General features: G+C 34.6%; 5 protein-coding genes and 1 non-coding gene across 8 annotated transcripts in view; 3 read left to right on the top strand and 3 right to left on the bottom strand.

Annotated features, from left to right (window-relative positions):
• The window catches only part of LOC109006063 (chaperonin CPN60-2, mitochondrial-like), a 5,366-nt gene extending 2,496 nt beyond the window's left edge, over positions 1-2,870 (top strand). Inside the window, exons 8-18 of the mRNA XM_018985219.2 lie at positions 61-147; positions 218-307; positions 418-498; positions 606-674; positions 792-869; positions 1,009-1,104; positions 1,309-1,408; positions 1,486-1,589; positions 2,099-2,204; positions 2,350-2,428; positions 2,518-2,870. Coding sequence (XP_018840764.1) covers positions 61-147; positions 218-307; positions 418-498; positions 606-674; positions 792-869; positions 1,009-1,104; positions 1,309-1,408; positions 1,486-1,589; positions 2,099-2,204; positions 2,350-2,428; positions 2,518-2,638 — 1,011 coding nt within the window. The 3' untranslated portion in view covers positions 2,639-2,870. The remainder of the gene's footprint in view (positions 1-60; positions 148-217; positions 308-417; positions 499-605; positions 675-791; positions 870-1,008; positions 1,105-1,308; positions 1,409-1,485; positions 1,590-2,098; positions 2,205-2,349; positions 2,429-2,517) is intronic.
• Positions 2,871-32,534: 29,664 nt separating this feature from the next.
• On the top strand, positions 32,535-41,005 carry LOC109006060 (transcription factor PIF1-like). 2 transcript variants are annotated; one of them, XM_018985211.2, is made up of 10 exons: positions 32,535-32,899; positions 33,116-33,220; positions 33,320-34,163; positions 37,289-37,387; positions 37,488-37,553; positions 37,687-37,752; positions 39,006-39,392; positions 39,882-39,963; positions 40,634-40,725; positions 40,820-41,005. In XM_018985211.2, the coding sequence occupies exons 2-9, from the start codon at positions 33,132-33,134 to the stop codon at positions 40,642-40,644; spliced, it is 1,644 nt and encodes a 547-aa protein (XP_018840756.1). In that variant the 5' UTR covers positions 32,535-32,899; positions 33,116-33,131; the 3' UTR covers positions 40,645-40,725; positions 40,820-41,005. The 2 variants fall into 2 exon arrangements, with proteins under 2 accessions (XP_018840756.1, XP_018840754.1); XM_018985209.2 differs by having other exon boundaries at positions 32,536-33,015.
• A 2,190-nt stretch (positions 41,006-43,195) lies between these two features.
• On the bottom strand, positions 43,196-57,831 carry LOC109006062 (zinc finger HIT domain-containing protein 3-like). 2 transcript variants are annotated; one of them, XM_018985214.2, is made up of 8 exons: positions 57,692-57,831; positions 57,411-57,499; positions 57,271-57,302; positions 56,586-56,627; positions 49,616-49,702; positions 43,877-43,965; positions 43,683-43,733; positions 43,196-43,544 (listed from the first exon to the last, which is right to left on the bottom strand). In XM_018985214.2, the coding sequence occupies exons 1-8, from the start codon at positions 57,803-57,805 to the stop codon at positions 43,521-43,523; spliced, it is 528 nt and encodes a 175-aa protein (XP_018840759.1). In that variant the 5' UTR covers positions 57,806-57,831; the 3' UTR covers positions 43,196-43,520. The 2 variants fall into 2 exon arrangements, with proteins under 2 accessions (XP_018840759.1, XP_018840762.1); XM_018985217.2 differs by having other exon boundaries at positions 57,411-57,503; positions 57,692-57,791.
• On the bottom strand, positions 48,991-49,096 carry LOC118344421. The gene has a single exon (XR_004798196.1). It is a non-coding gene; the product is annotated as a U6 spliceosomal RNA (small nuclear RNA).
• Positions 57,832-57,901: 70 nt separating the features above from the next.
• LOC109006061 (26S proteasome regulatory subunit 4 homolog B-like) lies at positions 57,902-63,233 on the top strand. The gene is made up of 6 exons (XM_018985213.2): positions 57,902-58,467; positions 59,767-60,012; positions 61,006-61,175; positions 61,242-61,458; positions 61,574-61,714; positions 62,956-63,233. The coding sequence occupies exons 1-6, from the start codon at positions 57,988-57,990 to the stop codon at positions 63,037-63,039; spliced, it is 1,338 nt and encodes a 445-aa protein (XP_018840758.1). The 5' UTR covers positions 57,902-57,987; the 3' UTR covers positions 63,040-63,233.
• Positions 63,234-70,106: 6,873 nt separating this feature from the next.
• Positions 70,107-70,861, bottom strand: LOC109006059 (glycine-rich protein 5-like). Its single transcript, XM_018985208.2, has one exon. It carries the CDS (start codon positions 70,746-70,748, stop codon positions 70,344-70,346), a length of 405 nt encoding a protein of 134 aa, XP_018840753.1. The 5' UTR covers positions 70,749-70,861; the 3' UTR covers positions 70,107-70,343.
• Between the last annotated feature and the right edge of the window lie 1,025 nt (positions 70,862-71,886).

Below are 71,886 nucleotides of genomic sequence, written 5' to 3'. Positions count from 1 at the left end.
TTGTTTTTTGCAAGCTGCTTTATCCCAAGTTGTAACGAGGTTACTTTTTTATTTTGGCAGGAGCTAGAAGATCCGCTCATATTGATCCATGAAAAGAAAATCTCAAATATAAATGCTATAGTTAAAGTATTAGAGATGGCCTTGAAGGTTAGTGGTTTATTGAGGAGATAATGAAAGTCAGAGTCTATGCTTAGTTGACTGACATGTGGTTTTTCAGACACAAAGACCTTTATTAATTGTTGCTGAAGATGTGGAAAGTGAAGCACTGGCTACCCTTATTTTGAACAAGCTTCGTGCTGGAATCAAGGTGTCCTCTCATTTTTTCATATACAAAATTTTTTGTCCTGGAACTGTACATTTAAATGTTGTCAAGTAGCAGATTAAGTTAGTTTATTGATGGCTCATGGATTTTTGAAGGTTTGTGCCATTAAAGCCCCTGGGTTTGGAGAAAACAGGAAGTCTGGTCTGCAGGACCTTGCCATTCTCACAGGAGGCGAGGTAGGTTCAATTGGCAATTTGGTTTTCCATTTATAATTCATACGAATTTGTGATTGCATGAAATACTAGCATTTTTTTATACTTTTTTTCTTTGCATTGAATTATAGGTAATAACTGAAGAGCTTGGTCTCAACCTTGAAAAGGTGGGACCAGAAGTGTTTGGTTCATGCAAAAAGGTATATATACAATTCTGCATGCATGGTTTTACATTTTTTTTTCTCTGTTTTGAAATATAAATATATGTTCGCATGGTGCTTGCTATATGATCAGTTCATGTGGGCTCCCCATTGTAGGTTACGGTGTCAAAGGATGATACTATCATTCTTGATGGGGCTGGGGACAAGAAAGGCATTGAAGAAAGAAGTGAACAGGTTTATGTAGCTCCCTTTTTTTATATGTTATGGGACTCCTTTTTGTAATACTATATTTTTTTGTTGGAAAGAAAAAGGGTTGGGGGCTGCATTTTTTTTTTCAGATAACTTGATTTTTGGCCTATGATTTTTGTGACAGCTGAGATCTTCGATTCAACTGAGCACTTCTGATTATGACAAGGAAAAGTTAGAGGAGCGCCTTGCGAAGCTTTCTGGTGGTGTTGCTGTTTTAAAGGTCAGCTTCCCGTTTGGAGATGCATATTGTGGTTTTTGTTCTAGTTTCACAAAATTATATTACAGTTTTTGTTCTTTCCTTCCAGTTGTACTAAATGATATTTTAACTTCTGGGACACTTTGCAAGCTTTTCGATATTGCCTTTTGCAGTATATTGAGGCACAGCCTCTCGAAACATTGTACTAATGAGATTGGTTTTTTGTAGATTGGAGGAGCTAGCGAAGCAGAAGTTAGTGAGAAGAAGGATAGAGTAACTGATGCTCTAAATGCCACCAAGGCTGCTGTAGAGGAAGGGATTGTACCTGGTAAGCTAGTTTTCCCAGAATGCATTTGGAGTGGGACCAGAGGAAGGTAAATTAAAGACTTTTTTTTTGTTTTGCAGGTGGTGGTGTTGCACTTCTATATGCTTCAAAAGAGCTGGACAAGTTGGAAACTGCAAACTTTGACCAAAAGATTGGCGTGCAGATTATCAAGAATGCTCTCAAGGTATCAAACTTTTGTTTTTTATGTAATAATTACCTTCTTTTTTGGGTCAGGCTATGACACAAAAACTTGAAAGCTTTTCTCGGACCTCGGGCATGTGCTGCAAGCTTTACAAGACTTCATCTTTTGGGATAATGTTTTTTTCAAAGTGTAATTTTACGAAGAAATTGTGATAATTGATGTTGCAATAAGCTTTTCTCAGACGTCTGTGTTTTTTGGGAAGAAATTAAGTGATGTTGGGCAATAGTTGTTAATGGCTGGAATAATTTATGGATTCACACTGCAGTCAGATACCAATAAAAGAGGAATCTTATATTGAAACCTGAGTTTAGGTTCTTGCTTTGGGTAATCATAGGAATACTAGAGGTGATATATGATCAGAGGACCGTTCCTCATGTTTTCTTTTCAGAATGACACGTGCAGTTGTATTTTAGTCCCTAGGATTTGCATGGAAGCTTGTGATACTGCTTTGAATGGGGATTTTAATATTTAAGCCTGCACTTTGGCTGTAGATGCCTGCCTACACAATTGCTTCTAATGCTGGAGTTGAGGGGGCAGTTGTCGTTGGTAAGCTGTTGGAGCAAAATGATCCTGACCAGGGATATGATGCAGCTGCAGGTTTGTCTTCTTTCCCAACAAACAAACAAAAGCAATTAGGTTGTTTGAGTCATAGTTCTTGTGTGTGTTGATTTTGCATGATTTTTCCCCTAATATTAATCCCTGCGATGTATACGAACATTTATGCGTTCTTGGCTTGTACCAGATAAATACGTGAACATGATAGAGGCAGGAATTATTGATCCACTGAAAGTCATCAGAACAGCCTTGGTTGATGCTGCTAGGTAATGAACGATTGGTAGATTCTCATTAGGTAATTTTTGTTTCATTCTCTTCAATAACTTATCAAGATTCTTCAATTACATGTGAATAGTGTATCATCGTTATTGACAACAACGGAGGCAGTTGTCACTGAGCTTCCCAAGGATGAGAAGGAAGTCCCAGCTGCGGGAGGTGGTGGTATGGGAGGTGGCATGGGCGGCTTCGGTTATTGAAACTTTCAGCATCTTGGTCAGATGCTATGACATGAAATTTATGACACAGCATAATCTATTTCCCCTTGTCCGACTCCCACCTGCTCTGCATGGAGGGATTCATAATTTTTGATGCAGTTAGTGGCAAAGACGGTCTTTCTTTTCCATTCTTTGGTTTCGATATTTTAATTGTAGCAATAATAGTTTGACAACTAAATGCCAATTCATCAAGTCGATTTTAAATTTTCCTCAATCACTTTGAATACTGTTTCGGTGGCTGTTTCGGTTAAGTCATTAGAATAAAATATTTCGGTATCGGTAATGTTTGGATACCCTTTCAGGATAGTCTATATATAATAAATTAATTATATATGTATAAATTATATTTTAAAATTACATCAATGCAATCTTAAAAAGTTAAAACATATATTTATAAAATTTTATAATACTTCTAAGTTCTCAATTTAATTATTTTAAAAAATAATTACTCATCTTCATCATGAAAAGGGAAGTAGGGATTTGAGAATTGCAATGAAAATTATGAAAATGTCAGAATTTTTATATTAATTACAATAAAAAAATTTGGCCGATACATAGAAAATTGACCGGTATTGATCGAAATGTACCGGTATGTAGGTATTTATTTGATACAAAATAAATATATTTTCTGTACCGGCCATTATTTTGATATGGTAAGTACTGATCGGTACGGTAGGAAATTTAAAATATTAATTTCAAGTGTTAATATCTTACTCCCTGACTAAGAGTGTCTACAATTTATCTACTACTAAAATAAGTTTAGTAATATTAAGATAGATACAATATGTGAGCTTTAAAATATTTAATGTTGTGAACTATATGAATTTTGACATTAGATGTTGTATAAAAATATGATGTGTTTTACTGTGGAGGGAAGTCGCGGCTGATAAATGTAAATACAATATAATTGGAAGGTGACGTTGACGTGCCAAATGGCACCTCAAAACTGAGGTAGATGGCTCGTTCCAAAAATAAAAGGAAGAAAAAAAGGGTAGTGGTAGGTTACTATATATTTAGAGTAATATTATATACAGTCGTAGAATGCGTAAATATTATGCAGTCATTTTGAAAAATAATGAGGTCTAATTATTAAAAAATTAATTTATTTTCATGTGAATTTCATATTTATTTACTTTTTTCAAAGTAATTGTATGGCGTTTGCACACTCAGGATTACAAGTATCATTTCTCATCTATTTATTATCTATTTACTATTTATAATATTTTTATTTTTTTATTATTTTATTTTAAGTATTTTTTTAACATCCTTAATCATTAAGAAAAATTAAAAAAATATATAATTTTACTAATAGTCACTTCCTTAACTATTAAGTAAAATTAAAAAATTAAAAAAAAATCAAATACAAAAAGAGTAGTAAATGGGTAGTAAGAGAGTAGTAACCTTATTATTTTCTAGAAAAAAAAAAACTATTGTGCCACCCAATAGTTACCGCTCAATGAATTTTATTTTTATTTTTTGTTTATTTTCTTAATAATTAAGTAATTTTTAGTGTATTGATGTATTTTTTATTTTTTTAAATACTTAAAATGATATAAAAATATGAATAAAAGAATTGAATAAAAAAAAATAAGCGATGTTACTCTGCCGCCTGAGTAGCACTGCTCGTTTATACCGCTAGTCACTTTTTATTTTTTTTCTATTTTTCTTTTCACATTTTTTAATATATTTAAATATTTTTAAAAAATAAAAAAAATACTATTACACTTAAAATTAATTCTTTAATCACTAAGTTAAAAAAAAAAAAAAAATCTCAGTAGTACACTGTACAACTATGAGCGTCAAACAAACTTTTCTAAACAAAAAACCACTACATTTACACAAGCGGCACAGTAATGGTAAAGGATGTCTGTCGTAGAAAATGTATTTTGTGCATGAGCAATGATAGCCATACTATTCATTTACATTTTTTCTACCATTTTTTAATTAAAAAAAATATTATTTTATTAAAAAATTGTAAAAAATTTTAAGAAGAATAGTAAGGATATCATTTATCTTTGTGTATATTTCATTTCTCTTTTTTGAACCCGGAACATGAAACTACGAAAGTCGCACAAACTCCGATGCTGGAATTTATGCACGTAACCATTACAAGTGAATGATGAAAATGCTTGTACCAGACGTTGATTTCTGTGTTTTCTGCACAGACGTCATTGTTTTCCATCCTTGTTTCTTGTAAAAGGCTCTCTCCAAGCTCGAGGATGGAGTGGGCTTGTCTATAAATAAATAAATAGAGGTTTTTTTTTTTTTTTAATTGAGTAATGATATACGGTATTTTTTTAATAATTTTTTATACAATTATATTTTAAAATAAGTTATTTAGATAAAATGTTATTATGTTTATCATAAATTATTTTATAAAAATATTTACTATTTAAAACATAATTGTATAAAATATTATAAAAAAAATTTTGTATCTATCATTTTTATTTCTTAACTCATCTCAATTTATTTCAACTCATCATTATAATTTTTTTTAAATTTAAATATAAAATATAATAAACAATTTAATTTTTTTAAATCTTAAAATAATAATAATATTAAAAAATAATATTCTAACAATATTTTATCATCTTATCTTTACTAAACTCAACTCAGCTCAACATTTAAACACAACCTTAATTTGTGTTTAGAGGCTTGCTTCAAAAGGCAGCATTAGGTCACCACCTTGGTTGCCTACTTTGAGCTGCGTAGAAGAAAAGGCAATATGTAATTGCCCAAAAATCATTTGGGGGGCAATGTTGAACTTTCCATCTATTTTACAGATGTTAGCCTGATCCCTCAAGTTGGTGTTTGACATTTGATTACCTGAGTAAAATTACCACCAAAATGTCTCTCTGAAAAGTTGTTTATACTATCTTCCAATTTCAAAATTCTGATATTAACATGTTACTTGATATGCGTATGATTAGGGTTTGATATACTAAAATTAAGTGGGATCTATGATTGTAGAGGATTCTTTCTCAAGAAATGCTTCGTTCATCAATAGAGAGAAATATAAAAATTTAATTTACAAATTGACGTAACTTAAAATCATACATTAAATTGTTAATTATTTTTTTTATAAAATAAATATAATATTTTGCATCCGTCCACGTTAGTTTATAAGATAATTTTTTATAACTCTCCGTAGAGCTAACACTTATTTGTTTGTCTAAAGTTTTCCCTTTTCTTCTCCCCTTTTCAGTTGATTGTGTTTGTTTTTCTCACATATTTTACTAAAAGCATGATTTAAAAGTGATTCACCATAAGAATCTCCTACAACTAATCTCTCTTCTCAATATTTCTACTTTATATATATATATATATATATATATGTGTGTGTGTGTGTGTGAAAAATACTACTCATCATCTCCACACCACACACCAATATATAATTTGTCATTTTTATCATTATATTCAAACACAAACATATTGATATGTAAACATGTGTATTTAAATAAAATGATAAAAATGACATGGTGTGGGGATGATGAGTAGCGTCTATCTATATATATATATATATACGAGCGGCACTACAGCCATCGAAAAAGTGTCCCGATAAGTGCATTTTACTTTTTTTTTTTATGTATTCTTTTAATCATCATAAATATTTAAAAAAATAAAAAATTCACAATATTATTAAAAAACACTTCATTAATCACTAAGTAAAAAAAAATGTTTCGGGATCCAACTTCAGTGGGTTTAGCATTTTCGTGTGTGTATATACATATATATATATATATATATATATATATACTAGCAGTGGTAAATGTGCAAAGCACGTTTGCCACATCTGCCAAATTGAAGAAAAAAATAAAATGTAATTTCGAATATTAAAATAGTCTAATGTATAAGAATAAAATTATTATTTATTTATGTTCATCATTTATTATGAAATTTAAATTATATTAAAAATTCAAATTAATTAGATAGTTTTTCTCTTAAAAATGTACAGTAAAATTTCATCATTTATTTAATGATGAAAAATTAGTATTTTATAAATTGAAGTTGATTTTTAGTGTATGATATAATATTATTCTCTTAAAAATGTTCAGTAAAACTTTATCTTTTATTTAATGATGAAAAATTATTATTTTATAAATTGAAGTTAATTTTAAGTGTATGATAGAATATTTATATTTTAATTATCTATTTTATGTTAGTTTAAATCAATATTTAAACTTTTACCGTTAGATTAAATCTGAATATTAAAGATAAAAGGGTTGGAATTTAAAATCTAAAAATTAATATTTTTTTCCACTTTTCCTTTCTCCCTCTCTCTCATTCCTCATGCACAACTGTGGTATTATGTCGCACACTAGCATTCACACGAACGAACAAAAAAAAAAAAATATCTTTACTGTTCATATGAACAGTAATAGGGATATGCGAAAAAAATCTCTTTACTGTTTATTACTGTTGATGAACAATAATAAACAATAATATGATTGTCTTTTCTAAGTTATAAGAAGATATATTCTGTTATCTGCTGTGGGAAGTTGCGCTTAGAGGCTCAAAAAAGTATATACCATAGGATAGCTTCTTTTTAACATTTGGGTACACTTTATTTGTTTCGATAATTTTTTCAATTAAAGAGGAATTGACAAGAAAAAGTGATTTGAATATAGGGAAATGTCTTTACAAAAAGAGTGGTAGTTGAGGTGGCGAGTGTGATGTGAAGTTGTGTGAAGAGGTATTTGCTTATAGCTTTTGTGGCATCTTTAACAATGAAGTACATAAGTAAGCCAATGAGGCATTAATGATTGGATGGATGTGAGGGCATAATGTAGCTGTCTAGGCAGTGATTAAGGGAGAGGGAATCAATTCATTTGTTTAGTGTATAAAGTTTTTATCTGTTTATTATAACAAAGAAGTTAAAGAATTTTATTAAAAACAATTTAAAAAAAACAGAGTAGTTTCTCTGCCTCTTTGAGTTTGTAAATGGTTTGTTATAATATGCTTTTTGTTAGTATTTATTTTTTTCTTTTGGAAAATAAGGGGATGCAATATAGTTTTAACAATTGGGTGGAAATAATAAATTATTAAATGAGGGGTAATTTAAGAGATCAAGTGACAAGTTTGATTAATTATTCATTCATCACATTATTAAAAGTGATATTTTAAGAGAAAAAAGTGTAATTTTTCCTCCTTTTTTTTTTCTCTTTCAACAGTATTATATACATATATATATATATATATATGTATATATATAACACAATACACCATTAATTTGAAAGTTCTCTTCAATTTGAGTTAGAATCTAACTCAAAAACACTCGGGAAATTTTAATAGTTACATAAATAGCCTAGTTTGTTTTCGTAAATGAGTTCAGATTAAAGTTGAAAATTGAATAAAATATTATTAAAATATATTTTTTTAATATTATTTTTATTTTAATATTTGAAAAAGTTGAATCGTTCATTTTATTTTGTGTGAGAATTTGATAAAATTGTAATAATTAAATGAGATGAGATGAGGTAAAAAGTGTTGTGAAAAGAAACAAGGATGTCACTTTCAAATTAAGCAACTAACAAATTATGACACTGATCATCTATATAATATGGATGTAATTGAAGCGACAAGGAACAGGATGCATGCAAGATGTCTTGACCACTAATTTAAGCATATCCCATGAATAAACTAGCTGAATTAGCTAAGTACACGAGGTTGGAGTTTTTCAATCATTTGTCTAAAAAAGTTTAGAAATTGTAAGGAGAGAGCAACTCCACAACAACAATATTAATTAGTGCATCTTAATGGCTAATAACCGAAGGTTAAAGAAAAGAGTTATTCTGTTATCAAATATGCATACGTGAAGAGTACATCATCTATATTATTTAATTGGTAAGATTTTATTTATAAGCTTCAAATTTTAAAATTTATCTTTTAAATTAAATTATGTCATGTAAGCATTTTATACGATGTGCTAGCTAGTTTGTATAATCCAAGCATGTTTAATTAATTATAATTGGTTACTAAAATTTTGAAGATTTTTTAGAATTCTTGAAAAAATCTTGAGATGTATTTTGTATTGAGTTTTGTAAAAGTAGTTGTGAAATTAAGTGGATATATATGTAAATTTAAAAATTTGTTTGAATAAAATTTTTGCGAGATAAGAGGTGTTTTCTTTAAGATTTTTGTTAAAGTTATTTTGATTTTTGTGTTTTTTTTCTCTCTTTATAAACCAAGAAAAATAATAAGATCATTAAGAAAAAATAGGAAACTTCTAAACGCCAAGTCATGTGCATGACTTACTCCAACCCGGCCATTTTAATGAGGCATGATTTCTTAATTTTCCTCTATGACAATTATTTTTTGTGGAAATTATTAGTATATCTTACTTAAAAAAAAAAAGAAAAGAAAATAAATTGCATGCGCACTCTTCATATTAATTACATTTATTGGAGGCAAAAGTACTGATATATTATAATTTTCATTTATCTTTTGTCACACACTTAAAACACGTATGTGCTGATTTTAGCGTTAAAAAACAATATTATTATATTATAGAAAATACTAAATGCGAAGTTATATCTATATATATATATATATATATATATATATATGAGTTTATACAAATTTATATTAATCAAGATTAAACAGTTTATCACAAAGAATTTCTTTGGTTTAGGGTATTATAACTAACAAGCCTTGCTAGGTACAAGCGGTTTAATGCACTAAACCGCATACCGATGCTGACATAAGTATTTTTGTTGAAAAGAGAAAAAAAAAAAAAAATTTGAGAAAAGGAAAGATCTTCTGTCTCATAAAAATCATTTCAATTTTCAATTCTCACCGTTTCATTTAATGGAAGCCTTACATGTTAGCATTGGTGCGCGAACTCGCTTATAAAAAGAATTTTCCATAACTAATATATTGCAAGTTCTGAATTTAAAAAACCCACGTGTCCCATATCATGTGTATACTATATTTTTATTTTTATTTTGCTGAAGTCATGTGTATATTATGGCTTTTGTTTGTTTATGTAAAGTTATTTTATTCTCAAGTCAGTATGTAGAGCATATTATCTATATATATCATTTAAATGATAATATTTTATTTGTAAGAATCAAATTTTAAAATTTATCTTTTAAAGTAAATTATACCACATAAGAATTAGTACCGTGTGGTGCACAGGTTTTAGTTTTTACAATAGCATTACTTTTTTGTTATACATATGATTTATTCTTTCAATTGTTGATTAGAAATCTTATGTCCTTAATTTAAGGTGTTATATCTCACGTACATGACTCTTTAGATTATATATAATTAAAAACATTGTTGTTCCAAACATTTAAATTTTAAACTAGTGTCCGTTAGGATTTTGACAAGTATTAATTATTATTTTTAAAGTTGAATTAATGAATGTGATATCTTTTTCTAAGCAAAGTATATATTATATTGATAAAAGCTTACAGGATAATGATATTATATACATTATTATATTAAAAATAAAATAAAAATGTATGACCAATAAACTAAGTCTCCTCATATATATACTATAAATCTTGGATAAACTAAAGGGGATCGAATCGTTTTGGATGGTGATTTTGATATAGTTTGACTTGCAAACTTTGGTGTCACGATTGAAAATGATGGCAGGTTGATCAGTACTACACTGTACTACTGATGTATTTTGTTGTTCTGGATTAATTAATCGAGAGATCACCGGCCGCCTCTTCTTCCTCAATCTCCATCGTTAGTTAATCGAAGATGTTAACTTCAAATGGATGCTGATTTTTTTTTTTTTTTTATTGGAAAATAACTTCATTCATAAAAAACAAACTTATACAAGAGAATGAATCCAAATGATATTAGTAATTACATTAGGGTATGAACCTCACCATAAATTAATGTCCTCAACACTTAAACCAAACTTGGCAAGTGAATGTGCTGCTCCATTGCAGCTTCTATTGGCATATTAAACTATACAAGAATTGAAATGACTCATCAGTTCCTTTGCTTGACAATATTCTCAATTGCTGCCTTTGAAGTTCCTTGTTTAGTAAATTCATTAACTACCGATAAGGAATCACTTTCAATCACAAGATGCTGAATTCCAAGGTGAATACTAAGCTAAAGGCCTCGCAGAATAGCCAGCCCCTCAATCTCCACTGCATTCAAAATAGCGAGTTCCTTTTTTGCTACAGACATCATAACAACTCCCTTTGAATCCCTTAAAATTGCTCTAATTCTAGCAATCGAACCATTTGAAGATAAAACTACATCTACATTAAGTTTGAAAGTACCAGGAGGGGGGAATTCCCATCTGCAGTAATTCTTCACACAAAACTAAACTATCTCATCTCATATAATCATTACAATTTTTTCAAACTTTCATACAAAATATAATAAACAATTCAACATTTTCAAATCTCAAAACAAAAATAATATTAAAACAATATTTTTTTTAAATCTCAACAAAATATCTCATCTCATCTGCATAATCAAACGAGGCCACAAGATTCAGCTGCGATTGCATGCGCATGCACTTTTTAAATCTTAGGATATCGATCCATGATTTTAAAGATCTTCAAAGTGCATTGACATAATTTGTAGTTCAAACGTAAATATTTATTCTAAAGTGATCAATTTATCAGGTATGTACATGCCATGCTTGATCAACAAAATAAACCAAACTTACACATCACATATCTTTGTAGAGATTCAGTAGTACTACTCGTTCGTTGGAATATGTAACGATCTGGCCTAAAAATTCTAATGTTGAATATTGATAATTTTTATTAGATCTAAATTATAGTTAATGGGCCATATTAAATAAGTCTATGAACTATAAATCATTGAGACTGATTAGGAGTTTTAATTAAACTCAATAGCTAGGTTAAATCCCATTTTTCATTTATTGAACGAGTTAGACTCATTTTATAATTTAAAGATTGGCTATTAGAAATTTATTTTAATTTAAAATTATCATTGATTGAGATTCCCCACACAGTTTCAGTTACTCATAATTCTACATTAAATGAACTACTAGAGTATGTTTTTAATTTCAAACTCTCTTCTCGATTGATCGTGACCGAATTTTCAATAGATTAGTCACAATAGTCATTAACCGAGTTCAAATTCACTCTTCGACACCCTCTCCCAATTTCTTTATAAATATCTCTTCCCTGGTCTCTATTATGGCCCCAAACAGTAAAACTTTCGCAAGACGCGCTGCCCCTCGTTCTACTTGTTTTTTTCTCGATGCTAAAAGTGGTTCTAAGTCCCGACGTGTACAGAGAGGTAACTAGCTATGAAGTGAGATTTCAGAAGCAGCGCCATAAGATAAATAACTTGATCATAAATTAGGATTAGCACACAATAGCTAGTTATATATATATGTTATTAAAGCTATTTCTCTGGAAGCCAGTGTTTATGTACACCACGCATGTCATGATATTTGCAAGTATGACATTCATAAAGTTTCATTTTGCATACTACATTTATGTATGTATTATGCATCTCACGTTCCATAAGACACGTAAACTTTTATAAACTAAGTATAAGATAAGGTCAAAATAGTTAATCAGATGATCATTCAGATGCATGGTATCAATGCGAATTTATGGGTGGACGTGCAAGCCATGGACTCAAGCGTGGTTCACCATAGTATGCTATAATACTATTAGCTGCTCCCCTTGCGGCCGCGAGATATAGGGCCGGTGCACAACCTTGTATACATGGTTAAGTGTGTGAGCCAATATGAGAAGTAAGATAAGTCAAATAAATAAAGATAAGTCATGCATGTCATAAGCATACATATGAATGATCATGATTTCAATTCTCAGCATGAAATATTTTATGAAAAATCTTATGTAAGTATGTTTACGTTATGATAGGTTTCTTATTGAGTTTTCGACTCATTTTAGTTTCTTTTATATTTTTGAACCATTCTAGGTCAGAATATTTATGAAAGTAGAGTTGCAGGATGAGACTTAGTCTAAGGAGGCATGACAGTGACCTAGATCATGTACAAAGATTTTAAATTATGATTTTTATGGCACAGACTTTGAGAAATTTTAAAAAATACTTTCGCGCACTCCCATTTATGATTTCAGTATTTTAATACAAAACGACTCTATTTATTTTAAGGAATCTTTGTACTTGGTGCTTCCTTAAGGAATCTTTGTACTTGGTGCTTCCTTTAGAATAAAAAAATATTTTTAAGTCACGTTCAATAGTAGCACATCGGCTTCCCCGAGAGTTTTTAAAAGTGACTTTGTTCTTAAAGCTAGAGAGTGGGGTGTTATAGAAATCCTGGTCAAGAAGATGGCGGGGGGGGGGGGCGATGTTCGTCTTAGGGTTCTTAGCTTTCATAGTTGTGCATGCATGCATGGGCTTAAGAAGTCAGTTCTCTCCCCCTCTCTCTCATAAGTTTAGAGATAGAGAGGCAAACTATACTTGTTAGAAAAATTAGATCAAAGTACAATAGAAACGTTTACCTTAAGTTGGGGTGGCAAATCGTGTTTTTGGGTCGTGTTCCTGTCGTGTCAACTCATGAACGTTTGACTATATAGGTCAACCCGAATCCAACCCGTTAAACTAAACGTATCAAACTTCTAAACCCTAACCCAACCCATTTAGATAACGGGTCATGTCGTGTCACCCGTTTCGATCCGTTTAATAATTAATTAGAAATATGTTAACACGACATAACTCATTTAAACCCGTTTGTTTCATGTAAATAGATAGAACTAAAACGCAGAACTCATTTGACTCGATTAACATAATTTCACATAAAAATTAAAATCTATATTTACTAATAACCACAATATCTTAAAAAATATATATAAATATTTTTCAAATTTTAATATATAATAAAATCAATATTACAAAACATACAATAATAAATATGAGTATAGGTTTAAAATTACAATCTCAATAATAAAAACAATAAAAATATAAGCATACTGAGAAATATCAATATTACAACTTAACAATAATAAGATTTTAATTTTGAAATAAACTCTAAACTTGTCAAAACGGGTTGATTTCGTGTTAAGTAGGTTGACCCATTATTAATCCGTTTCTAAATCATGTCTTAACTGGTCAATCCATTTTAACTTGAACCCGTTAACATCAAATCAAGACCCTTTAATTTCGTGTCGTGTTCGTATTCGTGTTGGGTTCACGGGTAGTGTCACATATTGCCACCCCTAACTTCGAGCGGCAAATCTCAAATCGAATGCGGTTATTCCATGGATTTTTTTACCGGTGTTGTTCATCCTATCCTCATAAGTGATGGAAGATGCTACGCGATAAGACTAGAGTAATACTCACGTACTCCACAACCTAAATATCAAGGCTATAGAGAGCCAATACTTGAGAAAGAGAGTTCTAACTTGTGCCTAGAATCTATACACCCAACGAGGGGAGGGGCTATATAGCCCCTATAAGTGTAACCCCTCAGCTGGCCTTAAGAGCCACTAGCCAGTCTTCAAAGCCCTCGAAGTGGCTCGAATAGCCATTTTACATGTGGGCATATAAAGAGGAGTCGGCACCCCTTTATTACATCTCCCACTTGCACAGAGTGGGCAAAGCTCCAAGTTTGCATCTTTCAATATATTCTCAATTTTGTTTATGTTGGTTGATAGATTGTGTGACCACCAAGAATACCTGTAAAATAAAAATGAGAGCACTATACCAAATCTCTTTGGGAGTAAACCAATACAACAACATCTCGAAAAAGTGTCTCGTTATGCCCCAACTCATTTGTATTGATGAGATAAGATGAAACCGTTTCTATATCCAAACGAGGTCAGTTGTATTAAGTTTTCATCAGAAAAAGATGCTAATTGGTGTATAGTAAACATGTTGAATTGTTGGAATTTATAATTGTAAACAGGTGCTCGATATTTTGTGAGTTTGAGTTTCCATGATTAATGATCAAGATCTTGTGATTTATAGTGGAAGAAAATATAGTTTGATATGAGAAGTTAAGACTTACTTGGGGATGTGAACATAATGTTTGGGCATATGTGAATACATTTTAAAATCTCATAGTGCTAGTCAATAGGGTGTACAAAACCTCTGTCGGCTCTGACTCCAGCTGACGTTCACTCCAGTTTTGGTTGAGTAGGAAAAATCAAAGTTCAGAGTCGGAATCAGAGTTATTCCAAAAAAAATGTTGGAGTTGCACCATATATATTGGCTCCGATTTGAAATTTGACTCCGACAAATAATTCTAAAAATCATAGCATATTTAGGGCTCATTTGGATAGTGAGATGAAATGAAATGATATGAGAATAAATAGTTTTAGATGAGTTGAATAAAATATTGGTAGAATATTATTTTTTAATATTATTATTATTTTGGGATTTGAAAAAGTTGAATTGTTTATTATATTTTGTATAGAAATTTGAAAAAATTATAATGATGAGATGAGATTGGTTGAGAGTGTTTATGTATCCAAACAGGCCTTAATAATCTAACAAGTGTCCGGATTATTTTTTTCTTGGCAGTTAAACCCATCAATCTTTCTCTGTACACTTCTGATGTCTTTTTTCCTTGAGCAGTCAAAACCTTAATTTCATCTTCTAGTACACTACTTTTCACTGCACTTTAGAAAAGACTTTGTCATTTTTCCTTTTCTTTTAGTTTTATAAGTAAAGCTGTCAGACTTGCTTTTGTCATGTTGTTGTTTTTCTATTTTTATAAGCAAGTTGTGGAAATTGAGGATTTTGACAAAGGTTTTTCACAAGTTGCGGGAAGAGCAAATGAGGATGAGAGAAAGAGGCTTTAGGGCTGAGAAGAGGGTCACTCTTATTACAACTCTGCTAAACAAGCTCAGGCAAGAGGATTTTATGTAGTCTTGCTTTCATTCGTTTGTCTTTGTATCCTGAGAAAGGACCGAACAAGCAGTAGCTCTGAGCTAGACTGCAAAGAGGTTTGTCTTGGCATTGTTCTCATGATGTCGAAGATGTTTTTGTTCTTACATGGGTTATCTTGTTTTGCCAGCTCCTTATGTTTTGCTCGCCCACGAGACACCATTGCATGTCAACCACTCTAAGGAAGCCCAACTCCGACTAGAGTTCCGACCTCCTCCTCCAAATTTGAAGTTTCATTTAGAGTCGGATTTCACTTCTGATCAGAGTAGGAGTTAGAGCTCAACTTGATCTCTGACTTTGGTTGGAGTCGGAGGTCGTAGGTGAACTTTTCGAGTCTGTCGGAGTCGAAGCCTAGCCCTACTAGTCAATATATATCTCTAGTTTAGAGGAATATGGGCACAAAATGGCTAGTCGCATAGACTTTTATATGAAGCCTAAATGTCCAGAAATGCAAAGAATAGTGTTAATAAAATAGACTTTTGTGCATCATTGTTGCCTATGGAATAACTTTAAAATAGGGTATTTGGATTTTATAAATAAGTTTTGCAGTACCCACTTAGTGTTGTATAAGGGTGTTGGATTCTGATACTGTTTTTACAAAAGGGTTGCATGCCCACAATCTCATAAAATGTATTAATATTTTATTTAGATTCCGAGTGATACTTTTGTTTTTATCAATTAGTAATTCGTGTATTTAGGTAAGTGGATTTAATTGATCTTGTATTTTTATTAATAGTTTCTTGGCACTTTATTTTTATTAAGCATGTATGAAATGTTATTGCTTAAAAAACTTATTTTGCATTGCATAATAAATGTTGGAACTTCTCAATCAAAATTAGAATATCAAGAAATGTGTGACTCGAGTTTATAAGAAAATAATGGTTACATAGCATGGACTTTTGTGTATATTGTCATGGTATATTCGTCAAAGATTTTTAGAAAAACTTCATGTCATTTTATGTTATGGTTACATTTACATGAAAATCAAGCACTATATTTTAAGGAATTAATCTCATGATATGATAAATAATGTTTATAAGCCTTAGTTTAGTATGGTACCATTACCATATTATATTGGAGAGGATAACTATATCAAAGGACGTTGAGAAGGTATAGACCCACTCAATGAAAAATGTTTGGGGAGGATAACTACACTAAAGGACAAATAGCTACTCTTGAAAGGAGTAGTGACCTATGCGGAGGGATTTTTTGAAGTGCTTATTGACATGATATAAGATTTTCAATTTACGTTAAATACTATGATTTCATTTATCTTTTTTACTTTTACTTTATTTCTAATTTAAAAAATGAGGTTCATATGTTACACCCATCTTAATCAATTGTACTTTCCAAGCTATGGACTTACTTTCCATCTGTAAAATTTCTTATTTTACAGATACTAAAGAGGAACATATCAATAAAGAGGAGCATAGGAAAATTAGGGCGTGACAATATTGAGTTAAAACACAATATCAATTTGTTATCAAATAATCTTCCATTCGTTCTCATGGACAATATGCCAAAATAGCATACACTAAATATTTAATCTCATGACATGGTCAAAAGTCGGTCATCAATTATGACCTAGAGGATTCACACGGAGAAGAAACATGGATTCATTCACTTACCTCTACTGTTGGTTGTAAAAGTACATATAGTATAAAACACATGATACGGTGTAGTTCTCTCTCCAAAAGGATGTATGTCTAATCTCAATACACCATATAAAATTTTAGTCTAATTGTTGTCTTAGCGCCTAACCCGTGTGAGATCTAAATTTTGCTAGTTTTAGTGTTATTTTATTTGTGTTATGTTGCTTATACTCTTGGTATTTTATTATTTAAGTGTGTTATTTTATTATTTATTTTGGTATGTTGGGTTTTTATTTTTAATATTTTTTATATGTGTTATTTTATTTGTTGTATTATTTTGATTATTTATTTTAAATTATTTTGCTCTGTTTTAAATTGAGTTTTTATTTCTTTGTTATTTTTATTATTGAGGTTACTTTTGTAGTGTTTTATTTAGTGGGTTTTATTTATTGTGGGCTTTTTATTTATAATTTCTATGTTTTAATTTTACTGGGCCGTGTGAGTTTTAGTGTGACCCAGCCCGTTTGAGTGAACCCAGCTGTGCGTCCCGGCCCAGCCCGAAGCCCCAGCCCTTTCCGTGCGCCAGATGAAGCTCGGCCCGTGCGTTCTGAAGCCCAGCCCCTCCCCTTAATTCGAACGGCACCGTTTGGTATAGAAATCCTTAGGGTTTCATGCGTTTCTCCCTTGCACTGCACAGCACCATTTCCTTTTCCTTCCTTCTTCTTCTTCTTCTTCTTCCTGCGCGTAGCACGCAGCTGCTACCGACGTCGTCTTGAGCCGCCACCTCCACCTTTCCTCTTCGTCTTGTGTCGTTCGGCATGCATCCCGAAGTGCTAGTTGTCCGGCTCCTACCCCACGCGGCCGCCACCTCCTTCCGCAAGCTCCTCGATGGCATTGTGCATGGCTTCCGTGTGGGCTGCCCTTGTCGCTGCGCCACGCGTCCGCGCGAGACCTTCTCTACTGCCACGCACGGCTTGAGCTACCATTTCTCTTCTCCCACCGTGCGACACGCGTACTTGCAAACCGCCTTGCGTGGGCTATTTATAGGCCTCGGCTCCTTCAAGCTAAATGCTTCAGAGATCACGCATCTTCCTTCTCTCGCTTAAGCATCTTACATTTGTTGGTGTTTGAGAAATTTTCTATGATTTCATTGTGAAACCGTGAGCTTGAAGCTTCGCCGTTTGTGTTGTTTTGTTCTATAATTTTCACTGTAATCTGAGAGTTTGTGAAAATTCACACAGCCGTTTGTGAATTTTCTTTGTTATTGCCGTGTGCCGTCGTTGTGCTGCTGTTTTGTACAACTGTTGCTTTCGCTTGATCTTTCAGATTATTCCAAATCTTCGTGTATGTAATTTTCTCTTTTATTAATATTGTATGTAATTTCCCAGTTTTATTAATAAATTTGTTGTAATTGTATTTTTATAAACTGTGGTATCTGTTGAACTGTTGACTGTATTAATTTGTTGGAAATTGGGCCTTGGGCCGGATTGGAGGATGAGATTACGCATGTAGTTGTGAAACTGTATTTTGGCATTTATTGAGAATTTGTAAATGAATTATTTAAATGCGTATTCCAAATAAACTGTTGAAAAACATATTTATCGTCTTTATTAAATTGTGCAGTGATGTCACGATGTCTGTTGAAAATTGATACTGTTGTGTGGGAGCGTGTGTACCACGACCCCAAGACGAGATGGGGCATTATCTCGGTGGAGCTCCTCTGGTCACTCGGGAACATAACAAACTGACATGACATCCCCTGAATTGTCGCAGGGCGACGACGGGAATGGACGAGACGGTAATGCTCGCGTACCAATTCCGTGACCTTTGGCTGGCGAGGTTAGAGGATGCTTGGCCATGTACGCGCTGAGCGCGGAACTGGGCATCACTCGTTACGAAATCTCATGCACGGACGTTACCCGTGATGTGACAAAGAGAGCGAGGTCGTGTGGACGGTCCATAGGGGAGACCGTGGCGCATGCTTAATAAAATAATGGTTATGATTGGACCAAAATGGAATTTTGGCGTGAGTGGTTTAAAAGTGGTATTTTGAGAAAAAGAACATGTGCTGTTGTTTTATGTGGTATGTCTGTTTGGGGATGCGTGATTTTTATATATCACTTGGATGTTATTTTGGTTAATTACTTGCTAAGATATCATAATCTCATTGTGGTGTTTTACCCTACGGTTTCGTTTTATGGTGTCATAGAGTCTGACGCAGAGCCCGAGTTTGAACCTGAGGGGCCGACTCCGCCAGAAGTATAAGTTGCTGATTTGTTGTTCACCGTTTTGGGATTTGTTTTCCTTCTGATATTTCATGTCTTTAATTTATCTGTCGAATGATTGTATAATTCTTGTAAAGTTATTTTACTGTTTTTGAACAAATTCTGGTACTGAATAAAGAAAGACTTTTTATTTCTCCGCTGCGAATATTATTTTGTACACTTATTGCATGTTGTACACACTCTGAGCACTGGTCGATGGAGTGCGTGATCCGTGTGGTCATCATCCCGGTGTCACGAACTCTACTAAAATAACACGTGGGGGTCGAGGGCTCCACAACCTGAGTCCTCTCCTTTGCTCGCTATCCAAAGTGCTAAAGAGGATATCACATCTAGCTAAATACAAGTTATATGGATTGTGTTATTCATGTATAGTTTTAACAAATAACAAAGACATCATCTTAGCCTAGCTAAGACAATATATATATATATATATATATATATATATATTTGTGTAAACCATATCTAGATGCTACATAAGCATCAAGGAACACAATATTTCATCTATGCTCACTACCAAAGTGCTAGAGGCGATCACTCATGTGAGTGAGTCGATCTAAGTCTGTCGAAATACATTTTTCACTATAACCTCCAAACTCAAGGCGAATGTGTGTGCTTACTAAATGCTCCCAATCATACCACACGATCATAGAACATACACTATCATGTGTACGACGAGCAATACCATCATACCATGAGAGAGAGAAATCACATGATCAACCATAAATAATTAAACAACAAATTTCAAGTGGTGCTTTAGGACCATTTCTCTCCATGCGCAATTTCATATGCAATAGCATTTCAAAAATATGCGCCCATTAAAAGACTCTGCTTTTATATATAAAAAGCTTTTGCACAACCATAAAGTCAGTAATTTATCGTGAATCTCATTTTGGATCAAACTCACAATATGAGCCTTAAATTTTAATCATCAAGCCCAACCGTGACTGCTAGGAATCCACAAGGTGACCGTATATATCATTCAACAAACACAATTTGTGACTTCATGGATTCAAGTGAATTTCTTGTAATCAACAATAGTATGTGACAATAACCTAGCCATTACTTTTAATGACTTGTCCAAATCACAACTCAAACCCACTCAATCAATTAAGCCATATTTATCCTCTAACTTCCATGAACAAACTATAATAGAAACACCAAATAACATAGGCATATCTACACAAAATATAGCTTATTTGGTATTTATCATCTCATTAATTGTGTAGATTTTGCACAAAAGTTCTTAGAAACTATTTCTTTTGTAAATAGTCTCACAAGACATAGGGGACGTTTGGACATAGAGAAGAGACATAGAATTTTCAAAATTCCTCAAAACTTCTCATAATTTCATTCCCGAACATCACTCAAAGACAAAATACTTTTCAATTTCAAACTTTCAACATTTTCATCTAATCATCCAAATACGAAAACCAATACAAATTTAATTCAAAACTAAAATAATTACACAATCATTCAACCTTACTAAAAGGATAATGAACTTAATCTAAGGGGTAACATGTTTGAATTAAGGCTGCAAACCCATATTACATTAATCCAAGTGTGATGTATCAACTACTTTGCATCATAATTCAATTATAACTCAATTCTCAGTAAATTAAAACACCACGAGATAAATACTTTTATCATATTGTTCATACAATTGCGATTCAGAAAATATTTTATCTGAAAAGTATATTTTCCTCCTGTTTTTTTTTTTTTAAAAAAAAAAAAAAAGAAACTTAGATAATTTCTCTTATTTTATTTCCTTAGAAATATTAGTGTGCATGTATAGGAATTTAACGTAGAAAATACTATTATTGCCTTTTCTCTTTGACTTTGCTAAATAAAGTATAGGGATCAAATTAACGACAAAACTTTGAATTTCTTAAGCTTCACACCCATTATCGATCATTCTATGCCTCAATGACATATTTTAGTATATCATCACTCCACTTAAGAGATAATATCACTGAATCAATAAGTAACCATCCAAATTCTAAATCTATACGAATCTAAATCAAAATACATCGAAAGCGTCTCAAACGGCAAATCTCAAATCAGATCATGCATTTGTTCTACGGATTTTTTCATGGGTCTTGTTCATCCAAAATGATCACCTTCGTTAATAGTAAAATGTGCTACGTGGTAAGATTATAGTAATACTCACGTACTCCATGGTTTAAATACCGGAACTAAACATAATCAATGCTTAAGAAAGAGATAATTCTAACTTGTGCCAAGAATCTATATACCTAAAGTAGAGAAGGACTATATAATTAATAGTACTTAATAAGTTTAATCCCTTGAGGCCACTTATACAAGGAGTGTCGACTATGGCGACCCCTTATTACAATACTGAAGCTGATATATACAATTAAGAGAAATGATATTTGCAGTCGTGAGCGTGCAGTCGCCGTGCAGTCGCTTTGAAAAAAGTGAATAAATAAGAGACCCATCTGAAAAGAAATTAATTTTTTAATAGTAGACCCCACTATTTTTCAAAGCGACTGCACGGCGTTTGCGCATTCCACGACTGTATGTATCATTACTATACAATTAATCATACATTATATGATCCTGCCAAAAAGATTACCTTTGTCACTACGTGAGTCGATGTACCCTAGCTTGTGTCTGCAAGCTATCAGAGAGCTGGCCAGCCTTTTCCGTCCCGCCTTGCTGCATATATAGATATATATAGTACTCATCATGAGCTTCGACACGTGCATAACTGCACATGAGTTCGCCACCTAGCTCCCTCTGAGCATGCAGTTAGATATATGCGCATGTTCAAAGTTGTGTCTTGACAGCACCAGACCGCACTCATGCTCTATCGCATAAGCATTCGACACAAGTGGAAGGTTCTGACAAGTAATGAAAATTAAAGACTCAGATACCTACGGCATATATAAACCACAAATCAAATTTTTTCCGTTTGGCTTGAGCTACCACACAGTACTACTACATATACTCTAATCATTTAATTATTATTTTTTAATTATAAATCAAATACTTTCTTATATTTGAAGTACGTTGATCACTACAAAAAAAATATTTATTTATTATCAATTATTTCTTTTCAAAATGATAATTTCTTATCAAAATAAATTTATTATCGATTGTCACAAATAGTTATTATTTTTGTCACAAATAACTCATTATAAATGTTCATTTTTTTATAGTGATCGTGCATCTTTCCTTAGAGCCTTCACATCCGATTCCTTAAATTTTTTTTTAAATTTTAGCTAAAAATGACACTCCCTATAATTTTATCTTAAATTTTACTCATTTTTAAAAAACCTTCTACATCTCATTCCCTATCATTTCTCTATTCTATTAAAATAATATTCTTCTATTATTTCTTTATTACTTTTTTCTCTCACTTCCATTTTCAAACTTCACTACTTAATATTTTTTCTTATGTTTTGAACTATTATTATAGTGAATATTTTAAACAAAAATTTAAATTATTTTTTTAAGGGTTTAATAATATTTTTAAAATTATTATTTTTATATTTTAGTAATTATTTAAATTATTTTTAAAAATATTATTTAAAAGTATAATAAATATGAGTATAAGAGAAAATGTAGTTGATTGAAAAAAGAATTTATTTTATTTATTTGAATAAAATATTAATAAAAAATGATTTAGGGGATGAACAGTGATTCCCTATATTTAAGGTAGGGAACCACTGTTCATTTCCTAAATCAAAATCCTAAAATAGGGAATGGGATGTGAGGGAGTTTTTGAGCTTTTCCCTAAATTTTTTCCTATAATTTAGGGATAATAGTGATATGAGGAATGAGATGAGGATGCTCTTAACGGGCTTTATGGTGGGTAAATCTGAAACATAAATGAAAAAATTATTTTTTTAATGGTAGACTCTGTTTTAATCTTTTAAAGAACGTGCACGAGACTTGCACACTCTAAAACTATATCTAGTATTACTCTTTGTATATATTCTCGAGTTTGCGTGCAAGAATTTTTTGTCTCTTTTCATTCATTACTCTTTATAAAATTGAAGAAACAAATTATCATATTCATGAACTATACCCATACAAGAAAGTTGTCTATTTACGATCAGTTAATTTTAAAAAAATGATTATTTGCAACTAAAATTGATTACGAATAATCTTTTATAAATTGCAATAAATTGATCATAAAATTTTATTTTTCTTGTAGCGCGCACCATGCATATGTAAACTATGATATATTATATATATATATATATGTAGACCAAATGATGTTAATGTTGCTATAATCAAGGCCAGCATATCGTGGCCATTTATTATTGCAATTGGCTTATGTCTACAAACTTTGGAACCATTCATTAAAAATAATTAATTAAAAAAAAAGAGAGAAAATAAAAGGAAGAAAAAGACTCAAAAAGCTTGGGACAAAAAAATTCCAAGAAATGGAAAATCGTGATCGAAGACTAGCTAGCCATATGAGTTGCCCCAATATTGAGGGACAGTCCATATGTTCCACGTCCATAATGCACACCACCCAACTGCATGCATGCCTCGGCCTGGCCACCACTATCTCGACTATTTTTCTTTTATTTTAACAAAGATTCTGGACGTACGTACAGCCTGATCTCAGTAAATTAGGTCAACAACAAATTAAGAACCCACCCTGGTAGTAATAATTCGTTGGACCCCATTCCTGCATGCATGCATGATCTAACATGATCCCGCCCATTATTGCTCGCTATATTTTAATGCTGCAATTAATTATATATTAATTTGCTTGCTTTTTGAGAACAGTGAGATGCCCACGCGCTAGATCTCAGACAACATGTCAAACTCCCCCAACTTCAATATTGATCGTCAAGATGCTGGCCGGAGTCTTTTTCTTGGATTCCAAAAAATAAATAAATTATAAACTTACAATGATATTAACTTTAGGGTCTGGTTGGATAGTAAAATAAGGTGAATTGAGATAATTTATAAATAATAATAAGATTATTAATTAAAATTAGATGAAATAAGATAAGATGAGATTATAATATAGTTTCATCTCACCTCTATATCCAAACACAGGTCCTTAGAGTTGTCATAAAGAAAAGTTTGATTCATATTTACCGATTGATGCAACTGATTCCGACCGTTTCAACTATTTATGCCCACTCAAACGGTCAATTGAAAAATATTTTCATTTTTTTTTGGATTATATTTTGAAAAATTCTTCTAATCAGTCACTATTCATTACTTCATACCACACACCCTATAAAAAATATCCCTACACTTTATAAAAACATTCACACATCTTATGAAAAAGTTATATGTGTGGAGTGTGAGATACTGAGAGTGAATAGTAACTAATACATAACATTCCTCTTATATTTTAAATATGAGGTTTTTTCCTTTTTTTATTATTTCTATAGAAATATGAGATCATTGAACATATATATATTAATTTTTTTATATTAAGTTTATGAGTACCATACACAAAATGTTATCTTTCTCTTAACCTAAGGGTATTTCATGTTTGACTCTAGCTTTATAAACCAGGTAATTTAAGGTAAAAGAATTGGACGTTTTAGATGATCATATACACGAATTGCATTCCTATATATTGAAACTTCTAAAATCATTTATACATTATTTCAAATGTTTGAATTACATTGTATGTGCTCTCTTTCTCTCTCTCTCTCTCTCTCTCTCTCTCTCTCTATATATATATATATATATATATATATTTATAAATATTAAAAGATTTTGGTTCAAACTAATTGTCATGAATCTTTCAATTTTACAAGCTATTAAATTGCGCAATTTAACGAATTGGTTTCCCATTTTTTTCATCTTTGATGTTTAATTAAATTGAATGATGATTAATGAAATTAATTTTCGCATAAAATGTATGTGGGTTTTGAACTTTAGTGATTAGTGAAAGGGTGTTGGAGTCAAATATAGGGACGAAATCCACGTAGGAGTTTGTTGGTTCTTCAGATTTAGGGGTAACGGACGATAATGAAGATGAGCAGTTAAGGAACTGTAATTTAAATGAGACATTGGCAACGGTTTTTCAAAATAAGAAGAATGTGGATGAAGGCTTAATGGGCGTACCGATTTTAGAGGATGGGGTTGTGGGCTTGGGTTTGGGTTTCGGCCCAAGTGGAATCCTTGTGGGCTTGGGAACCCATGGAGTATTCGCTCACTTCGTGATTTAATCATGAAGGAAGCTCCCAATGTCTTCTTTTTGCAAGAAACAAGGTTAAAGGCTCGACAATTGGAGTTTTGTAAGTTCAAATTTGGCTTTAGAAATTATTTTGTTGTTAATTGTGTGGGTCGTAGTGGTGGTATTGCATTGATGTGGAAAGATGATGTTAATTTGTCCATTGTTAATTTCTCTAAAAATCATATACATGTTGTTATTACTATCACTCATGAGGAGAAATGGTGGTCAACAGGGGTGTATGGGCATCCTAATTTTAGCCAGAGAATAGAAGTGTGGAGGCTGATTAAGAGTTTGGGTTGGGGGATGGTGTTGTTGTGGATTCAAATGAAATCTTATATCAATCTGAGAAGTGTGGGGGGAGGGATAGAATTGAAAAGTGAAAAATAGTTGACGAAATTTAGAGAGGTTTTAGCAGAATGTGAGCTTCGAGATTTGGGTTTTGTTGGTGCTCCTTTTACTTGAAGTAATATGAAGGAAGGGTATGGATTAATCATTGAAAGATTAGATCGTTTCCTTGCTAATTCTTTGTGGTGTGATATGTTTCCTCATCTGAGGGTTCAGCATGGGGTGGCAGCTTACTCGGATCATATTCCTTTATCAGTGGATACAGATGAAGGTTTTACTAGGAAGAATGGTAGAAAGTTGTTCAGGTTTGAAGCCATGTGGGTGGGGGAGAGAGTGTAATTCTATTATTGAGAAGGCTTGGAGTCAAGTGGGTGGTTCACATCCACTCAGTGAAGTAATGGATTGTATTTCTACATGTGCGGTTGATCTGGGAAGGTAGAATCAGAGTTCCTTTTGTCATGTACAGAAGGGACTTTCTAGTGCGAATTTAAGGCTGAAGTTCCTATAAGAAAATGATCCTAGTTGCTTTTTTCTAGATGAGCATAATCAAGTAAGGGATGAGGTTCAAAAGTGGCTTGAGATGGATGAAATAAAGTGGAAACAGAGGTCTTGTGTGATGTGGCTTAGAGAGGGGGATAGTAATTCGAAGTGTTTCCATTCGAAGGGTACTGTTAGAAGAAGGAAGAATAGTATTTTGCAGTTACAAGATGATTTTTGAAATTGGGTAAAAGGAACTCTAATCGATGAATTAATTACTGGTTATTTTCAAAAGTTATTTACTGTTGTAGATCAAGTGGAGATGGAGGATGAGCTATCAGGGATTGAGGCTAGAGTGACTGATGGGATGAATGTGGATTTATTGAAACCTTATGTGGCTGAGGAAGTGGAAACAACACTTAAACAAATGCATCCTTCAAAAGCTCTTGGACCAGATGGGATGTCTCCAGTTTTCTTTCAGAAGTACTGGCATGTCATAGGTAAATCTGTTATTGATTCATAACTTTTTGCTTTGAATACTAGAGAATTTCCTAGGAATCTGAATCATACTTTTATCACTTTAATTCCTAAGAAACTATCTCCTTCTAAAGTAGCAGATTTTAGACCAATTAGTCTTTGTAATGTGCTTTATAAGATCTTATCTAAAGTCATTGCAAATAGACTGAAGAAAATTCTTCCAGATGTTATTTCTAAAACTTAGTGTGCCTTTTTTCCTGGTAGACAAATTTCTGATAATGTGTTAATTGCATAGAGTTGTTACATTTTCTGAGGAATAAGAGGAATGGAAAGAAAATTTTTATGTCCCTTAAACTTAATATGAGTAAGGCATATGATAAGGTGGAGTGAGTGTTTTTTGGAAAGAATAATGGAGGCACTGAGTTTTGCTAGAGGACTAATTGACATTGTGATGTAGTGTGTGAAAATAGTTTCTTTTCTATTGCTTGTAAATGGCTATCCAAAAGGTCCTATAATCCCTAAGTAGAGGACTTAGACAGGGAGATCTTTTGTCTCCTTACTTATTTCTTCTATGTACTAAAAACCTTATTTCTTTATTAAAAAGAACTATTGATAGGGAAGTTGTGGAAGGTATTAATATTTGTAAAAGAGCTCCTAGAGTAAATCACTTAATATTTTTGGATGATTGAGTAATTTTTTACAAGGCTGATGTGATTACTAATGCGAAAATTTATTCTTTACTAAATAAATATGAGAAAGCATCAGACCAATATATAAATAAAGAAAAGACTTCCATGGTGTTTAGTAGGAATGTTAAAGAGGATTTGAAAATTGAGATTATGCAGCTGTGGGGTGGTAGCTTTACACAATAGTATGAGAAGTATTTGGGTCTTCCACCTATGGTGGATAGATCTAAAAAGCAAGTTTTTTCGGGTATAAAACAAAGGTTGTGGTAGAAATTACAAGTGTGGAAGGAGAATTTATTATCTCAAGGGGGAAGGGAGGTGCTTATTAAAACTGTTGCAATGTCCATACCAACTTATGCGATGAGTTACTTTTTGTTCCCTAAATCTTTGTGTTATGAATTAGAGATGTTGTTGGCTAATTCTGGTGGGAAAATCAGTCTAGGGGAAATAAAATACATTGGGTTAGTTGAGAGAAGTTTTGTGCTTCAAAGTTTAGAGGAGGGATGTGGTTTAAGGATTTAAGACTGTTTAATTTGGCTCTCCTAGCAAAATAGGGATGGAGACTTTTAAAGAATGAGGAGTCTCTTTTACACAGAATTTATAAGGCCAGGTACTTTTCTAATAACAGTTTGTTTGAAGCAAAAGTTGGTTTTAAGTCATCTTTGCTTGGAAGAGGATTTGGGAAGCTGTCAAGTATTTGAAGGGAGGATGTAGGTGGAGAGTGGAGAGTGGGGAATAGTAAGTCTGTTAGAGTTTTCAATCCAAATGTTGTTAAGCAGATTATGAAATTCAATGTTTTTACAAGTACTGATGATGCTAGGTTTTGGGTACATGAGAAGAGTGAATCCTACTCAATTAAGAGTTCTTACAAATTGATACAGTAGGGTCAAACTCAATCAGTGGGGTAGCATTCAAGGGAAAGAGCTATCAAAATGTCTATGGCAGTTGAAGTTATTAAAAAAGATGAAGATTTTTACATGGAAAGCTTGCCAAGAGAAGTTGCCAACATATCAGAATTTGAAGTGGAAGCATGTTTTAGAAGATGATTTCTGTGTTTTCTGTACTCAAGATCGAGAAGATGTTGCTCACGCACTTTTTTATTGTTTAGAGATTAGAAAAACTCGGTTGGAATTTTTTCCTCATCTGGGAACTGTGGAAGATGAACTATCCTTTTGGGATTTGGCTAATTTGGCTCGGGATAGAGGCTCTGAGGAGGCTTTGAACATATTTATATGTATTGCTTGGGGTATTTGGTATAGAATGAATAAATTCATTTATGAGTAGGTTTCTTTACAAAATCGAGTAGTAGTTAATTATGCTCTTTATTTATAGTTAGAGTATAAACATTTACAAGTTTTTGATGTTTCTCATAAGGATATAAACAAAGTTGTGTGTTGGAAACCACCTCCTACAGGATTTCTGAAGTTGAATGTGGATGGGGCTACCTTTTTTTATCAACAATAAGTTGGGTTGGGGTGATTCTTAGAGATCATAAAGGAGATGTCTTAGTGACTTGTAGCAAGGTGGAGAGGGAAGTTTCTTCTGCATAATTTATTGAGGCAACAACTTTGTTAAGGGATCTTCAATTATGTGCACAATTGAGAGTTCCAAAATTATTATTAGAAACAAATTGTTTGATACTTGTTAATGTTTTGAATAATCTATTTGAGTTTCTAATAGATTTTGGATTTTTACTTCAAGATATTGGAAGGATTTTTTTTTTTTTTTTGAAGATATTGGAAGGATGATGAGAGGTTTTCAAGAAGTTTAAGTCTTGCATGCGAATCGATTAGGCAATATGGCTGCTCATCAGTTGGCAATACATGCACGGGGTGTCATTGATATTGAGATGTGGTGAGATTTTTGTCCTTCTTTTATAAGTCAAGCTATGGCTTGATAAGATCAATATTTACAAGGACTTTATTTAATTTAAATGAATGATTGTCTGGTTATTAAAAAAAGAAAAACAATTATTCCATGCGGTGTCAACTTAAATTAGAGCCAAAGAGCCATTAAACCAAACACTGTTTAGCTAGAGTTGAGCAATGAATTCGATCGATGAAACCAATAATGCACTGATCAATATATTTATTTAGGTACTTTGTATTTAGATTTTGGATCAAACATTTTTTCACCATTAAAATGACATGTAATGCATTTAAGTCACTTCAAATCTTTTTCTTTTTTTGGATGCTTATAGTCACTTAAAATCAGGATGTTGTAGTGGAAAGGGTCGATGGAGACAAATTAGGAAACCATACATACATGCATCCTAGCTAGAGATGTGAACAAAGTGGGAGGCAGGGCCTAGCTAAAGCCTGCCCACGAGTCATGAAGAAGCAAGCAAACTAACAATGAGATGATGACTCATATCTATTATATATACGATTATGACATTTGTGGCATTACTCATATATACCTCTCTATCTATACCCTATATGATTGAACGCCAACAACGTACGTCGTGACCACACTTATGTATCTCACGTGATCACTCTACTCTTATTATAATTGCACCTAATCTATTCCCCTATATATATATACATACATACATATATATATATATATATATATATATATATATATAACTTATCAAATGAAAGCTTGTCTAATAATGTGTGTGGGTTCTTTGAGAAAATCATGAAGTAATATCGTATATGAAATTAAAATTCTAATATATGATAGATAATATTTTGAGTAGTGCTATATATAGTTCTAAGTGTGCGAGTTCCACACATCTCATTTTGAAGAAAATGTGGGGTCTACTATTAAAAAATAAATAAATATAGATAAAAGTCACTATTGAGAACATCCATTTTGCACACATGATGTAGCATCATTTAGACCACACATATCTCTAAGTGAGTGTTGGAAACAATCAACTAGAAGTAGCCACGCAGTGAGTATAAAGTATGCACTAGTATAATAGCTTCTTTCTAGCATTACTCGTTTGTTTTTTTTTTTTTTTTGGGCTGATTTTGAGCCTAACATTACATACTTTTGGTAGAAAGAGTTCTCTTCCCTCCCTCCTAGGAGTGTTAAAAAATTTGAAAAACTGGAGATTTGGACTAAACTGGTGGATTCGGTCTAGTTTTGAATCGGTTCGGTATGGAATGGTTTTGGTTTTAAGAGCATGGGTTCAAATCGAACCGTATTGATACATATATATTATTTTTAATTTTTTATATTATATATAATATATTTTTTATATTATATTTTATGTTAAATTGTTAATTAATATAATATGAGATTTTAAAATCTTATTATTCATATATATTAATCTTATAACATAAAGTTAATATAACATAAAATTAATGTTATAAATCTTAATATGACATTTGATTATGACATAATATAAATTAATTTTATAATTTTTAATATAATATTTAAATTTTGAAATAACATATAAATTTTAATTTTATGACATAAAATTAAATATAACATAAAATAAGAGATATGAGTCAATTATTTATTAAAATTTTATTGAAACATGATTTTGTTTATCCTTAAAATTGGATTAGATTAAAATATAAAAAATCAAAATTTTAAATTTAAAGATGATTCGATCGATTCTTAAATTTTAAAAAATAGGTGTCAAATTATATAAAATCGAATCAAATCGGACCGTTACCCTCCTTACCCTCCCCCTCTTGAGTCTTTCCCTCCCCTGGCCTCACGTGAAATTGGCGCGTAAAACCCACGATGGTACAAAAAAATATTTGACTGTTGACTAGTTTTTTTATTTATTTATAATTTTTGAGACGGTTTACCGTTAATTGTCATTTTCATCGTAATGGGAAGCAAATCCAACACGCGCGCAATTGATTAGGATAATCTATGGGTGTGATTTACAATCATTACGCTTTTCAAAAATTAAAGTCTAGCCGCTAATGTTATGCATCCACTATTATTATAATAATAATAAAAGACACGCTAAATGTCTTGCGATAATTACTTGTCTCGAATTGATTGGATGGACCAAAATCACCTTGAAGGTGTGTCCAAGACAATAGAGCATGGATGTCCGAGTTCAAGCATGTATATATTTTTTTTATCTCCAAAATAAACGTTCTGATGATAGATTATTATTTGATTAGGGCTTATAATTATGTTCCTACACTTGGCCTTTCCCCACACACAAGCTTAATTTGGTATCAATGTTGCCATTAGACATGTTAGAAAATGCCATAATTTCTTATTTGTTTTCCTTCAATACAAATATGACTAATCCACTTCTTATTGATCAATCATAAAAATTGCATCGGTGTCGTTTAGATTCGAAGATAAGTTGAGATGAATTGAGATGCATTGTGAATAGTAGTGCGATGAATTGTGAATAGTAATGAGATGAATTGAGATATGCTGTGAATACAACAAACGAGGGTGGTTGCGCGGCCTTTTAAGGATTTGATTATCCAACTTTAAAAGGAGTGATGATGTAAGTCAACTATCTCATTTCTCTTTTAAAGATCGTTATAAAAGAGAATTGTTACGCCTATATAAAAATAATTTTATAAATTAATATAATTTTATCTGATCTGTTAAATTTATTTTATAATTTAATAAATTTATTTTATAATAAAAATAATTTTATAATTTGATAAATTACATCAAATTACATTATAAATTTTTGTTTATTTGTTTGAAAAGTGCAAAGTTAAAAAAAAATATAAATAACATTTTACTTTATCAGAAAGAAAAAAAAAAACTACCGCACAACGGAAGTTGGTCTCACTCCATGTGTTTGTAGAAGACATGAGACGAGAGGCTGAGAGATGAGATGTCTGGACAAATATGGGTAGGGTGCGGTGCTAAAACCCACCCCAGAAAAGAAAAAAGGAGCTTTTCTACCATGGATATATAGGAGTATCCCAAGTGTGGGCCCCGACATGACCACTGATGTCCGTTCCCCACAAGATGTACGTTCTTATCACCAATGAGAAGGCGATCAACGGCTGGGATCGAATGGGGACCGATATTCATATTCCCCGATATTCATAACCGGCGACGCCTAAAAAAGAAAGAGAAGTGGACTCGGGAAAGCAAAGTACATCGGCTTGGGTGCATTCCGTCAAAAATCCATTTCGTCTGTTCTTCAGATTATTCGGGGAGAGAGAGAGAGAGACCTTATCTTTGTATCGCTGCTGCAAGTTAACAAGAGAGCAACACAGACAAATAGCCAACGTAAAGGAAAATCTTCTTCCTGCAAAATATTTATCCCCATTTCCTACTCTCACCTGCACAGATAATCACAGAAGAAAGAGAGAGTGAAAGAGAATCTTTAGAGTTTTCTAGAGGTTTAAAGAAATTACCGCAAATTTCTCCAAACGCGTTTACACTCAGAGCGGAGGAGGTCACTTCTGCTTGCGGTACTTTCATGAGCAAAAGCTAAATCCTCAATATTCGATCCGCTATGGCACCGTTATTAACTTCTGATGATGACAAATTAAACTTTTTCTGACGGAGAGCGGCTAAATAAAGCATGGTGTTTGCTCATCAATCGCAATTTTCTGTTTTTTTTTTTTTTTTTTTAATTATTATTTTTTTAAAATTTAATTTTCTTTGTATTGCTGTTGGAGTTTTAGTTTCGGAAAATAGAGGATGTATCACTGCGTTCCTGATTTTGAAATGGACGACGATTATTCCCTCCCCTCATCGTCTGGCGCTGCTCGCCCCAGAAAATCGTCCTTGTAAGCGTTTTTCTATCTTCTTCACTTTCTTTGTTCTTTTCAAATTTCAGTTATTGCGAATTTTTTGAATGGTTTTGATGGAGATTAATGAGTACTCAGGCCCCAAGATGAGATCGTGGAGCTGTTGTGGCAAAACGGCCAGGTGGTGATGCAGAGCCAGAACCAGAGGTCGATGAGAGTATCTCCACCTTCCAAATACAGCGACGCTGTGATCCCTGCAGAGCAATCAGCGGCCAGGGAGATCCGATCCTCACAACAGGAGCAAGAATCGGCCGAACACCAACACCAGAATCTATTCATGCAAGAAGACGAAATGACCTCGTGGCTTCACTACCCTCTTGTCGACGACGACCCTGCCTTGGACCACAATTTCTGCGCCGACCTTCTGTATCCTCCGCTTAATCAGAGTAACAATATCGGTAATAACAACACTAACCCTACCATCCGTACGAGCAGCGTCACGGAGCTCCGTCCGGCGGTGACGGGAGGGGTGGGTGCATCGAGGCCGCCGATACCGCCGGCGAGGATGACGGAGCTGGCTGACTCGAAGATGCAGAACTTCATGCACTTTTCGGGGCACAAGGCCAGGTTTATTGGAGGAGTTGACCAAACGGAGCCGTCGAGCTCGAAGAGCATGGTGGTGGTGAGGGAATCGACGGTGGTAGACTCAAGCGACACACCGGTGGCTGGACCAGAATCTTGGGCGAGGAGCGCGGCGGAGGCGTCCGACTTCGGTGATAGGGGTTGCGCGACCTTGAGCTGTGGTGATGGGGCGGGCACGTCGTCCGCAGGAGCTGCTGCGAAGGAGATGATGTCGTGTGAGGTGACCGTGACGTCATCACCGGGATGCTCCAGCGCCAGCGGTGAACCGTCTTTGAAGCCGCCAGCTGAAGATCGCAAGCGCAAAGGAAGAAATGCCGAAGACGCCGACTGCCATTGTGAGGTCAGCTCAGTCACTACACCCTCTCTCTCTCTCTCTCTCTCTGACACTCTCTGCGTTGGTCTCGGCTAGCGTGCGGAGGAGGGTGACGTCTATGAACGTGAGCACCCTCTATCTACGGGAACCCACCTTAATTTGGTGCATGTTAGAATATGGCCATTTACGTGGTCTCCTCTGACCTTGAATCTTCTATATTACACGTGGCGGTGGTGGCTTACGCTTGTGTTGCCACGTGTATGATGAAATGCTGAGTTTTTTTGTAAAGAATTTAGTGAACGCTGATTGGTAAGTGATGTAGGCTGCAGTGGCTCTAACTGACGGCGCGTATCTCGGGACTGGTTTCCTCGTCCCATTACCTGATTTGGCATTTATTTTCGTAGTTAGGGTCATCCAGAGCAGTCCAGGATTAATGGTATGGAAAATGTTCGGCGGGCCGAGCTAACCACGATTGTCGCGCATTTACTAGGTCACATGTTACAAGTGGAACTCATCCTATATATGGATCCCCACATTTATCTGAGTTGTGAACAATCCACGGAGATTTTTCCAGTGAGAGATTGTAAAATTAAATATTAAGGTTTAATTTATGGAGAGATTATAATATAGGACTGACAGCATTGAACATGTCATGTTGTATATATCTGGGTTATACTATCTTATTCGAGCAGAGAGTCTCAATTTTCGTAAAGAAATAGATGGAAGAAAACAATAGCATAGGACTTGAAGTGACACTGTGTATAGTGTAACTGATATTATCATTCTCTTAGTTTGTCTATGATATACGATCCCAGAAGGTGATAGATAGTCTTTCACAAATGGCCTACATTTCACTTTCCAGTTTGGACTACTGGTTTCTATTCCTGTCTTGAAATTATTATGGTCTCTGTGTGCAATACATGAACCAATTAATTGTGCAGTTGGGACCACTGCTGCCTCTTTCTATTTTTTTCTTCATTTATTTTCTTTTTTCATTAGCCTACATTTTTCGCCCACTATCTTTATCAAGTTTTTAGTCTAGAAAAGAACTCTTATGGTAAGGCATTAAATAATAGGACACCCTACTGAGTTGGGATCATAAAGAAGATTAGGGGCAGGAGCCAGAGCTACTGTGCTCTGAAGGTATTGAAAAATCAAGATAGCTTGTTGATTGGTCGTAGTTGGTGCCTGCCGCCGTTCATTTGATCACTTAAACTAGAGTATAACTGGATTTGAGGCTTGACTAGAATGATGTCTTGTCATGCCATAATGACCTCACAATATTTAGGTTTGTTTAAAGGTTGACATTTTGGATATAGATCCAGAGTCTTCTTACTTGATTTTAGTATAAGATGATAAATGCATTTGTGCATCAAATGCTAAGATCTCAAATGTGGTATTCGATTTCTGTGAGACAATTAGGTGGGGACTAACTCACTGCCTTAACTCAACAATTGAGGAAGAATTGCATCACATGCCCAACCAATTGAACATGTGACTGATTTATTTGAATAAAATAGATGAGACAATATATGGATAAGATAAATACGCCAAATGTTTATTTTAGTTCCTGTGTACATGAGTTTCACCTATTTCATTCCTTTAATAAAATTGGCTTTCTTACCTATAAAAATAACATTTATTTTAGTGGGCACCATAAGCATACAGCTGTTAAGTAGTCGATGCACGTTACTCATCTTCCCAGCTGCTTATCTTTGTTGTTGTCATGTCACAAGTCTCCTTTATCATACAAATATCCATCTTGGATGTGTTTCTATCTGTTGGTTCTTCATGTGGCTTAATTAGGGATGTGTCCTCTTCATTAATTTCCATGCACCCAACTGAGTTTCCCATGCAAACCTACCATCTTGTGCCCATAATTTAATCTATGGAAAACAAGGGCTGTGTGATACCATCTAAAATGGAAAAAAAGAAAACTGATGATGTACATAAGATAACCAGTCAAAGAGGCTCCGGTAGTCTCTTGCAGATTTCAACACAAGTTTTTGTTCCATCTGCCACATGACAGTCAAGGTTGCAGAAGCAAGTTTGCAAGGAATACCAGTCGAGGGAAGACAATGTTATGTGACTCAAGTTGGGAGAGTTTTCTCTTGGCGGCATGTGCTAAAAATTTTGGTTGGGGTGGAAATCCATTTACTTTATTAATTGCTTTATCGTTTGTAGTGTAGGAGTTAGACTTGCAGAGGGGTCTTTGTTTAAGTTGGGAGTTTTATTTATTCTTTGAATAAGTGGGTGATTTTGATTGTAGTTGATTAGGTTGTTGGATTAGTATAGCTATGCAGCTAAAGGGTAGGCTTGTTATCCTTCGGAGTTGTATTTTGTTTCATTTTCTTTTGGACATGATTTAATTGACCATTGGTCCATTAATGAAATAAGCTTGAAGCATTAGTAATCAAGCCTTTGCGTTTATTAATTGGGAGACCTTAAAACCTTGACATGTTATATCAAAGGAGACACCTTGGTTCTCCAAAAAACTCCGTCATTCCTGTGCAACATTCGATTAGTCAAGCACATAACAAATTGATTTTGTTCTACCTATTCTTTTTTTCTTGGCTAGTAGTTCTACCTATTTATTTTATTCAAAAAGTTGGAATTAAACATGGGGCCATGATGATGAACATTTCTTTACATCTCAGTTAAATTCTTTTGAGTTTTGAATCCTCAAACTTACATGGTTTGACGTGATACATCAAATCTACTTTACACTAAAAAGAGCTCACGATCTAAGATACCACATAAGTCACATTAGGTTGTAAGGTGATTTTTTGTAATTCTTTTGTGGACTAAGCATTTATCTCAAGTTTTTAGAAGCAATATATAATCTGTCTGGAAAGTTGAACAGTGAGAGCCACAGGAAATGCCTTCCTGCAATCAAGTGCACTGTAGCACTGCTAGCTTCAAGAGAGTTAAAATGTGCTATTGTCTTAAAGGTTCTTTGAGAATAGGTGTGGGGAAAAATATTTGAAAGCTCACAGTTTATTCTTTGTATATTATGGTGCACTTTATGCTTCCAGTTTAAGAATGCTGAAACTTATTTTTCCTGTTTATTTTTTTCCGCTTAAAATGAACTTGTACGTTCTTTAATATCTTTGTTTCAACCTGGTTGACTTCATATAATCTTATTATGTAAGGATGCCGAGTTTGAATCTGGGGACACAAAGAAACGGGTTCGTGGATCAACATCTACGAAGAGATCCCGTGCCGCAGAGGTCCACAACCTTTCAGAGAGGGTCTGTATATTTACTATCATATTAGGGACTTTGAAAAAGTCTCTCTCTATTTCTCGTGGTTATCTTCCGTCAAATAGTGAAATAGTGCATTCACGTACAGAGACGTCGAGATAGGATAAATGAGAAGATGAGGGCTTTGCAAGAACTCATACCTCGTTGCAACAAGGTTGTTACACAATTTCTTTTCAGAAGTTTTTTGACTTTTGAGCAACCACCTCTTTTATATATACACACATATATATAGATGATTTTTTTATATGGTATAGACTAATTATATACTTGTTCTTTTTAAATTTCAGTCAGACAAAGCTTCAATGCTGGATGAGGCGATTGAGTATTTGAAATCACTTCAGTTGCAAGTACAGGTATTTTATTGTTATCTTGATTCTTAAACTTGTTTCCTTGGATGGTCTACGTGCCTCATCATACTTTTACACGTGAACTTGTTATGCAACTTCAGACCTAAAGAAAATTGTTCTCCTGTATTGTGGGTGTTGTGTTTATATTACAAGTTTTTGTAGACAGAACAAGAGTCATAATCCTGTTAATGCGACACGAATGGCATAATAGGCCTGCATCTTCTTCCTTCTCAATGCTTGCATGAACAAAAAGGTGTGTTGTGATCCTTAAGGTCATTAATCTTCCGATAGAAGAACAAATGACAAAAGGCATATCAATGTGAACATTTTCTTCCAAAATTATTCGAATATTTGTATTCTAGGCATACCAAGATATTGCCACCTAAAGAAAGCTGGAGAATCTTCTATTTTCTTCTAAATTGTTTGAGTTTGTTTGAGGAATTGTTCCTGTGCTCCTGATTTGAGCTTCATATTATTAGGAAATATAAACTAGTTTCATCAATACCTAAGCTTTAAAGAACTTGATTGGCGTGACATTGGCTTGTGTGGGTCTTGTATCACCTTCAACCTCGACATGTTAGTTTGCTAAAATATCTCGATTTTGATCCTCAATTCTTCTTTAGTCGGTATGAGATTCTCTTTTACTACTTGGCTCCTACTCTGGTAAATTGTCTTCCAAACTCCTCTAACTAGACAAGTAACATATGCGTTTCAGCTTCAACTGTGGACTCTAACTGTATCAGAAGATGTTTAATTATGGATAATAAACAAGTGAAAAGAGAGAATTTTTTAATTAGGTGTCGTTTAAAGTTAGCAGGAGTCTTTGATTATTAAATCTTGATCCCATCTAACAGTATACTTGATCCTTCCTGCTCAGTGTTCCCTCCAAAGTAAGCTTTCTGGAGGTCAACATTTTGCCCCCTCTTTTTCCTCATCCTTGAAAATTGATCTTTTACCTTCTTTGGGCAGGGGGAAAAAAATTAGAGAATTTTAGTTTCCATATATTCAACCCATCCTATTCTACTTTTGAAAGTTGATTTGAATTGAAGTTTATATATCCAGAATGAAGATGAGTTTTAACAGCATGCTTATGTAAAAATGATTTGGCTCATCATTACGCCTTGCACTTAGTCTTTTGTATACAAACATGTATCTTCAATACTTTGCTTTATTTCATGTGGTTCAATATCGTCACCAAGGAACATTATGACCTCATGCATTATTCATGACAAAGATTATGTTGTAAACATTTTTTGCAGATGATGTCTATGGGTTGTGGCATGGTCCCCATGATGTTTCCTGGTGTCCAGCAGTATATGCCAGCAATGGGGATGGGAATTGGGTTGGGCATGGGCATGGAAATGGGCATCAATCGGCCCATGATACCCTTTCCCAATTTGTTAGCTGGTTCAGCATTGCCAACATCAGCTGCAGCAGCTCATCTGGGACCACGATTCCCAATGCCGGCTTTTCATATGCCACCTGTTCCTGCACCTGATCCTTCCGGAATTCAAGCAACCAACCAGTCAGAACAAATGCTACACTCAATTGGTACACAGCACACAAGCCAGCCACGGTTCCCAAATTTTGTTGATCCTTATCAGCAGTATATTGCTACCCATCAGATGCAGTTGCCAATACCACAGGTATTTCTAGCCTCTTAATTGTACCTCTGAATCAGAGCTTGGATGTATTTATAACTTCTTGCCACGTTTATATATTATACAACAATCACTTCCATAGTTCTGGTACTTCTCCAAAACACTATAGGTCCACACAAACCAATTGAAAGTTAGCATTACCTAAAAAATAGATCCATGCCATTGGACAATGAATCCATAGTTCTGTCGTTCTCTGAAACACTCTTGGCCCATTTGACCTTAATTTTTGAGTTGGAATATATCTGGTTACAATCTTGTGTAGAGCAATTTTTCGTTCCAGTTGAGTTAATCATGTTTTTTGTTCTTTTAAATTTTATTGTTTCTCATTACCAAAAGTTCGAAGAAATTGTCGAATCCATTTGTAGCTTCTCACATGCTTGACTCTTTTAAGGTTAATGGGCGTGGCTCTATTCTATCACCATTCTCATGGGATTGTTAGAAGTTGAAATCAATAACATTTAATTCCTTTTGCAGAATCAAGTGCTGGCTCATCAGCCAAGTAGTAGCAAGCCAAGCACCAGTAGGGGACCTGAAAATCTTGAGAATCACCAATCAGGTAGGTTTATTGCATTAAAGATTTCTTCAATTATGTAGTTATGGGAAAACGAAAGGGTCAAAGTACAGGGATCTTTTACGTCATTTAGCCCATGCTACTTATATTTGTGATCGTGCTTGGGCTTTTAAGAAACACTAGTTGTGCACCTGCATGATGCGCGGTTGATTGTGGAGCAACATGACCAGTATTTTTGGATTATTAATTGTAATAAATTAAATTGAGAGGAAAGAAGGAAAAAAGTTCAATAAAAAAGAAGTGTGAATGTCTCATACCTTTAAAGTCCTAAATTGCATAGTATTTATTAATATAACCTTTCAAATTATTTTGAGATAACCAATAATTTATGTGGAGCAACATAAATTATTTTGCATTTAACTTAAGAATGGATTGGGTGGCTCAATAGGAACAAAGCTCCTGCTTCGAAAACTATATATGTTACAGATTGGCTAGGCTCTCTTGACACACCTGTTACACTTTGATATTGAATGGGCTTCTCTCCACATCTTGACTGGTGTGGCAGCCGCATGTTCAAGGGTTATTACAAACTATGATTCAAGTTGATCGAAGTGATTTGACTTACAAAAATAATGGTTTAATCCAAGTAACCCTAACCATCCAACATGGGATATCATGTCCTGACTCTTCTCTAATTTCTTGATGATTTCCTTAGGTACAAGATAGGTCAATAGCTAGGAACCCTGGCTGGCCAGGGATGCACAGTGGCAATCCTTGCTTTAGTTGGTGCCAGCTACTCTATGAATGGTAATTCCTTGTGATTTCAGAAACTAAATGAGGATTGCGTGGGCATGGCATGAAACCCAGAATATAGCAATAATGAGATTTTTGTGAATTACAGGTCGGAAGTCTTGGTCTAATGGATGACAGGACTCTTGCCTGCTAACTTTTGTAGTACAAGAGAACAGTGCATCTCCGAGATAAGTTTTCCCGGATGGCCATACACTTATAAAGCAACTAACATGTAGTTATGGATACTCGCATGTAAATTAAAGTTCTATTTCCCATATAAGTTTTGTTTCCCTTATTCTTTCTCTCTTTTTCTCTTAAGTTTATAATTCGAAGATATGGGAGATGCTTATAGTTTACATTTATAGTTTAAATTTAGTGATTGCGATATGCCTATAAATGAGAGATGTGGCCTTGGGTCCAGGAGGAAGGATGCTGATAGAATTCTATCGTCTCCTATGTCATTTTCTGCCTTCAAGTTGCAAATGTTGCATACACAGGACCAGTGAAGGAAAGCGAAAAAGGTGTTTACGAAACAATTCCCTGGATTATCTAAAATGTTGACACTATATTGTTCTTATTGCTTCGGATTCGTGTCATCCTTTCATTAATCATTTTTATGAGTTCTAACCCATTAAACCAATGAGGTCATCAGCTTTCTCTGGCATCATTACCTATGGGGTCTCATACCCAAAATTCTGGTTCTATTGTCTATCTTCTTTATGAGAAGTTCAAAATAAGAAAGTGTGGATCAGGAACATATTTACAGCTACCATATATGCAAGGATAAGGTGGGGGAGTTACTTTATCATTGTTTTTTTTTTTTTTTTTTTAATGAGTGAATTTATTGATACGAATGAAATATGCATAGCTGTTGAAACATGAAAATTGTAAACTAGAAGTATTCTTTTATTTTATCATTCGACATGACACATGCATATTGCATACTTCATAAAGGAAACAAGGAAGTTGAAACGCATGTGGGGCTGACGAAGAAAGCCTCGCCTTTCACGTTTGCTGTATCTATTTTTAGGCAAAGATCTAGATTTCCTATAATTTTTTTATTTAAAAGTTTTGGATCATTCGAAGAAATATAGATAGATATATTCCGCGGTTCTGTTGTATTTAATGTTGAGTTCATATTATTCATGGACAACATTTTTTTATATAATAGAGTATTTCCAAATTTTAAAAAGATATTTGGATGGAAAGATTGTATCTTTAAAAAAAAAAAAAATTAGTCACAAAAGAATTACACAAAAGTAAACCAACAAACTAATGTGACTTGATATGGTACAATTGTAAAGTTATTTTTATTATAAAGTAGATCTAACGGATTTTATGAAGTCACATCAGTTTGTGAATTTATTTTGTATAATCTCTTTATATTTGTAACAGTTCTAAAAGCAAAAAAAAACAAACGTTTCAAAATGCCCAATAAATAGAAAGTGCTGAAGGTAAAGGTTGGAGAATTAAGGCCACTTGTGTTGCACGGTGGTCAGCAGTCGCCATTAAAAGTGGAAGACGTATGGGTGTAGCACGATAACAGTAGAAACAACTACCAATGAATAGCATATTTTTCTTTTCCTGATCCTCTTTCTTAGGGCTTGTGTTTGATTCAAAGACCATAAATTATCAGTTACCACTGGCAGGAAATGGAAAGCAATTTTGGAATTTGAAGCTGACACATAACTCCTACAAGGTAATATCTCAGTTTTCTCATTAATTCCTGAACTTTCTATTATATTAGAATTTACCCCCAAAATTACTAGCACAAATTGCTTAGCGGATGTGGTGCGGTAAGATTTTCTGCGAAACTATAGAGAGAGCGTAGTGGATTCCATCAATTGAATGGTTAAATATATATATATTTTTTAGCAACATTATATCATTAAAACAAAAATTCGGAGGGGATGAGTATGCAACAAAAGACCCAAAATAATGTTGATGTGTGATGGAAAAAATCTTCTCAAATTGTTGCCCAAAGTTAAAAGGGCTTCAAGTTGGAGAGAGAGAGAGTGAATCCTACAGAATTTATTGTCCTTTAATTTTTATGTCTATCTCTCTCCCACTTGAAGTCCTTAATTTCAAACAATAACTTGAAGGGACCTTGTCCCGCATGAGATCTTCTCAAAAAGGGAAAGTAAGAATGAGAATCCTTACAGGAAAAGGTGGCATGAGAGCCTCATGCGCTGAGTGGGGATGATGAGTGGTTGGTGGATGGCAAATTGGCACGAGGAAGATTCAATGGTGGGCGGACGACACAACAGATTGAACCACTCAAATACAGCAATATGGACAAAAAAGGAGGGAAAAGGTGGGAAGGAAAAGAAAAAGGTGGGGGAAAGAGAGGAGAAGAGAGAAAGGAGGGAGGGCTCCTAGCTAGTCGCTAGAAGAAGCCTTCTCCCGTAGGAGAAGAGAGTGGCATAGCTTCCATCATATTCTTATTTATTGATGATAATGTAGATAAGGAGTGAGAGTTTATTCATGAAGTCTCAAAGTCCACACAGACAGTGATGACTGAAAAGGCAAAGAAATTGGAGCGGTTTTGCTCCTATTGCATCTACTATTTGTACAGAAAAACTGAAACTTGAAATGTACTTCTTAAACTATATATTACACCAGAGGACTCATACCAATAGACTTGCATGAAGTGGCACTCACGGAGCAAGGGATGTACTAGCTGCCAGCCGGATTGAAGAAGCTAGATTTAAGGTCAAACCAGAAGTTGATTTAACAAACTGCTGGCTTTGTAGAATCTTCAACTTCCTGGAAAAATTTCATCTTCTTCCTCCAGTTATAGCTAGTTGGAGCTACGGGTTGATGTTAGATAGAATCTGAGAAAAGCTAAAATTGAGTAAGATGATTCAAGCCGGAGCACTAAGATTTCCTAATCACATTGCATGCAAACCTATTCTCATGAACGCTTTTGAATGTAAGGAGAGTACAGTTAAGGTAGCAACGGATGTCAATACCTTGTCGGTGAATATGCGAAACACCTCCACTCCCATTGCTTTCTCAAGTTCCTACCAAGTGACAACATATTTTAGCTGACACTATCTTCCATGCATGCTATAATAATAATTTGATTTCGGCAATGATCACGTTATCAAATGAGAATCTAATGCAGAAAATACTGGTGTGTTGATTTCAGAATTGAACTTCTTACATTCTCAGCATCTGGGGAACAATCAATATTGCGGATGATTTTCTGCAGGTTTTCATCCTTCAAAGCATCACAGATTTCAACAGAAGAAGCTGCACAAGGATTTCCAATGAACTTACAACCCAAGGGAATTGATGATTTCAAACTGAAAACTTTCAAAATAATTTATTTATTTTTGATACATAAAGCAGATTTTTATTAATACAAAAAAAGACAGCCAAATACACAGGACGCATAGAAAAGATTCTAAATAATCTCTTTTATCACAACAAATTCTATTATTGGTAAATGGTAAGTCACACATCAGTGGGTCTTGTATATAGGACCTCACCTTCCATTTTAGATTTCCTTTCATCCCAACAAACTGTTATTGGAAAGTCACACACCAGTGGGTCTTGGATATAGAACCTCACCTTCCATCCAATTCTTGTGAAAAAAGAAACGACATTAAAGCCATAGTTCCTTAACACAATAAAACTTTAAGCTGTTCGACGATATGCCCATATACCATGTGGCAGGAGTTTCTGGGTCACATGGCTAAATGCAGCCACCCAATTAGCAGATACAGCAAAAGCACTATGACATAAACTGAACAACAGTTTAAATTCATGCCAGTGATGCCCGGCACAATATGTTGATAGAGCACCTAGATACCAACATATACAAAAAAAATATCTACCGACTTAAGCTAGCACAAATGACGAACATTTTAAACTAAGAAAGAGACACCATGGGATAGCAATAAAGAGTTCTCTATAGACAATTGGATATTTTCTTAAAAAGGGTTTTCTGGGAAAAGCTAGGGCATAATTAGTAGGAGTAATGAGACTGTTAATGCCAAAAATTGCACAACAGGCCGGAACAGAGGAATGAATTATCTCGGGGCTCACAATGATGATTTGGGCTTCGATACGGTGCTCTTTGCGTTCATCTATGAAAATAAATAATAAATAAGCAAATAAAAATAAATAAAGAGATATTTACGTCGTTCGGCATAAAGCCTACGTCTACGGGTTATTTGGGGTGAAATCCACTATAATTGGTGATTTTACAATCTCTTATAGCCTCACATATCTCACAATATAATGTAGGAATTTAAAATTTCGGGAGGTTGAATAATATGCCTCCCTTGAGAGAAGATTCTTTGGAGTCATTGTGCATAGTGGAGCCTGTACGCAGGAAACTTCTTTAGATTTGTGGAAACCTCCTCCTTATACAGAGGTTTATTTGTTTGGAGTGATTGAGTTCAACTTGCCTTGTGAACCCCTTTACTTTTAGGAGTCTGAGGTTAAATTTGGATAGTGAGTTGAGATGAAAGTTGAATAAAATATTGTTAGAATATTATTTTTTAATATTATTATTGTTTTGAGATTTGAAAAAGTTGAATTATTTATTATATTTTGTGTGAAAATTTGTGAAAATTGTAACAATGAGATCAGATGAGATGGGTTGAGAATCCTCTCAATCCAAACCGAGCCTGAGTCTCTTTCCTTTTAGGAGTCTGACTTAACTTGCCTTATCCCTCATTGGCTTTATCTCTGGGCTAGATTCTTGACTTTATCTCTTCCTTTATTTTTTGCAATAGGCTGGACTCGGTCAATTTTATCGCAACAGTTGCCCGTGATTCTTAAGGTCGATTTGTTCAACAAGAGGGTCTTGAGAATCTTCAAGTCAATAATCTGCATAAAAATTAAATTTTGAAAATTGGTCCTTGGTTTTTTGTTTGTTTTGTGATAAGAATTGAAGAGCTTAGCTTGGAGAGTCAGGTAGGAGATGTGCTTGACTGCGTTAGTGGCGAGCATTGAGCTTTGCTTGTAGTGCTAAGTGGGAGATGTACTCAATCGTGTTAGGTGCGAGCATGAACCTCGATTTGGGCGGGAGATGTACTCGAATGCATTAAGTGCGAGTGCAGAGCTCGACTTGGGCAGGAGATGTACTCGACCGTGTTAGGTGCGAGCGCGGAGCTCGGCTTGGGTGGGAGATGTACTCGACCGCATTAGGTGCGAGTGTGGAGCTCGGTTTGGATGGGAGGTGTACTCGACTGCGTTAAGTGCGAGCGCAGAGCTCAGTTTGGAGTTTTTTTGCATGATCGTTTGTTTGATTGGTTGTGCGAGACTGTTTACTGTCAATGAAGAGTGATTGTTTTCTTGCTATTTGCTTGTAGTAGTGGATTTTTTGTCCCTTGGTGTAAATTTCTATTTGATGTTCCTATTTTGGGATTGATGTTAGAGTTTGTTTGTAGTAACCAACGCTTAAGTGGTTAGGAAGCCCGTCAACCTCCTGTGTCCATCTTAGGCAGTTGCCGACCCCATTGACTCGTTCCCGAGGGAAACCTGCTTGCGGCGGTTGTGGAGCCCAGAGGCTCGTTCCTGAGGATAACCCACTGGCGGCGGTTATGATGCGAGTGTCATCACTTGATATTTGTTGGAGAATGCGCTATACTGACGTTGCTGTCCAAGTGTGAGGGTCGCGCAATCTGAAGATTTGCATGCCCTATTCCCCACAGCGAGTTTAACGGCTCAACATTAGTGGGTGATGGTCGTGCAGTCTGAGGACTTGAGCGCCCTATCCTCCACAGTGAGTCTAACGGCTCAACATTAGTGGTCGAGGATCGTAGAGTCTAAGGACTTGCACGCCCTATTGTTTACCCACAACAAGACTGAAGACCCGACATTAGTGGTCGAGGGTTGTAGAGTTTGAGGACTCAACATTAGTGATCAAGGGTCGTGGAGTCTGTGGACTTGCATGCCCTTTTATTTACACGAGTTTGAAGCCCGATATTAGTGGATGAGGGTCGCAGAGTCTGAGGACTTGCACGCCTTATTGTTTACCCACAACGAGTCTGAGGACCCGACATTAGTGGTCTAGGGTCGCAGAGTCTTGAGGACTTGTGCGCCCTATTGTTTACCTACAGCGAGTCTAAGGACTCGACATTAGTGGGCGCTCGACCGCAATGTTGTGGCGGGAGTTTGAGTTCGATCGCATTGCTGTGGCGAGAGACGAAGTTCAACCGTTCCGAGAGGTTTTCACCTAAAACCAAATAGGTCTAATACAAATTACAAGTTTGAGATTTGTAAAGCTAAGCCATTTCGCTAGAGTGTGATGAAGGTCCGGGGTGCCCGAAATACTGAGCGGTCTATTTTGATGCGAACAGATTAAGAAGCCCGTGCGATGCCTAAGAGGGGCTTTGTAGCCGGTGTTTTGTGCCATTGGGCAATTCTAGAGTGATTTAGCTGCTACTTTCAATTCTCCCTCGACTAAGATTGTTAGCTGTAAAAGCATGACCGTGTTTAAATGAATAATCCCTAGTAACCTGTATAGCTTCTCCACTCTATACTCTTGTTGAAGGCTTATAGATTGTTTATCGTCTTTTTCGTTTTTAGATTGATCCTCTCGTTATTTCAGGCCAGGTTTGGACTGGAGTAGCCTATTAATTTATTCTCAGAGTAGCTTTTTTGTGCCCTCGTTTTTTCCCTTTTCCAAATTGGATCCAAAGAAGCATGCGATGATATTTTTCTCTCCACATTGTTGACTAGCTGCTACTTGTCCATGGCAATCTCTTCATGGTTATCTTTTTTTTTTTTTTGTATAAATAGTTCTTCCACTTTCTATGATTCTGTCACTTAGAGTGCACAGTAGTGGAATAGAGGCCAAAAATTAATGAAAAGTCATAGGCATGAGAGGCATCACAAATTGAAATGCAACCCATGGGAAAAGAATATTTATGCTCTCCAAATAGTCCATTTCAATATAAAAACCTTGAACACAAATGAATATTGACCTCTAGAACGTACATGCATGATGAAGTATGTTAAAAAAAAACTGAATAGAATTTATTGAATGAAAGAAAAAAGAAAACAAGAAGTGAAGAAACAGGAAGAACTAGAGCACACTGGAAATTATGAAAATGGTTCCCCTAAAAGTAACGAAGTCACAATCTAAAGTTCAAAAGATCCAAAGATTCCAAGGAGAGGAAGATGGGATGCTGTCTAAAGAAATCTACCAGTCAAAAGAAAGACCCAAGGGACAAGTTTAAGATTATCCCGAGATAACACTACCATCAAAAGTCTGGCTCATCCCTTCACTCCAGATAGCCCAATTAGACGGGGAATAGCCATTCATAATCATGGTACTTCTAATACCATTAATCATTCATTTCCAAACACCTTAACAACTTCAAAACTCTCTTGGATATTACCCACTGGACCCCAAAGAGAGAACACTATAACACTGTGACCGAATAAATCTATTACAACTAGGCAGTGCATCAAATTATGGGTCAACTGTTTTGCCACTAACTTTATACAGGAAATCAATCCACTGGTCTCCATAGGTGCCTTAGTATGGGAATACTGTTTACAATACCTAAAGAAACCACCCAATGCAACATCATAAGAATATAGGCACCAGACATACCACTGATCGTTAAACTGTACCAAGTTCTATCTTCTCCTTCATGGATGCCTTGATACGGAAAATGACGAATGTGATACCTAAAAATCACACGTTGCAACATCACAAGAAAGAGAGCATCAAAGAAACCATCCCTTGTCAAACTCCAGAAAGTTCTATACTCTCCTTCACTATTTCCCATTTCAAATACAACCATTATAAAAGAGAAGCAACCAATTCAATTTCCAAATATTTAACCCATCTGACAAACTTGAGATTCCGATTTAAAGTTCCCTTGATACGCCTTGGTAAGCAAATATGAAACCTATCCTCAAAAGTTCAAAACAAGTCAGGAAGAAGAATAACAATCGGGTCCAAACTAAAGATATGATTAAGTTGCAACCTCCATTATACGTTTCGAAGGGCCCAGGCATGAGATTTCTCCCTCCAAAGTGAAAGACCACTAACCCAAAATTTTTTCATATGTTTACAATTTTCATGTCTTACAGCCTATGCATCAACAAACCTTATCATCTGTGATACCTCTTTAACGCCCCAATGGAAGGCTCAAACTATATGGTCTATACTCCAAAATGACTAGTTAATGATACAATTGGAGCTTCATTGAAACTTTATAAAGAGCAAGAACTTCTCATTTCCAAGTAATGTGGGATTTCATATACTACCTACCATTATCCTTATCATATGAGATATCACAATAAAAAAAAAATTTGGACCATTTCTCGATTCGTGCGTGTCATCCTTGCGCAGGGGCCATGCTAATCTTCTCTGTATCGTTCCAATTTTATCGGAACAATTGGAGTGTCATTGGAACCTTATAAAAAGCAAGAACTTCTCATTCTCAAGTAATGTGGGATCTCATACACCACTTACTCTTATCCTTATCATATGGGATATCACAATTTCATATTGACTTATAAGTTATACCCACATTGTTTGAGAATAATAAATTCTGGCCTTTTATAATAGTTCTAATGGGGCTCCAATTATATCATTGACTAGTCATTTTTGAGTATATGCCCATATATGGCTTGGGCCCCCTTGGTGGTTACATCATTTCTCAAGTTTTTATTTTTTACTTTTTATTTTTTCTCATACTTTGAGGACTCTACGTTGTCTATTGACATCTGTATTCTAAGATTCAAAACCCTGCTCATACTAGTATGCAGCACATTTGCCCAAGTATCACATCAGTATTGTACAAAGGAATACATACATACATAAATACATACATATATATATATATATAGATATATATTGATAGGTATGAAAGTGCAAAATGAGGAATATTTGAGGGTTAAGCCTCTAAGTGAGTCAGACAACTCATACCTATAGCCTCAAGTTGCAACTTTTGTAGCACATCATCTGGTTCTTCAACATTTAATGGTCTCTCTACGTGCGATTCTGGATTGAGAGCTAATGAACATGAAAAACAGGAAATAAACTAATTAAATCATCAAATTTAAATGAGAAAAATAGGTTTCACATGAAAATTATATTTTTTTATCAGTAAATAAAGATTTTATTGATGGGGAATAGGTATAGCCGAAGTACATGGGACAGGTAGAAGAGCAACACCCAGGGCATGATTGACTAAGGATACAAGGAATTCATGAATATTCAAACCAATGAAGTCTATTACAATCGGCCAATGGAGCAAAGTGTCATGAAAATTATATTAATGGAGCAATGCAAGATTAACACAGTATGAGTAGAGGAATTTGCACTTATGTACATGTGTATTTTATGAACAACGAGTTCCTTTAATATCAAATGATTGTCAAGAGTCAGAAGAAAATTAAAGGTCATAAAGAAGCTTGAATACCAAGTGTAAAGTGTATTTTCTTGCCTATATCATGATATTAAGAATAATTGTTTTATTGACTCTATCATTGTATCAAGGAGACTTTCATTTGAATAGTGAAGATGACGTCTAGTGATGCAAGACTAGTACGTCACACATTGGAATTTTAACTAGAGGTTGAAAGCAATGTATTTGACGGGGAAAAAAGTAACAAAAGAAATAGTGGGAAATCATAATGAAAGGTGAAAAACTGAGGGGTTAATAGCCCAAAGAAACAAATTTCCAAAGTTGAAAAGCCTACAACAACCTGTCTGTAGAAGGAAGAGGGGAGAGGAAGGAGGGAGGGAATTCCCCTAGTATAATATGGACTCCACAACTATTTCTAATAGCAACGAACAAGAAGTTATAAATCTATAACAAACCAAAAGCAACCAGAAATAAAAGAATATGTAGCCTATTAAAACAGTAGTCAGGACATGAAATTAGACTAATGTAACTCTTATTAATACAGAAACCACAATTTTTCTAATAGTAACGATCTTGTTATAAGTCTATAACAAACCAAAAGCAACTAGAAATAAAAGAATGTGTAGCCTATTATGTAACATCCGGCTCAGAAGATAATTAATTAATTAATAAAATTAGGACCAAAAAAATAATATAGTTATTATTTATTTATCAGATATTTTTTTTTTATAAGTAAACAAATTTTATTGATCAATAAATGGGCAAAGCTCAGTACAATACACAAGAAGAAAACAACTGTATGCCCTAACTAAGAAGGTGCAATATAGACAAGAAAATCATGTAGGTTCATGCCATTGAAGTCAACGGCAATGGCTTAAGTACATAGAGTTCTATAAAATAAAGCTTTAAGCTCCTCCAACGATCTCTGCTCATTGCACTCTTGCCATAAACACCACATGATACATATAGGGATCATCTTCCAAACCGCTTTAATCTGTTGCATACCTCTTATATTTGTCCAACTGGCCAGCATTGCCACCACTGTCTCCGGCATAACCCAATCTATCTCTAATCTACTAAACACCTCATTCCATAATACCCTTACTGTCTTGCAATGTAGTAGGAGATGGTCCACCGACTCGCCCCCTCCTCTACACATGCAACATCAATCTGCTATGATTACCCTCCGTTTCCTCAAGTTGTCGGTTGTGAGGATCTTACCCAACGATGCTATCCATGAGAAAAAATATAGCTTTGGGAGGCACCTTATTTCTCCAAAGCCTTCTCCAAGGAAACTAACTATTGGGCTCTTGTGAGAGAGCCTTATAAAAAGAGCGACCCGAGAATACACCTTTCCCTGCGGGTATCCACCACAACCCATTTTCTTGTTGATTGCTGGTTTTATGGAGTACAAAAGGCTGTAAAAATTAGCAAAGCTGCTCATTTCCCAATCTTGTACCACCCGACTAAAATTGATATTCCAATGGATTTGCCCACCCGAAATCCCCATGACTTCCGCCATTGAAACATCTTTGGCACTTGCAATTTGGAATAATGAAGGAAATAAATCTTGTAGAGTATTGTCACCACACCAAATATCTTTTCAGAATTTAATCCTGGAACCCTCACCCAAAAGAAGTCGAGCATGTCGAGTAAAAACCCCTCATACTCTTCTTATGTGTTTCCACAACCCCACTCCATAGGCTCCTCTAGCTTCTTTAGAACACCATCCCCCCCATAAGCCTCTATATTTGTACTCAATCACCAACTTCCACAGGACTTCTGGTTCCTTATTGTATCTCCACAACCATTTTCAAAGTAACGCTCGATCAAAAGTCCTCATATTTCTAATACCCAAACCACCGTTAGAGATAGGATGACATACCGTCTCCCACTTGACTAGATGGATCAGATATTTTTTAAATGTTGAATTCTATTATTATTATTTAATGAATAAATGTAGTCAAATCTCTAGTGAGAATTGTTCTTCATTTTAAATTATCACTTTAGATTTTATCTAATGCCATTGACGTAGTTCAGTTGGGAACTACTACCTACTTTTATTTGAAACTCTCCCGTAAGAGTTTATCATATTGCACAACTTCCTCGTACAGTACAATTTCAAATGCTCACAAAAACCAACTTGTATGTCACCCTTTCCTCTTTTATCGGTGAACACAGCCGATCTTTACTCTACGACAATCACAAATATAATTCAAACCCAACACGTCAAATACTCTCTCTCGTCTATATATACACCTCCCTCCTTTGCAAATTCACAACAAGTAGATTGACGTCAACCAACTATTATTTTCCAGCCAACCCACTCAAGGCAAACTGAGGTACTTACCTCGCCGGACTCAGTTGTTTGAAACAGCCGGAAGACACCCAGTATCACTCGGCCACCCACCCCGTTGCATGGTCTCTTCTCTCGGTGAGCTTCTTATCTTTTTGGTAAGCTCTCTGTCAATTTTCTGCCGCTGTTGAAAACCTCTACCTTCTGTATTGTTTTCCTCTAACAATAGACACCTTACACTAGAAGTAGATTGCGTTCATGGTTGCTATTATTCCCAATGAGATTGTCAGTAACTTTTTCGTATAGCATAAAAGGAAAATGGAAGCTCAATTACCTTACTCCCTCCCCTTTCCTCCAGTCAATACTTTACTGTTTTCAAGTTTTTTTGTTTTTTCCTTAAGGAAAAGGGGAGGCGGGGGCAACCAGCATAGCAACCTTCCCTGAGCGTGACCATAGGAGCCCTTCTCCACTACGGAATGTCCGGTTTGAGCCATAGTTACTGCCGCAAGGGCGAGCTTGTTACCACAACACCCCGAAAGTATCCAACTGGTCCAAAACCCATCTCATGTCCCAAATGTTAGGTTTTACTACCATAAGTGGTTTCAACTTATGTCCTGACTTGAACTTCTGGCCTCGAAGCCATGAAATATCAGCTCGTACCAACTGGGCTACCACCTTGGTGGTCACTGTTTTCAAATTGAAAGTGTCTTGGCTTTTTCTGTAAAGCACATTGGATTTAAATTTATTACAATAAATGCATTCCAACCTTTTCAATAAAGCACAACCATGTAACACGTATTTCCCCTGCCTTGTAATTCATCAACAAGTGAGTTGATTTTAATATTTTGGGCTTACCTAACTATGGGCTTAGTTTAATATGAGATTTTTTTTAAATTTCATAATTTAATAAAGTTTACTTATGCCATCAAATCTATAGTATCTATTTAATTAGATAGAGTATTATCGCATGCCTTCCTAGAAATTTAGTGATGTTAGTCTTTTGTATAGGTGACGAACTACGAAGCAACATTTAGAAACAGTGCTATAAGGTAAGTAGCTTGATCATAAATTAGGATTAACATATATTAACTAGTTATATATTATTATTATTAAAACTAATTCTTTGGAAGCCAGTGTTTATGTACCACACATGTCATGATATTTGCAAGCACGTCATTCATCATGTTTCATTCCGCATATTATAGTTATATATGTATTATACATCTCACGTTACATAAGACACGTAAGCTTTCATAAGGCCAAGTGTAAGATAAACTCAGATAAGTTAATAAGATGGCCATTAGATACATGGTACCAATGCGATTTATGGGAAGATGTGCAAGCCACAGAGCTAAGTGTGGTTCACCATAGTATCATAAAATACAATTAGCGGCTCCCCTTGCGGTCGCGGGATGTGGGGCCAGTGCACAACCTTACACACAAGGTTAAGTGTGTGGGCAGTAAAATAAGTACGATAAGTCAGATAAGGTAAGACAAATCAAACATGACATAAACATACGTATGAATGATCATGATTTTAAGTTCTCATCATGAAATATTTTATGAAAAACTTTATGTTAAGTATGTTTAAGTTATGATGAGTTTCTTCCTGAGTCATTGACTCATTTTAGTTTGTTTTTATGTTTTTAAACCACCCCAGGTGAGCATAATGGTGAGTATGAGCAGACGAGCCCAGATTAGATGGAGCAGTTGATTAAATTCCAAACTTCTTAGAATAAGTTACTTTTTTGAACTTATAGCAAAAAAACACTCGTGAGAAAGGTTGAGGAGAGAGGAGAGAGAGAAACACTCGTGAAAAAACCCTGTGTGAGAGTTACCATCTCGTCGCTGCCTTGGCCGGTGAGTAGTTGCTCACTGCCGGCTCAGACATCATCGCCGAGCCCCGGCGACCTCACGGAGGGTTGTCCAAAGCTGGTCATCCTGCCAGCGAGAGATACACCAGTGCGTAAGGTTATTACCCGTAAGAGAGAAATCCATTTCGCCGTCACCTAGGCCGGCAAGTGGCTCCCGGGGGCATAGAATAGACCGATGGACCACGACGGCTACGCCAAGGGTCTTTCGGCATTCGTCACCCTCCGGCAACTTGGTTTTCTTCTAGATTCGTTGCTGGGATTCGTTTCGGGCGTCCATGTCGTTGGTTCTGTCTCCTAAGAAAACAAATCTGCCGCCACACACCCTTACAGGCGAGAGACAAAGCACGGTGGTCACAGACCACCCTCCGTCATTCTAACTCGTTGGTCTTCAGTAGTGGTTCTTAGCCGTGTATCGAGTTCTGAACTGGTTTCAATGTGATGATGTATGGCTGTTGAAGGAGGGGAGTTGGTCAGTATGGGTTCTTCTATGATATTAGCCATAGAATTTAAATCTTTTACTCTGGTGAAGGAGGGGAGTATGTTGGTCATTACTAAAAGGGGTCGAAGGGTGATTTCTAAGTTGTTTTTGGGTTCAACAACAGTGCAGTGGTTGACTAAGGCCATGGAAGCGTACACAAAGGATGAAAAACAAGATTTTTTCTCCACTGTTCGGGAAGGTAGACGCAGCTTCAAAGCGCACCGCTGCTTAAATACTCGAGGACGTTATATGGCGGTAGAAGAATATGGTGGTGGTGGAAGGAGGAATTTTATCTTCATTCCTGAGGAGGGGGGTAGTGGTTGGAGAATGATGGGGGAGGTGCTGCGTGGCTTTTCCTTTGGCAAGAGAGGGAGCGAAGGACAAGGTGCTGCAGGACGTGGCTCTGCTAGGGAGTCGCGTAGCAGACATGTCGGTGGCGTGTCAGGGAAGGAAAACTTGGAGATGCACAAAAATCCTAGTAAATCCTCAATGGCGAGGCGATCATATGCGGCAGCTCTAAAGACGAGTCATGTTTCGAGAGTACAGAGTGAAGGAGATTCGCAAATCACGTCTCAGGACTAGCTTATTGAGATGCAAAATTCCTTAAAGAAGATGGAAACCCAACTTGTCGAGCTGAAGGGAACAATAGCTTTCTTGTCTTTGAAAATAGACCGACTTTCAGTTGGAGGCAACAGGGTTGTAAGAAACAAGATAGGCCCGAAGCATTTAAACCTAGTTAAAGGAAAACGGAAGATCGGATTTGGCTCTATCCCTATATCTAGATCCAGGAGAGTATGGTGGGTCAAAAAGAAATCTGGGTTGTTTGAAGCAGGGTCTACATCGGGTATCGGCGTAGAGACATCAGTAATGGAATGTCATTCGCCTCATGTAACACAGGATAGACCGATAGTCGGTACTACACCCTTGGTCCTCGATCCCTCGTCAGAGTTGAAGGAAAATGGTGTACTGCCAAGGTCTGAAGGAGATGTAGGAACCCCAAGGTAAAGGGACTTGCTGTCATCCCAGAATCTCCAATGAAGACCATGATACCACTGGAGCGAACCAATGGAGTTGATGGAGAACCAAAGGGTTTGAAGTTGGTGTCTCATGTAGATGAATGCCTAGAGTCGGGAGTGCATTTGGATACTGTGTCTAGAGATAACGTTGCTCCTTGGTGTCTCTTCCACCAATAGCAGATTGGATTTTGCCTAAAGTTAACGAGATTCAACAGTTTGTGAGAATTTCACATGGAGGATGTGAAGACCAATTCAATGAACTAAACACTACGATTGAGGCAAGCCACACACTTGAAACCAAAAGTTTCAAGAAAAACAGGGAGTTACAGCGTCTTTCTTGGGCAATTAACTACGACACTAAGGGTGGTAGCTCAACTAGAGGGAAGTTTAAAGGGAGAACATTGTGAAGACGGGAATCAAGGGTTTGGGGTTGGGTGTTCGGGTAGAGTTTAGGTCTACAAGAAACAAGGGTTGGGGACCGGTCTGGTGTATTTTGGGTTATTTATTTCACGGGCTTTTTGGGTCATTAGGGGCTTTTTGGGTCATTTTGGATAAGGTGTTTTCTTGTATACATTTTGTGTACTTGGTTTCTCCTTTTATATAATATTTTTTTACTTATAAAAAAAAAAGTTACTTTTTTTACATCAATTTTATTCAGTTGCTTCATTTAATTTTGTTTGGAGACATGTTTCTATTAAATAATTCTTTTAAGAAATAAATATTTATTTTATTAAAAATGAGATTTCTTGTTGAGTCACATTTAGGAAAACACATGACATCCTTAGCCTATAGGAAATGGGTGTTACATATTAAAACAGTAGAACATTACAAGTGTTGAATACGTTAGGCTAATGTAACTCTTACTTGACTTTTCCTCAGAAGATACCGGCTTAGCACATGGGATTTCTGCACCATTCATATAAACACACATTAGTCCTCATTACCAGAACCAATTCATACATAATTTATAGGTGGTTGTTAAATTTTAATATTTAAGTCTCTCAAGCTTTATTCAGCAACTTAGTAAATGTGATACCCTATATGATAAGAATATGGGTAGATAGTGTATGAGATCTCCACATTGCTTGGAAATGAGAAGTTTTTGCTCTTTTAAGATTCTAATGTGACTCCAATTGTATCATTGACTAGTCTTTTTGGAATATAGGGCATGTGGTTTGGGCCTTCCATTAGAGTGTTACAGTAAAAGACACCCTTTTGGTTTTCCCCTTTGTGATTCATGGTATTACAGGCTCAAATTTACATAACCTCTAACTCTGGGGTAAAATAGTGCCACAAATTGAGATGCCCATTCTGAAACCTAACACTGCAATAAATTTGCTTGTTTGGACAACCCAAGAGACATATTAATGACACAATCCAGCAATCAACTGGGCTTTCTAGTAGGAAGATGACACCCCTATAAAAGACTGAGAGAAAGAGATACAGAATTTACAAAATCAGCAACTTCTAGTTCTTAAGATTTTCTGCTTAGAAACTCCTGTGTAATTCATTAACAGAGAAATAGTAGTAATACAAAAAAGTGGCATACCTTTGTGCCTCTTGAAACACACCACAGAACAACTGAAACCAGGAAAATCAAGAAAAGAAAATTATCAGTTGAGTCAGTGAAATTTGAAAGTATTTTACAACAAAAAAGCAAGAGGATTTTAGTGGCTTCGGATGGCTTACTAAGGTGCTAGACATGAGGGACACTTGTATTTTGATTGTGCTTCATTGCAGACTCGACATTGTCGAGGGCCCATTTGACTGTTCCCCTTCTAGCTATCAAAGAAATATTTTCGGGAGGAAACAAACGCATAAGATAAAAAATATCAGGGTGTTACGAAATCATGAAACCAAATAAATCGAAGTTTTCTTAGAGCTTAAATACAAAACAATCAAAATAAGTTTTTTTTTTTCTAATATAAACCGTAATGAGGGACTGAATTAGAGAGATACGAAGTACGAACATGGAGGAGCTGGGACGTCTCCACTTGCGCGACTCTCTCGAGAGAGTTTGGGAGAGAACACGCCGCAAGTCTGATTGAACGACTCCCTTCCTGAAACGCAGAGCTTTGCCTCATTTGAAAAAAACTATTATGACGTGGCAAAATCTTAAGCGTCAACGTACTTCGAAGTGCCGAATATAATAATATATGTGCGCATGTGAACTTGCGGAAGATCTCAAACGTCGATACCAACGAAAACCTCTTACTTCTCTCCCAAGCTCTCTCTCGCTCTCTCTATCGCCCTCGGAGAGGAAAGCATGGGTCAGGGAACTCCGGGCGGTTTGAACCGAGGTCTACCCGGAGATCGAAAGGCCGACGGCTCCGACAAGAAGGAGAAGAAATTCGAGCCCGCGGCCCCGCCGGCTCGAGTCGGTCGCAAGCAGCGGAAGCAGAAGGGCCCCGAGGCTGCGGCTAGGCTCCCGACCGTGACGCCATTGACCAAGTGCAAGCTCCGGCTCCTCAAGCTGGAGCGCGTGAAGGACTATCTCCTTATGGAGGAAGAGTTCGTGACGAACCAGGAGCGGCTCAAGCCGCAGGAGGAGAAAGCCGAGGAGGACAGATCCAAGGTAGACGATCTCAGGGGGTCGCCAATGAGCGTTGGGAATCTGGAGGAGCTCATCGATGAGAACCACGCGATTGTGTCGTCCTCGGTGGGGCCTGAATATTACGTGGGGATCTTGTCTTTCGTGGACAAGGATCAACTCGAGCCTGGCTGCGCCATCTTGATGCATAATAAGGTAACGGGATTTATTTTCTATTTCGTTGCTAATTGAGTGTTTGGTGCCGAGAAAGTGATGCGGGGTATGATAATAATTTCCTTTTATTTGGGCAGTTCAATGTGAAGTGCGTACTAACGAAAATAGAAATCTTAGATTGTAGTAATGTGGGGTTAGGGTTATGTGTTTGGGATTTTCTGTCTGTTATGTGTGTGTATGCGCTCTAATATTATATTCGATATTCTGTATCGGCTGTTTTAAGTCTTGCTGTGAATAGAGTATTGAAATAAGAGATTTGGCGTGCCATTTTTGTGTGTTGCTTAAAACAATTTAGGATTCTTGTGGGCAATTTTAAAAGCTTGGTGGTGCATGGTTTAGGCACATATATGTGTAGGATAGAGGGCCATTTTGTTTTTGGGATAAACTCTCTACGCATATAAGGTTTCAAATAAACTCTACACAAATTTAGGGGTTGCAAGAAGCAGGTTATTTGAGTAATTTGAACTGCTCTGCAGAAAATGGTATTGGTTAATTTTCTAATGATGTGAACTTATCAAAAATAAATTTAATGATGTGAACTGATACACCTGAATCTAGCGATTGAGTTGGTTGCTCTGCTCTGAAGCAAGTGGTATTGGTTAGTTATTTGATGATGTGGACCCATAGGCACCCGAAATTGATGATTTTAATGAGATGTATTAGTAGTGAACCGTTGTTTATGAATCAGGAGAGACCTGAGACAGCCAGCACCTCAGGTTTGAAAATTTTATATGGCTAGCGTATCTTTCTATGCCTTAAAGAGCTTAAAGTTTCTTATCTCGTTACAATTCTGACACAAGGAAAAACTTACTAAAAAATTACAAGGGAAAAAACAACAGTTTTTGGTTGGTTGGTTGGCAATTGGCCAATTGTGTCACTTTACCTTTGCTGCTTGGGACAGCTGAAATTCCAATTTCTTTGGGTTTGCTAATTTAAAGTAAAAAAGGAAAAAAATATTTGGGTACTTTAGTAGGCAGTTGGCGTATAGAATGTTATCTTAACATATTCATTATTGAGAAGTTTGGAAATCTGGAAGGCTTAGGGAATTGGGGGATTTGGTTGTCTTGAATATATGAGGTCTGAATATTCAGAAGATTGTCGAACAATGCGGTTAGACAGACCAAATCAATCTTGATGAATTTCTAGTTCGTCTTGTTGCGCTCTCTATTCTCCCAAAAGTGAAAACCATTCACCTTACTGTGTTATTTGTTTTCCTGAAATAGCTATGCCATTGGACAAGGAAGAAATAATCTCACCTTCAATATCGTTGGTCCCTCTCAGGTTCTCTCTGTTGTTGGTCTTCTTCAAGATGAAGTTGATCCAATGGTGTCTGTAATGAAGGTTGAGAAGGCTCCTCTAGAATCATATGCTGACATTGGTGGCCTAGATGCTCAGATACAGGAGATTAAAGAGGCAGTTGAACTCCCTTTAACTCATCCTGAATTATACGAAGACATTGGTATCAAGCCTCCTAAGGGGGTCATATTGTATGGGGAGCCTGGAACAGGCAAGACTTTACTTGCGAAGGTGTGCACTTGTCTTTCCTTCCGTGTGCTACTTTCTGTTGATATCAATTATTGCTTTTTTTATGTTCCCTTCCTTTTCTCTGAATGTGATCTAGCTAGCACCATTAAAATGGTAGAAAAACCTCTTACTTGAGGAGATGGTAAATAATGCCCATATCCACCAACCCTTAATTTGCGTTAGGTTTATGCATCAATTATCAGTGTGTTGTTTTGAATAAGTTGTGTCTTATTACAGTCTACATATCTAAATTGTTAAATGTACAGACACACATCATGTGAGCAAAATTTCTTCTCTTCAACTTCCTAGTACTTAGCTTCTAATTATCCTGGAAATGGTGCTCTGTTCTTTATCTTATAAAAGATAAAAACATTCAAAAAAAGAATAATACTTCCTTCTGGTGTGTACTTACCAATGATAGCTAATTGCATTAGAATCTTTACAATATGTTGGTCCTTTAAAAGGAAAAAAAAAAAAAAAAAAAGAGGGAAGTGTGGGAAGAGAAATGACAAGAAGATATTGGAACAGAAATTTGGAAGAAATGATGGAAGCAGGTGATCATTTTGGTGAAGCAACAAGTACAGTGATCCACCATATTGTGAAATAATCTTTACCAGGCAACCATTTTATATTATTATAGAGCCAATATTTATTTTGCATTGAGGTGTATATTTCCTCCCAATATTCATTATGAATTGAAAATTGTGTTTCTTGGCTATTTTGTAAATTTCTTGCTTTTATGTGCCACACCTAAATGCAGGATGCCATGGACACCTCCCCCCTCCCTGCTTTTTCTGTACATAAATATAGGCACCTTATTGGATTAAATATTTCAAGATGTTTTTCATTTGAAATGTATGTGTAATATATATGTGGACTAAAATGGTTGCACTGTTGAATTTTGATCTGCACCCTCATGCCCTCCTATGGTTTTTCTTGTAATGGTTGCACTGTTGATGTAGTTTGAGCTTGTAAGCTTATTTGTGCTCTTTTCAGGCGGTAGCAAACTCAACATCAGCAACTTTCTTGCGTGTTGTTGGCAGTGAATTGATTCAAAAATACTTGGGTGATGGCCCAAAATTAGTGAGGGAACTCTTCAGAGTAGCTGATGACCTCTCACCTTCAATTGTTTTCATTGATGAAATTGATGCAGTCGGTACAAAAAGGTGAGGTGGTGAACTTTTAATGGTGCCCACTCTGGTGTGAGTGTTTCTGATCTGGCTGTCCTGCAGGTATGATGCCCACTCAGGTGGAGAACGTGAAATTCAAAGGACTATGCTGGAATTGCTGAACCAGTTGGATGGTTTTGATTCGAGAGGAGATGTCAAAGTGATTCTTGCTACAAACAGGATTGAAAGTCTTGACCCAGCTTTGCTTCGGCCCGGCCGAATAGATAGAAAGATTGAATTCCCTCTTCCTGATATCAAGACAAGGAGGCGCATTTTCCAGGTACATGTGATTGTGCGAAAGCAGAATATCGAATGTATTTTCTCCTAGTCTTTTTATATTGAATCTGACATTTTTGCTTCATTGAATATTTAAACCTTGTATTTCTGGACTGCAGATACACACATCAAGGATGACATTGGCTGATGATGTCAACTTAGAGGAATTTGTTATGACTAAGGATGAATTTTCTGGAGCTGATATAAAGGCAATTTGCACTGAAGCTGGCTTGCTTGCTTTAAGAGAACGCCGTATGAAGGTGAATTCTGCTTTGATTCTTTATGACCTTTGGCAAAGAGGTTCCTTTTTTTTCTCGGGTAATGATACCCTCACACCTCCTTTACTACTACTTTACTATCTAGTTTTTTTTTTTTTTTTTTTTTTCCTTTTGCTATTTGAATCTAGATTAAAAATCTTAAAATATGACCTTCTTTCATAATTTAGAAGAAAATAAATTCAATCAATCAACATAATCATGTAAATTAATTTAAAATAAATTCAATTTTATAAAAATTGACTCAGAGAAAAAGAAGATCAATTTTTATAAAATTGAATTTATTTTGAATTAATTTACATGATTACGTTGGTTGATTGAATTTATTTTCTTTTAGATTATGCAAGAAGGTCATAATCTGAATTTTTAATCTAGATTCAAATGGCAAAATGAAAAAAATAATAATAATTGGATAGTAAAGTACTAGTAAATGAGGTGTAAGGTTACCCTTTTTCTCTTATTGCACGAGGTATATTTTTAATGGAATCTTGTTGCTTGCTCAGAAGTTTAATCACTTTAGTTTATACAACCATATAGCTCCGTTTTTTATTTACTCTTTTCCTCTGGGTAGCTTCTATGGGTTGTAATGGGCTGAATTTCCATTATGTTCTTGTCTTCTTTTTCTCCCTCTAATTATGTGTTCCTCTTGTATATTGCGTCTGTACTTGGACTATGCCTTTTGTGTATTTTCATAAATTCTTCGATGACTTTATACTTATGTATGTATTCTATGAAGCTCTAAAAATGGAGCCAATCCCCTATCAAAAAACAATTTGGAGCCAATATTGCATATTGATGGAGGAAAGAGTTGGAGAGTTGAAGCGAAAAAGAGACGGACTTCTTTAATAGGAAATAGAACGTCAGTCTCTTTTTAACTGTATAAATGTTGTCCAGATCTCACATCTGAAAAAAGGTTGTCGCGATCTAGTTTCAGGATATTGTGTATCATGTTATTGGCTTGAGCACGTTAGTCTCAGGATATTGTGTTGGCTTGGGAATTGACCCTTTTTATGCTTTTAGCTTTTATTTATGTCAGTTGGCAACTTAGTAAGTGGGAGAAGACTACCGATTAAAAAAAAAACAAAAGGGCTTGCTTAACCTAATGTACAAATTTTATGGTCTCCTGGAAGTTATGTATGTATGCTATATATATGCATATTTTCCGGAGTTGGTTAAATAAAAGGGCTTGCTTAACCTAATGTTCAAATTTTAATTATGTGCTTCAGGTAACACATGTGGACTTCAAGAAGGCAAAGGAGAAGGTGATGTTCAAGAAGAAAGAAGGGGTGCCGGAGGGACTTTATATGTGAAGATATAATCCCTCACACATACTTCACTGTGTAATCTTTGTGTTTTGGATGTGGAACTTATTTTATTTATAATCTTCTTCTTGTTTGAGTTCTAAGATTATTCACTCAGACAATTGCAATCCTTTGTTGAATGAAACAAGGTGGTTCTCATTTTAATGTTTACAACCCTGTGTTTTGGGTTAACTAACCGATTATTACAGGGCTTCCAGATAACCTTTGGGTAAAAAAAAAAAAAAAAGGAGAGAGACTTATTTAGGAAAAGAAAAAAGTACGAGAAAATCATGAAACTAGCCCGGTTTGGATACCGTTCTCATCTTAACTTTACGGTTGGTTTGTTCTGTCTATCCAAGCGGCGAAATACACGAGTGTATCTCATCTCAATCGGTTTTCAATAAGTGGCAATTATCTGACAATACACAGTAAGAAATTGGCCGAATGGTGCAAGAGAGTACTGCTATATTCCGAATTTGGAATTCAAAAAATATCCTGAATAGTGTATTTGTTTTTCTTCTTTTTTTTTATATATTTTTTTAATCATCATAAATATTTTTTAAAAAAATAAAAATTTATAATATTATTAAAAAAATATTTTTTTAATCATTTAATAATAATAAAAAAATTCTCAGAATATTTTTTAAATTTCAAATTCGAGATCTGCAAAATCACTGTCTTCTTCATTGACCCGCAGTCTTCCTTCTAATACAGGAATTTTGGGAGCAAACGTGCTGGACAGAACCTGCACACCACTTGCTGTCTATCCAATACCATTTTAATTTTTTTTTCCTTCCCCGTGCACGCCACTTGTCGTTTCTCAATATCAGTTTAATAGGGCTCCCGTTTTTCTCTCCTGTCAGAAGTCCAACTGGCCTTTTTCTCTTCTCTTCTCTTCTCTTCTCTTCTCTTCTTTTTTTTTTTTTTTTTTTTTAAATTATTATTTTAGTTTTTTTTTTTATCTTTCCATTTCTCTCTATTGGGTGAAATACATAAAAAAAAAATAAATAAATTATTATCTGTTTATGTGAATAATATAACTGTTTAAATCCTTTTTTTTTCCATGGATTTCAGTGATTTTAACATTATTAGTTTAATAAAGTAACATTATCATGTTAACTATTTGTAAAATGAAGAAGAAAAACTATCATTTTATTATCTAGAACTGTTATATAAAAAAATTATACAAAATAAACTCACAAACTGATAAATTTACTTTATAATAAAAGTAACTTTACAATTTGACGTATAAATTGTTAGATCTTTTTCTTTTCATTTTTCAAATAGTTAACATGATAATATTACTTTATTAAACTAATAATGCTAAAGTCACATGAAATACATGAAAAGAAAAAATTAGACTTAAACAGTTATATTATTCACATGAACAAGTAATATTTTTTTCATATATTTCACTCCGTTGGAAGAAATGGGAAGACAAAAAAAAAAAAAAAAAAAAAAGAAAAGCCATTGGCCTTTCCACGTAAAATGGGAGAGAAAAACGAGAGTCCAAATTCGACTCTCTAGCATTTTTCTTTTTCATTTTTATTAGTGAAACTTACGTTTTTGTCAAATTCTAAAAAATAAAAACTATTTCATCTTATCTTACTATCTAAACATATATTTTTTTACAAATCATCTCATTTTATTTTAATTAAAAAATCTCACTATTATTTAAAATATATTATCTTATATTATCTAAATGATGTAACTAAACGATATTTTATCTCATATAAACTACCTAACCTAACGAGGGTCAGGTCCGTTAAAGCCTACGTACAGAAGCTGGTCAAAGAAAGAGATCATTGAAAATATAAGTCTAGAGAGTATTTAAAAATTAATAAAAGTGTGTTGTCCGTTTAAGGTCTTCAGAATTTCTTCCATTCCTTCGTTCATTTTCTTTCGAATACATCATCGGAGGGAAGTAGGAATTATTTTTCGTATTTTCTAAGGAAATTACAGAAACAACAAGCATTGAACATTCCTCTCTTGGAATGAGTCCGGAAAGGAGCTAATTGTCTGCACCCCCTCCTAGTCTCAAAAAGTTAAACGCACTAGTATAACATATCAAGAGTCCGTTTAGATGTTAAATTGAATTGAATTAAAATACTATTAAAATATTATTATTTATTATTATTATTATTTTTATTTTAAATTTAAAAAAATTAAATTATTTATTATATTTTATATTAAAATTTAAAAAAATTATAATAATAAGTTAAGATGATTTTAAATTCTATAAAGCCTATAGCTCCCGAGTATGAGCCGCTCTCGTAAAGTTGACATTCCGGTGAGGTTGATTACTAGCAGCTAGATCATATCTCCAAATAATCTGTCACAAATTAAGCATCCTTGGTAAGAGCAATACTGTACATATCCGCAAAAGCATCCTTTTGTTGAACATGATTATTATGTGCATTTTAATGATCCTTAGTCTTTGACAAAGAGAAATTCATGGCTTGGAAAAAAAAATAGGAAAAGGATATTTATAATTATGATTTATAAAACTGTCACGTAATCGTTGAAATAAATAAAATATTAGATTTATATAAAAAAATTAATTTTTTAATAATAGACTCTATTCTTTTTCAAAATAATTACACGATATTTACGCACTTCATGATTATATATAAAATTACTTAAAAAATTAATATAAAAAACTCATATTTCAATTTTCTTGTGAGCAATGCCTACTCTTCATTTTTTATTTTGTTATCTTTGGTCACATGACACATTTTAATTGTTGGCATATAAAACCACTCATGACGTGCCACTTAAACAGTATGAATGTATGAAAATGACAAAATCAAAGAGGAAGAACATAATTTAATTTATTTTCCTTTTATATATGGATGGAGTAACCACTTGAATAGTACATGACTTCTTTCTAATCTCTTTCATACTGAAATAAACTTCTCCCAGACAATGAAATTGAGATTGAAGATTTTTCTTCAAGCTCTGGAGCACTGATCACAAGGGTTCTTGAGCTCCCAAAAGTTGATCCTGTGTTTAAGGGTCGAGTCCTAACCCAATTGAGCTCAAGAACACAAGTGGACGTTGTGATATTGTTCTTAGTCTGTTATTTTGTTATGAACCGTGCTACAGCCCCGCTCCCTCTCCCACTCTCAGTCCCGCTCGGTGTAAAATGTAATGTTTTTTTATTTTACTTTTTTATACATGTATTTTTTTAACACTATAAAATATTTTTTAAAAAAATAAAAAAAATTATAATATCATTAAAAAATACTTACTTAATCATTAAGTAAAAAAAAATATATTAAAAAAATAAAAAAAATGTAACGGGACCGAAAGCGAAACCAGGAGTAGTGAGAGTAGCATTATTCTTTTGTTATATATTAATGCTCATGTTGGATGCGTTGGACGTTGTGAAACAAATCATGTTCAACATGACGATCTACGAATTTATTAGCTATTTCCACCCTTTTTGGTCGGCTGGTAGGATTTTTTAATATTCCTAGGTGTCTCTGTCAAAATTTTAAATATTATTATAGTCTATTTCGACTGGAGCAGACCTAGCCAGCGGCCACGTAGGGCTGTTAGAGCATTGGCAATGGACTAGCCATTGCCAAGTCTAAAATTTGGCTAAAATCTTACATTTTGGCTATTGTATTAACTTTTGACTATCTAAGTCCACATTGGACTAGCTATTTTAAAGTTAAAATAATATTATTATATTATATATTTTAATAATATTTGACAAATTTTTTTTTTCATATTTTGTAAATATACTTCATATATTTTAATAATATTTGATAAAAAAAAATTATACAACAATTCTTGAAACCAACAAATTAATTTTTGCTAACCTTTTTTTTTTGCTATTTATATTTTTATATTGTGTATTAAGCTAATAATGATAGAAAATAAATGTACCCTCAATTAGAAACTTTATCATAAAAGAAAAGTAATTTGACAAGAAAAATTACCAAAAAGGGAGGGAAAGGGAGGGAAATTGAGAAAAAATAATAAAAAACTCATTTGGTCCTTCAATAGTGTATAGCCAAATATAGCTAGGTGGGGAAAGTTACTGTAGCTCAAAACTAAAATATATGGCTATAGCTAGTTCAATGTAGGAATTTTGTGATAAAAAAAGGTAAAATTTGCACTTGACTTTGGCAATGGCTAGGCCATTGCCAATGCTCTTAGAAGACAGTCATGAGGTAGATCGTTATTGTCACTTTATAATAAATAGTATTTGATTTTTATTTATTTTGGAAAAGAATTGATAAATTGTATAGATTAATTAGGAAGGAGTAATGTTATCCTGATCAAGTCTTAAGAGTGTTTAATTTTTGTACATTTTATTTTAAAAAAATGGAATTTATTATTAAGAAAATAAATTCATTATTTGTCAAATTAATTTTTTTTTATAGATTCCGTATATACTTATTTTTCTTTTAAAGAGATTGTACGGCTTGCACATTAATCTACGACTGTAAATTTCATTTCTCGTCAATATAGATTTACTTATTTTTTTTAAAAAAGAGTGAGTAAGACTTACAAATCTTAAAACTGTAAATATTATTTTTAATTAAGAATTGACATGATACATCATAAATTTTACAAATCAATAATAGTACTCTAGCCAAACAGAAGGAAAAAAAAAAAAAAAAACTGTATAAACAAGGAAAAATAGTCTTTAATTTTAAGACTTTCAACATTTGTTATTATATATGTGTGTATATATCTATATACACACACACTATGTGAGGTCTCTGCTTGATGTATATATCTATTTTAGGTCTCGATTGAGCAAACAAAACTCATAACCAACCCGTACAATATAAGCATTGGACAGAAAATATATGCATGGTCACGTGATCTATGTTTATTAGGAGGTAAATTATCATGTACATGCAACATATATACATTATGTCATGGCCTCAGTACAGAAAGAGGTAATTGTGTGGTCACCAATGTGATACAGTGTCTTTGACAAGCTTCTTTTTTATGGCCTACATTATCTTTGACTGACTATTTCTCACCCATACTCATTAATTCAAAACCAGCTAACAGCTAAGCGATACAAGGACAAATTAAGTTGGTGGCATCTCTTTAATTACTGCAGTGCAGATCAGCATCATGCAAGGAGTCCATTAATTCACTCAACTGATGAGTTGCCATTGCCGGGCCTAGCTGGTAAATTATACATACAGTACTACCTGCATATATGCGTGCAGGCCATTTAATCCCCAAGCGTTGGGTCTCCCATGCATTAATGCTCTTTCTGCTGTCACGCACAATGCATTCCATCGATCTTACATTATTATAGAGACATGAAGGGTTTCATGCATTGAGCTCCAATATTATCGTAGAAAGCTGTTTTTAGGGGGACTTTCAGGCAGCATGCAGCTTGGTGCTTTTACAAATGTCTTTCGTTTCAGGGAACAAAAACCGCAAGATCATGATCCAGTATATAGTGCCAGCACTGGTCCAAGCTGAGAAGAACTTGTGGGATTTTGGTGGTCCAAATTGATTAGATCATCAGTAAGCTAGGGACAAAGATCATATACATGAAAAGATGCAATGAAATCTACGTACGTGAACATGCATATAATATGCATGGGTCCTAATTTATTGCTTTGTCAGTGCTTATGACCGACGGTATATGAGTCATATATATATATATATATATATATATATATATATAAATATATATTGACTCATATAATTCAAACGATTCTGATATTTTCTTTTGGCTTGTTTTCTCTCTCTTTTTTATTTTTTCTTAATTTTTATTTCAGATGAAGGTACAGACACGTCGAGCTCTGTTTCTCATTTTCTTTATTTTCGATTTCCAACGACCTTCTTCTATTCTTTTGTCTTTTTATTTTTTTTTTAATAATGTGACGTGGCGGCAACGATTGCATACCAATTGTATGTAGCAACTGTATATATAGAAGAACTGTAATGATCTTTAGGCTGGTTTAGTTTCTTGTGTCGTTTCTTGCCATCGGTTTGAATTTATAACATCATGATATTTCAAAACTCAGTTATTTTTATTTTTATTTTTATCGTCAATGAATAAATTAGGTGGTTCATTTATTCATCAAGTTGAAAACACTACCAACCATTTCAGGGTTCTTAACTTTCATCACAGATGGTGGGTGTACCCATTTACGTTTTAGCTAGCTAGGGTTTTGATCATGAGAACAAAACGTACGTACGTTAAAAAACCTTCTGTGAGATTATAAAGATCATCTTGCATCAATACTTCGTAAATAGGACGCCCTAGAACATTAATTCCACTTAATGCTTGTTTTTGTTTTTGTTTTTTCTTCTCTCCAATTAATGGGGTGGCATGAATTCTTCGATTATCGAGTTCTAATCTTTTGTCGGGAGTGAATTAAGTCATCAGGGCAAAATGACACGCTAATAATTATATAATGACCATTCATTTAATTTCTATGTTCATGAAGTTCAATGATAAACACGACCTTCAAGCCAACATATTCTAGTTTTATGACGACGATTATATTAGTATTCAAATTTAAAGGTTTCAATTTTATTTTTCATCAATGATGATTTTGATTAAACTCCACGTACCGAACTAAAAATAAAATACCTGCATATAGGCCAATAATTACATGCCACGTCCTGTTACGACATGCTTCCATTGCAGAATCATTACAAGAAAATTACTTATTTGCAGTCAATTAATTTTAAAAAAATGACTATTTACAATTAAAATGAATCTGTTTTGATCATAAATAATCTTTTCGTTATAAATAAATATCATAAATGTCTATTTTTCTTGTAGTAAATCAACTTTACCAAGCGTGAAAAGTGAAAACTAAAGCTAAATTTTTTGAGAAGTATAGTGAATAGTAATAAAATAATTTATAAATAATAATAAATAATTTATAAATACTAATAAAATAATCTAAAAAATATCTAAAAATCTTGTTCTCAAACAAGCCCTCAAATAATGTTTTTTTGGAATGTTGTTTGAAAGGAGAAAAGAGATCAACAAATAGGAAGAAAATGACACACAAAGAGTACCAAAAGTACACCAACTTCGTACAGAAATAAACGTAATCATGACGCACCATTAATAAAAGTAAAGATAAAAGGGAACATTTTTTCTTAATATTATTTCTGGTTTCTAAGACATTAATTAGCAAACATAACCAAATACAAATTACATCTCACTGCCCAGAAAGACGGAAAACAAATTACAGAAAATGATCACACACGACAACTATAGGCTAATTAACTGCTGCTGCCAAACATTTGATAGGCTAATTAACACAAATCGCATGCACACGTACGTATAACGTACGTACGATACTTCAAGGATATGGAAGAACACCGGTACCGGTACCGCCACCAACGCCACCGCCTACACCCCCACCAGCTCCACCGCCGACACCGACACCGCCACCAATGGTCCCGCCCAAGCCACCAGTACCACCCAAGCCACCCAACCCGCCAACTCCGCCGAGCCCGCCAAGACCACCGCCAAGACCACCTCCAAGACCACCACCAAGGCCGCCGCCGATCCCTGCAGCTCCGCCCACGCCACCAAAGGGGAGTCCATTGCTACCCAGTCCGGAATAGCCACCAACCCCTCCGTATGAGACGAAGTTCTTCTGGTCGTCGAGGCCAGCGCCTGCATCGCTGGGCACAGTTCTTGCTGTAGTGCTTTGAACTACTACAGCTAGAGCAACAACCAATATTACGCACCACCTCGCCATCTCTCTCCGATTTCTTACTTTCTCTCTCACTCACACTCACAGTACTCTCTGATCTGATCACCAGTCTTGCTAGCTCTTGCTTTCACTGTCGCTCTGTGTTAGTTCCGGAACCCGTGACGAGGGTCGCTTTATATAGACAAAAAGAGCGGTGGGTGACAGTTGCGAGTAGTAAATGTGGTTAAATGCGAGTTCAGAGATTCGTTGTCTCAACTCTCAACTTCGCGAACGAGGCCATGAGATTAAGCTCATCTTATAAGGATTTAAAACATGAGCTTTGGGAGTCCATATTGTTCTGTGACATCCGCTTGAAATTTAAACTTATCTCAATTTATCATTATAATTTTTTTAAATTTTAATATAAAATATAATAAATAATTTTTTTAATTTTAAAATAATAATAATAATAATAAATAATAATATTCTAATAATATTTTATTATCTCAATTCAATTTAATTCAATTCAACACAGTTCAACATTTAAATACATCCTTAAGAGCATTGTAAGCTAATTGAAAGTAATATTTTCCGGAAACTTTGGATGTCTATCGGTGTCAATGATTAATTACCCTTAACATAACTAATCATCTGGTCTATGATTGTAATCCACCTCCCAATGCATGCATTCATTCATCTAGGATATGTTTTACTTAATTCTCAGTACAAACGAAGGGTACATCGTATTGGTGTAGGTTGGAAAGAGTATCTATTATTTAGTTTGATTACGTTTTTAAAAGAAATGGATCAATGAAAAGAAATGGATCAATGCTTGCTTCTACTCATTATTCTTATACCAAATATTATATTTATTTTTTAATTAATTAATTAATTTTTTTGTTTTTATTATTGCTAAACTAAAAGAATTCTTCTACCACCATCCATATATACACCAAACATTTGATAAGGAAAAACTGCAAAAAAAAAAAAATTTATGTATAGTCATGTGTGATGTAAAAATAATAAGTAGAATTTTTTATTCTTACAGCATTATATAAAAAAACCTCTCATCTTTCAAGTTTTTGTTTAAAATAAGAATCTAAAGCCCTGCTTTGATAGTGAAAATGTTTCATCTCTTCTTATTTTATCATTATAACTTTTCTAATTTTTCACACAAACTATAATAAATAATTCAATTTTTTCA

The sequence above is a fragment of the Juglans regia genome, chromosome 1, assembly GCF_001411555.2.
Source record: "Juglans regia cultivar Chandler chromosome 1, Walnut 2.0, whole genome shotgun sequence".
In the NCBI taxonomy this organism is placed as follows: domain Eukaryota; kingdom Viridiplantae; phylum Streptophyta; class Magnoliopsida; order Fagales; family Juglandaceae; genus Juglans; species Juglans regia.
The sequence above is the reverse complement of the archived record's forward strand: the minus strand, read 5'-3'. Positions and strand labels throughout refer to the sequence as shown.

What these genes read in the sequence shown, in the direction of transcription:
- LOC109006062 (XM_018985214.2), bottom strand. Translation starts at nt 57,805, where the DNA reads ATGAGGCAAAGCTCTGCGTTTCAGGAAGGGAGTCGTTCAATCAGACTT. An exon ending in AGACGTCCCAGCTCCTCCAT is followed by an intron (nt 57,500 to 57,691) that starts GTTCGTACTTCG and finishes TTTGATAGCTAG; the next exon opens with AAGGGGAACAGTCAAATGGG. An exon ending in GTTCCCCAGATGCTGAGAAT is followed by an intron (nt 43,734 to 43,876) that starts GTAAGAAGTTCA and finishes GTCACTTGGTAG; the next exon opens with GAACTTGAGAAAGCAATGGG.
- LOC109006059 (XM_018985208.2), bottom strand. Translation starts at nt 70,748, where the DNA reads ATGGCGAGGTGGTGCGTAATATTGGTTGTTGCTCTAGCTGTAGTAGTT.
- LOC109006061 (XM_018985213.2), top strand. Translation starts at nt 57,988, where the DNA reads ATGGGTCAGGGAACTCCGGGCGGTTTGAACCGAGGTCTACCCGGAGAT. An exon ending in GCAAGACTTTACTTGCGAAG is followed by an intron (nt 60,013 to 61,005) that starts GTGTGCACTTGT and finishes TGCTCTTTTCAG; the next exon opens with GCGGTAGCAAACTCAACATC. An exon ending in GATGCAGTCGGTACAAAAAG is followed by an intron (nt 61,176 to 61,241) that starts GTGAGGTGGTGA and finishes GCTGTCCTGCAG; the next exon opens with GTATGATGCCCACTCAGGTG.
- LOC109006060 (XM_018985211.2), top strand. Translation starts at nt 33,132, where the DNA reads ATGTATCACTGCGTTCCTGATTTTGAAATGGACGACGATTATTCCCTC. An exon ending in CGCCCCAGAAAATCGTCCTT is followed by an intron (nt 33,221 to 33,319) that starts GTAAGCGTTTTT and finishes ATGAGTACTCAG; the next exon opens with GCCCCAAGATGAGATCGTGG. An exon ending in TCATACCTCGTTGCAACAAG is followed by an intron (nt 37,554 to 37,686) that starts GTTGTTACACAA and finishes TTTAAATTTCAG; the next exon opens with TCAGACAAAGCTTCAATGCT.